This window comes from Lissotriton vulgaris, chromosome 10, assembly GCF_964263255.1.
Source record: "Lissotriton vulgaris chromosome 10, aLisVul1.2, whole genome shotgun sequence".
In the NCBI taxonomy this organism is placed as follows: domain Eukaryota; kingdom Metazoa; phylum Chordata; class Amphibia; order Caudata; family Salamandridae; genus Lissotriton; species Lissotriton vulgaris.
Window position 1 is genome coordinate 601,089,988 of NC_141698.1, and position 72,089 is coordinate 601,162,076.

The window sequence follows — 72,089 nt, forward strand, 5'->3', positions numbered from 1 at the left end:
ACCAACATCACCAGTACCATGACCAAGGCCACTAAAGGCGGCGAAGCTGAGTGGTGAGGCTTCAAATCAAAGGTCTGACTATACGGTTCAATCTTAATTGAACTAAAATATGGATCAGAAGAAGCCGGGTTGCAGCCTAACTGAAACCGAATATCGTCCCACAACAGTTGTGTGAGAAAAGAGTCAACCTGGTCTTCTGAAAAGCCTCAGGCTGGCTCTGAGAGGCACGTGTATGGGGGAAAACATACATGGAGCATGTGTATAAGCAAAGGGATCAGCTCAGAGGGGGAGTCGGATCACCTCTTGCCAAACAGGGAAACTACTATGAGGCAGGGACCAAAAATTGGTATGTCTCCTCAATCTTCCCTTCAAAGCTGCTGCAAAGATTTTTGTCTTATGTCCCTGATGGGCTGGGCAAGCATTTGAGCTTGCACCTCACAGCTGGAGACCTTATAAGATGGTCAATGATACCACATACAGATCTATGTTTACCCTCTGCAGCTAGGCTGCAGAGGGTAAACATAGAGAAAATTATTATGAGGAAAAACATCGGAGTCATCCGATGGCACATCTGTCGACCAGTCAAAAAACAAGAACTGATGTCACAGGCCTCACTTGCACTTTGAGGTTTTTATGTCACTTCTGTGTCTCTTCAGCTCCACGCTGTACTTTGTGCAGCTTTCCAGAGCTGAGAAAACACTGATGCAGTCTACCACTGATAGTCTTTTAAGTGTAAATGTAAATTCCGCTCTGACAAAAACTGGATATTACACTTTTGAGAGAAAAATGAATAAATGTGCGAAAAGTTCAAGTTATAGAAAATGATGAAAACAAAGAATTGTAGTTACTGCATCGTAAAAGTATGCAGAAATAGAGTAGTTTAAATGATACTGTGCGGATAAGTAAAATAGGTTGTGATAAGTAACATAGGGTGTGATATACTAAAGAAAAGAATATTGTTCTATTAACGTGTGTTAGTCATGCGTGCATGGAGAATTCTCACGTTATTGAGTTTACCTCTAATCGGTTTTATACTGCATTAACATAAAAGAATAACAAATGAGATCTATGAAAAACTATTATTAATCCTAATACTGATACTGAATTTTATAAATATACTTAAATGTGTAACAATGTGTGCTCCAAAATGGGACAACAAATAGGCGCTACACCTTTTTTTACTAAAAGCATTAGTGAAAATGTCAGAATGTTCTTTACACATGTGCTAATAATAATTGTTTGAAACAGAAAAAATATAATCTATAGGTTTGAGTGCATTTACAAGTAGAAACTTTTAAATGAAAGTAGTACCCTATTTCTACTTGAGTTAATTTTTACCATACTGAAATGTTCTCAAGTGCATCAGAAATTATATTAGAACTTTGACTTTGTTATGCTATTGTAAGTGTATGATATATCTTGTGCGTTATATTAGACTAAATTAACATTGGCTAAACTACTCATGAAGATTTCTGCTTCGCTATGCGCGCCTAAAATGCGAAAATCCCTCCATGTAGCAGTTGACTGTTTCACGTTCTTTACCCTCTTGAGATTCTAATGTATTGTATAAAGTCTTGGTGACATTTATGTTACTTCTTTCAGGACAGATGCCTGGGACTCCTTTCAAACTTTTACTACAAGCTCTAGCTAAAGGGTCATTGTCTAACATTTCATATAACAGGATGATTTAAGGACTACGTAATGGTTCCACCTATTTCCTCCGCATTTTGTGTCTTCTTTATGTCACCCGATCTACATTCCACATGAACTGACCAATGGACTGAGTGGTCTAATCCAATGAGGTGACACCAGGAGATGTCATCCCCGTAAATGCTAAGAATATAATATTACCTGATGAGAAAGTGTTGGAATCCTTGAGAATTATTTCTTTGGAAAGAGACTCTCGTGAGGCTGATGGTGGGGACAGACAGCTGCCGTTCTGCATGCAGGAAACTTACGAACTACCTGATAAAAATTGCAGCACTTTTGATGCAGACTGAACTGGCTTCCTTTCCAAATTGGCACATAGGCTGTATGCGCTCAGTGGTCCCTCCCTTCTGAGACCCCTAGAACTGGCATTTCACGTCCTTTCCTAGATTTGTGAGCATTGGGTAGTTGATCTGTTTACTAAATGTTTTGTTTCCTATTTGATATACTTATTCTGCTAAAAGATTTGATAAACTAAAATATAATAACTAAATTTGACTGTTATCATGATTTATCCTCTTAAAGTGAATGAGTATTTTCGAGTAAAATTTTACTAATGGCTAAAGGTGGTCAAATTAGTCAAAAGGACCCACAGGCCAAAGGCACAGGAGTTGCAAGAGGACTTGAGCAGCTCACCAAAGATGCAGGCCCATGGTGCAGAGGATGCAGTGAGGACAAAAATCTTGGCTGGAAGAGTTGCTGGAGCTTCTTGCAGCCTGAACATCTCTGGAGGATAGAGTTAACAAGCCTTGGCAATGACAAGTCAATGCAGTTCACAGGGGTTTTATTCCAGACGTTTAATCGAGGGATGCTGGCTTCAAACTCGCTGTGATGACAGTTCAGGCCTCAAGGGAGTTGCAGAACCACCACTTGTGTTGCTGAACCTTTCTGAGTCCGCAGGATGTCAGGAGCAGCAGACCAGTCAGCTTGGTTGTGGTGCCTGCAGATGCAGTGGAGTGACTCCTTCACTCCAGGGAGATTACTTTGGGTGTCCTTGATGCAAAAAATCCAAATCGCGTTGGCCATCCCTGGACACGTGTTTCGAGGTTGTTGCCTCTCGTCAGCAGGGAGTAGGAATGTGTGAAGGGGTGCTGCATAGGCTGCCAAAAAATATCTTCAGGTTCGGTACCACTCGTGGCACGCAGGTGCGTAACCCGGCTTGTCAGCCCCACCAGCTCCAAGGAGCTTGAATATAAGTTTAAGTCCAATTGGTCGCACACTGCTTGTCCTATCAGCGTGTTGCCCCAAAGCATCGTGGTCTATGTAGTTAGCATCAGTGGGTACGCCTCTGCCAGGGTCTTGAGCAAAAAATCCAAATCGCGTTGGCCATCCCTGGACACGTGTTTCGAGGTTGTTGCCTCTAGTCAGCAGGGAGTAGGAATGTGTGAAGGGGTGCTGCATAGGCTGCCAAAAAATATCTTCAGGTTCGGTACCACTCGTGGCACGCAGGTGCGTAATCCGGCTCGTCAGCCCCACCAGCTCCAAGGAGCTTGAATATAAGTTTAAGTACAATTGGTCGCACACTGCTTGTCCTATCAGCGTGTTGCCCCAAAGCATCGTGGTCTATGTAGTTAGCATCAGCGGGTACGCCTCTGCCAGGGTCTTGAGCAAAAAATCCAAATCGCGTTGGCCATCCCTGGACACGTGTTTCGAGGTTGTTGCCTCTCGTCAGCAGGGAGTAGGAATGTGTGAAGGGGTGCTGCATAGGCTGCCAAAAAATATCTTCAGGTTCGGTACCACTCGTGGCACGCAGGTGCGTAATCCGGCTCGTCAGCCCCACCAGCTCCAAGGAGCTTGAATATAAGTTTAAGTACAATTGGTCGCACACTGCTTGTCCTATCAGCGTGTTGCCCCAAAGCATCGTGGTCTATGTAGTTAGCATCAGCGGGTACGCCTCTGCCAGGGTCTTGAGCAAAAAATCCAAATCGCGTTGGCCATCCCTGGACACGTGTTTCGAGGTTGTTGCCTCTCGTCAGCAGGGAGTAGGAATGTGTGAAGGGGTGCTGCATAGGCTGCCAAAAAATATCTTCAGGTTCGGTACCACTCGTGGCACGCAGGTGCGTAACCCGGCCCGTCAGCCCCACCAGCTCCAAGGAGCTTGAATATAAGTTTAAGTCCAATTGGTCGCACACTGCTTGTCCTATCAGCGTGTTGCCCCAAAGCATCGTGGTCTATGTAGTTAGCATCAGCGGGTACGCCTCTGCCAGGGTCTTGAGCAAAAAATCCAAATCGCGTTGGCCATCCCTGGACACGTGTTTCGAGGTTGTTGCCTCTCGTCAGCAGGGAGTAGAATTGTGTGAAGGGGTGCTGCATAGGCTGCCAAAAAATATCTTCAGGTTCGGTACCACTCGTGGCACGCAGGTGCGTAGAAGTTGAAGTTGTTTCGGGTTTGAATCTTGTCCCACGACGAATCTGAAGAGCCACCCACGGGTAAGCCCTTAAGCACCTTAGGGAAAGGGTTGGGATGATTCAAGGATCCATCCCAGGGGAGGGGCTGGACAGAGGGGAGGATACTCCCATGTCCTTTGTCCAGTTTCGCACCAGAGTGGGAACCAACGGCTCCCTGAACTGGCTCAAACTGAAGTTTGCAACGAGGGCACCAAATGTGCCCTTCAAAGCAGTCTGGTGGCGCGGACAAGCGCCCCCACCCCAGCACAATACACTAAGTCCTGTCTGAGAGGCGGTCACACCTCCCTGTGGCAGGAAACCTACTGTTCTGCCTCCCCCTGCTCAAGCTCAGCTCAACAACAGGAGTGTAGAAACGTGTCTGTGGTGTGCAGCAGCACTAGCTTGCTGTTAGACCCTAAAAGGCTGGTACCGGGAATACAGGGGGGCACCCTAAGGGAGCCCCCCAACACATGGGATCCTACATCCAACACAGGAATCTGTGTTGGAGTAGGAATCCAACATGTTTAATACCACACATGACCTGTTTCAGTGCAGCCAATACATAGTTAGACATCTTGTATTTAACTTGATGTCCACTATATATATTAAATGGCTGACCGCACATACAAAGCCTGGAGAATTGACTTTAGGCGTTTGTAGAGGGGCCCTGCTCATGCAGGGGCACTATCACACTGTTAACCAAGCACGCTGTCCACAGGACTGAAGAGCCTGCCATAGGGGTGACTTATAGGTTTTAAGTGCAGTGACCTCAGATAAAAGGAAACTTACATCTGTTGAAAGTGGTGCTAACACCCACTTACACATGCAGCAATGGCAGGCCTGTAGTCACAGTTTGCATGGTCTCTCATGGGTGGCATAATACATGCTGCAGCCCAAGAAGGACACCTGATGTACCTGTGCCCTGAATACCTTAGTACCATATACTAGGGACCTACATGGGTACACCAGTAGCCAATTGGGAAGGTACTGAAGTACTTACAACTGTCAAATTTAGGGAGAAAGAACAGTGACTGGGGTCCTGATTAGACAAATAAGAAAACAGAATAACACCAGCAAAAATTGTGGGTAAACATGAATGCAGGTCCTATTTTCTTACAACAATGTATAGACATTTCTGTCATAACAGCAAGTTTATTCTACAACTACTTGAGACTGGTGATTACTTACTGCTTTCTTCAACCGTTTGAGCAGACTAGTGACTACTTACTACTTTCTCTATTTGATCAGCCCGACAAGGTTGATTTCATGTGTGTTCCTACCCTTAGCAATAAGATAACCAGTAGTCTTTAATTTTCCTTTACTTATTGGAATATCTCTGTTTGCCAACCTGCTTTCTTTTACTAGTGCTACGTGTTGCGCAATTACTACGTATGAAATATCACTTGTCTGGGTCTCTTCATCAGATACTTACCAATGGAATTTGCATTCTACAACTTGGATTAATGACATTCGTATTGATTCATCTGAGAATGGTCTCATTGAATTACTGGGTCTTCAAATTATTTTAGGACCTCATTTTCACAGCAGTTCTCAATACCTGTGCAAGGTGGGGCATCATTGGTTCTATACCTTTGTTTTATGCCTCTGGTTCTCTGAAGAAGAATCTCTAATTTCTCTTTTTCACTCACAGTATCTGATGTCACAGAGGATGCCACTACAACAACGTCTTCACACCTCACCCCTTCCATTTTTCACTGCACGGGTAGCGGATCCTCTGACTACTTTTGTATTGTACTGTGAATCTGATTATGCAATTCTTTTATCTTATTGCTTGTCCCTTTTTTTCATTTAATTCTTCATTTTGCGTTCTTCTCTTTTCTACTTTTTTCAACAAATAGTGCACCCTGCCAAAAAATAGTGAAAAGAATCGTAAACAACTAAAGGACAGATCACAAAAGAATGTCCTACTGTAATCCTCAGAAAGAACCCATTCAGTGGGTATCCTCGTAACACACAAAAAGGGGACATAACCTGTTATAGACAGTATGGAAAGAATAATACCTGCTAACCGCAAGAACACCACATCAGGTGCCAGCAACCGGCGGAATCTAGACAATTATGGCACTGACATAACATAGCCAGCCGTGTAAGAAATAAAATATCCCCATACAAGCCTAGTATATGCATACAAAAAACCTAAAGAGGCAGTTAATTAGAAAGAGTAAAAGTAGGACTCTGTTTCACCTTAACTGTTGCGGAAAAGCCTCAAAGTAGACTCGACCATGGCACTATCAAAGGGGATATCAACCAAAGCAGATTGTACAGCCTTTAAAAAGCAAGAAGTATGCAAACAGGCACTACAGCGTTGTACCATTGAAGACGCCAAGACCAACCCACCGAATCAGTGCTATCTATGCCACATCTAGTGATCAATTTAGCTGCCTGCTGGCCTTCCTGAATCAACTGTTCTATATTAGATCAGAGGTCATCTGGAAGTGATGGCAACATTGTCTAGAATGAATCACACAAAATGTGAACATGGTGAGGGCGGTAGAGTGAGGGCGGTAGAGTGGTAGAGTTAGAGTGGTAGAGTGAGGGCGGTAGAGTGGTAGAGTGAGGGCGGTAGAGTGGTAGAGTGAGGGCGGTAGAGTGGTAGAGTGAGGGCGGTAGAATGGTAGAGTGAGGGCGGTAGAGTGAGGTAGAGTGGTAGAGTGATGGTAGAGTGGTAGAGTGAGGGCAATAGAGTGGTAGAGTGAGGGTGGTACAGTGCTAGAGTTAGGGCGGTAGAGTGAGGAAGGTAGAGTGAGGGTGGAGAGTGGTAGAGTGAGGGCGGTAGAGTGGTAGAGCAAGGGCTGTAGAGTGAGGGCGGTACAGTGAGGTCGGTAGAGTGATGGTGGTAGAGTGATGGCGGTAGAGCGGTAGAGTGAGGGCGGTAGAGAGGGCGGTAAAGTGGTAGAGTGAGGGTGGTAGAGTGAGGGCGATAGAGTGGTAGAGTGAGGGTGGTAGAGTGAGGGTGCCAAAGTGGTAGAGTGAGTGCGGTAGAGTGGTAGAGTGAGGGCGGTAGAGTGGTAGAGTGATGGCAGTAGAGTGGTAGAGTGAGGGCGGTAGAGTGGTAGAGTGAGGGCGGTAGAGTGAGGGCAGTAGAGTGGTAGAGTGAGGGCAGTTGAGTGAGGGCGGTAGAGCGGTAGAGTGAGGGTGGTAGAGTGGTAGAGGGAGGGAGGTAGAGTGAGGGCGGTAGAGTGAGGGAGGTAGAGTGGTAGATTTAACAGCAGTGACACTTTTGCTAAGTTTCAGAGGGGCTGGGGCCATGCAGTGGTGTTAAAAGCCTGTATTTCATTTCCTTGCAGTGTACAGCTAGCTGTGAACAGTTTGTGCTTACCAATGCAAAACTCTAAAGATTCCTGTTTCTGACTGATCACAGAAAGATGAGATTAACAAATTTACAAGCGGCCCTTGTTTGTACTTATTGGAACATCTATGCATGTCTGGCTGTAGTCATATAATGCACATAAATGCAGGCTTACCGCAGTGTGTTGCGTAGATGGAGCGGATGCTTCAAATTATGCAGGGTAGATGGAGGGACCAATTGTGCCCGGTATGGATATTACTCTAGGAGATAATGCCTAAAATTAGCCTTAGTTTTACTAACTGTCAAGAATTGTAATAATAGTAAGGCTTCTAGCGTTAAATTGCTAGTGAAGGAACGGTATGCAGGCAAGCAGCATTCCGTGTGCGTGGCACGCTGGTAATAGAGGTCGCCACTTGTCGCTCACGTTAAAATACACAGTTGACGGAATCAGTGATTAACACGGCGCCTGTATAATGAACACCGCCGCTCGTCTCTTGCGTTAAAATAACAATTGTGGGAGTCAGTAATAATGTGGACAGCACAGCGCGCATATAATAATTAAAGACTCGTCTCTCGCGTATTAATAAACAATAGCTGGAGTCAGTGATTGTGTGGGCAACAAGGCGCTCGTATAACCTGCAGGAGAAAGGGTCGCCACATGGAAGGGGTGCTCACCTTTCTGATGAATTCGGTAGTGTGCTGGAAATAGAACAGCTCCGGTAGTCTGGATACTCACAGTGATGACCGTCCGGCAATGCGGACGTGTTTAAGTACACGGCGGAACCGCTCAGACCTATTTGTTCGGCAGGCCTCACTAACGATCGCCGGCTGTAGACAGGGTCCAGTGCTCTGCTATCCAAGTTAGAGTGAAGAAAGACCGGTGTCTCAAGAGAGTAAAAACCAAGTTTGAATGCAGTTAAAGGGTGCAATTTGGAAAAATGCTTGTGTTTTTGTTGGGGAAAGACAGAATTATGTTTAGGACCTGCAGTACAAACAGAGGGCATACATAATTTGAACTGGGGTGCGATGTCGGGCACCGGTTGAAGCTGAGCAGAGGAAAGGCAGCGCTGGGAGGGGGGCCGGGCAACCATGCCAGCATGCCGATTCACGAGCAGATGGTCCTGTTTATGACCTGCGTGAAGTGGCTGGTTGCAAATGGAATCAGAGCGGGCGCGGTTGCTTTGATATTCTTGTCTTGCTTTGTCGGAGGGGTAGAGGGGGCCAATTCCCGTGCATGCGCCTGGCTCACATGAACTGTTCGTATCCGTAGCTGGGTAGACGCTTTTCGGAACGCTTACTATAAATCTCGCCTACCATCCCTACGGGATGGAGTAGACAAGACCTAAAAAAGTGTGCACACGAGTCCTAGTCAAAAAGAACTAAAGTAATCATTCCCAACTGAAGGGCTGGGCAGAAACCAACTAAAATGTACCCCATCTATTGCGTGGTGTGTCGATGTTGTGAGGGCTAGCGGGGGGGCTCTGGAAGAGAGACTCAACATGAGGCTCTTTAAATTTATAGTGAAAGCGCTTGTTGTACTTGTTTGTGTAATGAACAGAGCCCACTTCCCATGCACTCCCGGAGGAGCTCAGGGAAGCAAAAGGGGGGAAGAGGTTAAGGATGGGTGCATGATGGGAGGGTGATTTGGAAGGAAAATAAGATAAACCATCTAAAAAAAGCATAATGCTTTTAACCGAGGACGTGGCTTACCATCCAAGGCTCCGACTTTGGAGCTGGAGAGCAAGGCTCTATCAAACTGTGGGCAGTAATTATTATCTACAGCCTGGATCTCTTTCTTAAAAAAAAATAAACAGCATCTCAGAGAAATGCTATCAGTAGTGATCGAGTTGATTCTGGGAGAAAAAAATACAAGTGCAAACTGTGTTAGGAAGCAGCCGCCATTGCTGAGGCTTGCGTCCTGTAAGTGCAGTGTACAATAATAAAGTAAATTGTTCTTGGGATTGCTAATGAAAGCACCCGATTTAGGACACTAGTATAAGGGCCAGTCCTCATGGGAGGTAAGAGGAGACAGGGTGGTACTCGCGAGGTACTAACAAGCCTCATATTAAATCCGAAGCCAGCATTTACCAAGGACTATGGGCCCGATTCACAGAACTAACTTAAGACAAAATCCTAAACTTACTACTTTTGGTATTCACAGAAGTTAGGATTTTGTCTTAAGTTTGTCTTAAGACACACTTAAGACAAAATCCTAACTTAAGTCTGTCTTAAGTCTGTCTTAAGTCTGTCTTAAGACAAACTTAAGACAAAATCCTAACTTCTGTGACTACCAAAAGTAGTAAGTTTAGGATTTTGTCTTAAGTTAGTTCTGTGAATCGGGCCCAGTGACACCAGCCAATGAAAAATATGGGTAGTCTTCCACACCACTTCTACAGTATACCCTACAACAGCATGCCTCGCAGAGGAAGCAGCGCATGCAAGCTGCAACGCTAGGCTCGACCTAAAAAGGCACACTGTTCCAACCAACAAAACTGTCAAAGTAGGCCAGGAACTGGCCTGAGGAACCGCTTCTCCAGATCCGCGTTGTAGCACGTAAATGAAGAAACTTACTTCTGCATGCTGGAGGGGACTTGTAGGACTCCACTGACATCACAACCGGAGTCAACGTCAATACGGAGTCGTATGTCGCCATCCCCCGGTGCACAAAGGGACTGCTGAAAAAATTTCTGGATCCAGACTGGCACCTGGGTAGAATTTAAAACTTAAGGAATCTGCAGTTAGATGCCTCTATCAGATCTCACTTATCATTCAAGTTACAACTAATATGTAACTCAAATGTAATTTTGACAAAGTAAAGAATTAAATGGTGGCTGATATATTCCTGAATTAAACTATAGACAGATACAACATGTTTTGTCCCAATGGACTTCAAGGCTCATTTAAGAAAAGATTTTGGAAATGGTCATAGAGACTAGCCATGCAGGTTGGGGTCAAAAGGTAATGAATGGTCAGAGTTCTGCCTTACATTGTCCAAAAAAAGAGTCAATGAGTGTAGCCGTAGTAGCAATGGTTCATAGGTTATTAGCATTGGTTCATAGGTGACATAGTTCTTAGTCATAACTACACATGCCTCAATGATAGAAAGAACAGATGTTATAGACCCATCATAGCCTTCATCTTATATTTACCTCTGTGATTTACCCAGCACAGAAAATCCCTTTCACATCTTTTGGGATTAATTCATAACTTTACCTGAACTATCCAACTAAGGAAGAACTATGATATCAATGTGTTACATTTACATTTTAGTTACACATTAATTGAGATATGAATGATCAATGAGGGCTCCAATACAGTCTTTTTTTCTATTGTCAAATAGTTTCTGCCATATGGCCAAAAGCCTAGGAACCACCCGCAGGTATCATAGTATCTTATTTTAATGACATTTATAAAGTGCACAAATACCAAGAGGTAGCTAAGTTCTAGCTCAGAGAAGTAGGTTAGGATTTGGCAACTAATTGAGATGAAAAGACATATTTTAAGTGACTTCATGAATAGTAATAAGCAAGGCATGGCACTGATATTGGGAGGCAGTTAATTCAAGATTCTGACTGTGCCAGGCACAAAGCTTCTACCTCCCTCTTTGATTTTGTAAATTCTGGGAATGGCCAGATTGTTTGCTCCAGTGGAGCGCAGGCATCTGGAAGGCTCATATTTTTTAAAACTATGTCTCAAATAAGCTTGCCCGTCTCCATGCACTACATCATGCGCAATGCAAAGAGCCTTAAACTTGGTGTGTTGTCTTATGGGGAGCCAATGTAGATTACAAATGGCTTATGAGGCAGACTTAAATTCGGGAATCCTAGTGAGCAGTCTGGCTACGGTGTGCTGAAGAATTTGCAATGTATTCAGGTTTTGGTTCTGCATATTGAGTTAGAGGCCATTACAGTAATCATTTTTTTATAAGGTCAGAGCTGTGACCACAGTCATCTTAGTATCTTTTGGTCCTAAAAGTGTAGAATGCTGATGAAATCACAGCATTCACCAGTCTGCTAAAGGTAAGTTTACTGTCCATAATGACTCCTAGATTTTTTTGCTTCATTATAGTAGCACCAAATGTTCGACATATAGATCTTGCCTTAGTATACGAACTGCAATTTTGCAGCAATCTCACAAACACTTTACATGGAAGGTGGTGGTGTAGGGTGGCTGGACTGAAAGAGCATAACGCTTGTGACAAGTTAAAGTTATTGCAATGCAAAAGATGGTCTTAAGAGTCAGGAGGCATAGAACGCAGCTATTTATCGGCTCAAAAGGGAAGCACTTAAGACAAGTAAGAACCAAATTAAGAAAGGAAAGAATGTATGACATTTACAAAATTGCATCACAACTGGTGATTTGAACAGGGACGACTGGCCCGATAAACACCAAAAGGGATCACAAATAACCTTTAACAGTAACCACTGCCAGAGACAAAACAAGCACACAATACATCTGACAGTTTGGCCTGAAATGGGTCCGGTGAAGCCTGAAAAGGCTCATGGTGCACACAATTTGTTTGGCAGCAAGTATGCTCTACTTCCTTCCTTTGTGTAAACATACAACAATGACTAAAACCCTCAAACCCTATGGATATCTCAATAGAGCGTGTGTTTTATGTTATGTTTGTGTCTGTCTTATGTCTGCCTTTTTTCCTTTTCAGGGCACTTCACAGAACTAGTATGACAATTTTGTCTAGCTAATGATGCCCCCACTACTTTTTTCAGGTCACTGAACCAACATTTGGATATTCAATTAATTAATATAATACCATTTGTCTATTTTGTGTGTGTTCTTTTTCCTTTTTTATCTACAGGTATACATTGATAATATCTACAAACATTATAAAGTAGGTACACAATATCCTTGGAAAGCCGAATTAAACGGATTATGTTTAAAATATTGATGTCCTTTGACATATAGTTGTGAGTAAGGTGGGGATTGTGCACCCCCGTCCTGAAGAAGATGCTTTGCATGGAAACATGTTGATGCACCAATGAGGTGTTGTACTTTAATAAACACATACACCTCGACACAAACCTTTTAGCAGTGCCAGCACAAAAGTATATTAAAATGTATTAGACTTCATGCGCCAGGCTCTTTTAAATTTTTCCCACTATCTTAACTCCAAACCCACCACTTACTGAATAACATAACCCCTTCGCACACCACACTTAGGGCCCGATGTAGGTAGGGCGTTACCGATCGGTAACGGCCGAAAATACCGATTTTTGGCCCTTACCGATCGGTAAACAGCCATCGAGATGTAGGGAACCAAAAACATAAAGAATCGGATAGAAAACCAAATCGGAATGAGTACCGAATGGGAAAGAATCCGATACGTACATACCGAAAATCGGATATGTAACGAATCGGAAAAACACCGATTCGGATGCAAAGACCGAATCGGTCCATGTACCGATTCGTTAGTGACACCGAATCGGAAAATCACCGAATCGGTCCATGTACCGAATCGGTACAAAGACCGAATCGGAAAATCACCGATTCGGTCCATGTACCGAATCGTTAGTGACACCGATTCGGAAAATCACCGAATCGGTCCATGTACCGAATCGGTACAAAGACCGATTCGGACATGAGCCGAATCGGAAAACATGCCGATTCGTATGAATCGCCGATCGGGAAATTCCCCGATTCCGACAGTTGGGGAGATGTAGGGAGGCACAGAAACACCGAAATCGGCTCAAAATCGGTAGAATTCACTCGGTATTTACCATGGATTGCAATCAGGTGGTAACCAACTCCAACCCATATAAACAGTCCCAAAATGCATTGCAACTTGCAGGATGGCAGCTTTCTATGTCATTGCGAGGCGGCTACGGCTACAGCAGGAAGGACAGAGGGAATGGCTAAGAAATGAACAGGTCTACAGACAGAGGATAACCCTGTTCATGCTCACAGAGGCAGAGATACTACAGAGATACAGGCTGGACTCTGACACCATACTTGAGCTCATCAGGGATCTCAAACCATTCTTGGACCACCACACCCCAAGGGCACACGCCATCCCTGCGCACGTCCAGGTGCTATGCAGCCTACACCTGCTAGCGTCTGGCAGCTATCAAAGTGGAGTTGCAGCAGCAGGAGGGGTGAGCCAGAGCAGCCTGTCAAGGTTCTTCCACACATTCCTTGACGCCATGATAGACAGGATGGACCAATACATCTCTTTCCCTGCAACCCACGCAGAACTGCTACAAACCAAAGCTGACTTCTACCAGATGGCACAATTTCCCCAAATCATCGGTTGCATAGATGGCACGCACATTCCGATTTGCCCACCAGCGGACACCGAATACATATACCGCAATCGCAAGTCTACACACACCATCAACGTGCAGGTGATCTGCAATGCAAAGTGCACCATCACAGACCTGGTAGCAAAATTTCCAGGGAGTACCCATGACTCCTATATATTCCAACAGAGCGGCATATATGCACGGCTGATGGCTGGCGAATTTGGAGAAGGATACCTCCTAGGTGAGACACATCATCAGACCCCCATAACACATAGTAGGTAGGTGGAATACATGTATGCATGTGTCTAATGTGACCCCTTTCTCTTCCAGGCGACAGTGCATATGCCCTCCGCTCATTCATACTCACCCCCTACCTCAACCCCTCCACACCCAGCCAAAGGAGGTATAACCGGGCCCACATACGCACAAGGAATGTTGTCGAACGGACCTTTGGCATCTGGAAAAGTAGATTCAGATGCCTGCACAAGAGTGGAGGTGCAAGGCAGTATACCCCCATCACCTGCTGCAAGATCATAGCTGTATGTGCAATGTTACACAACCTTGCGGTGAAGAAGGGCACTGAGGTGGAGTTGTCTGACTACGAGGACCATGACGACGACGAAGCTGTGCCACTGACACAGCCAGCTGGGGTGTGTACGCCAAGTGATGGCAGATACAGACGTGAGGAGATCACTGAGAACTATTTCTGACTGAGTACAGATGCAAAGACAGCTAAATGTTGATTGGAAAAAACAAAATTTAATAGTGTTGCAACACAGTTACAGCACTGATGTGCAACAAAAAAAGCAGCATCAGCGGAGCGCCTGGTGCTCCTCCGTGGCTCAGACGCAGCGCTGGCCGGGCTGCTGCGGCTGCTGCTGTCCCCAGCATCACCCAGGTCCAGGGCAGGATTGGAGGCGGTGTTTGAAATAATCATGGCCTCCATAGCCGTGGTGATCCGGGCCATCCCCCTAGTAAGCTCAGCCGTATGCTGACTAAGGACAGATTCCTGGTTGGCGCTGCGATGGCACAGTTGTGCCGTCGCCGCTGCAAGGCGGCCCATGGCGCTGTTCAGCACCCGGGCATCCCGCCTGCGCACCAGCTCATGCTCCTCCTGTCTGCTACTTGAGTGGGTGATGGCAGTGGTCAGCCTGCCTAACCCTGCTGCCACCTCCTTGTTCGATTCCACGACGGCCTGGAATCCCTTGACCAACTCTCCCATCTGCATGTTGTGCTGCAGGAGCTGGCGTTGGCAGGCCATAGTGGATCTTGCCTGTTGCCTCTGAATTTTCACCATCTGTCCCTCCAGGCCCAGGAATACACTGCCCTCCCGTGCTGGTGCAGCAGTGGTGGTGATGGTACGGCGCCGGGCACTGCTGCTTCCGGCCTGCTGAGTGGGCTGGGGTGCCACTGGTGGGGGTGTGAAGCTGGCCGGTCTCTGAGCCCCTGCTCCCAGGACAGGTTGAACAGGTGGCAAGGCCACGGTTGTGGCAGGAGCTGGTGTAGGCGGAATGGTGTCCCTTGTAGGGGAGTTCTCTGGGGAGAACTGCAAGGGGGGTGTGCTGGCCATTACTGGGGAGTGCAGTCCATCGAAGTCAATGACCAGGACTCCCTCCATACCTAGCCCTGGGGTGTCTCCTTCCTCCTCCTCCTCCTGGCCAGCCTGGCTGGTGCTCGGCCCTGCGACTGCAGTGTCGGACGGTGCTGCTCCCTCTGATGCCACTGTTGTTCCGCCTGATGGGGCCCCTAGGTACAAAGAAGCATTTGTAAACTGAGTGCCGATGTATTACAGTCAGTACAATTTTAGCATTCCACATGTCCTTGCATCTCCTTACACTGTGTCACACTGTTTCCTGTCTTGTGATTCTGCACTGCCATATTTAGCTAACTTCTGCTGACTACATGTACCATGATGCTTGTCTCTTGTATGTTGGTGACAGTACTGTGCTGGGGTTTGCCTATGCATTGTGTCTAATGGGGAGGTGTCTGGTAGGGTGTGTCATGATGCGCATGCTTCTTACCTGTAGCTGTTGCTCTCGCAGAGCTGTCCAGGGTCCCGATTCCACTGACACTCTCCCTCTCAATGGTGCTGGAGACCAGGTCCTCCAGCTCGGTGAGGGGTGGCGCTGGGTTCCTGCCTCCTCCAGTGCCTCCAGCCTGCCTCTGTATCTCAGCCATCTTCCTCTTAGTGAGGCTGCGGATGTCGTAGAATCTCTTTTTCAGTTCTTCTACAGACCTGGGGGTGACACCCGCAGCATTCACCTTCTGGGCGATGTCGGCCCAGATTCTCCTCTTGGTGCTGTCTGGCACGTTGAGGGACAGCTTGCCAAACAGCTGGCGGTGCACCCTCACCACCTCCTCGACCAGCACCTGAAGTTCGGTGGTGGTGAACTTCGGCTTCCTCTTCTGGGAGGACTTCTGGCTTTCTGACTGCTCTGCCATGTTCTCCAGTTCAGTTGGCAACCTCCTACTCCCACTGCTGCTAACTGTGAGTGTTGAGCTCAGGCTGGCTCTCCAGAAACTTCTTAATTAGCTGCACCTGCCAGTGTTGCCACTCCCTGTTTGGGTGGGGGAGGGGGAGCCACCTCATTGGCTGAATCGGCGTTTGCCGAATCGGCTTTTACCGAATCGGTAATATCCGAATCGGTAAAATCCGATTCGGTATTATCCGATTCGGTAAAAGCCGATTCGGTTCCTTCAATGCATTCCTATGGGCTTTTTCGCCATGGGTGTGTTTTCATGGCTACGAATCTCTGATTGCCGAATCGGATTTTACCGAATCGGCTTTTACCGAATCGGTGTTCGCCGATTCGGGACTATCCGATTCGGTGGTAGCCGAATCGGTAAATTCCGATTCATTGTTAGCCGATTCAGTACTTTCCGATTCGGACCGTGCCGAATCGGAACGTACCGATTCTCATTACCGATGCCGACCGATTCGGTTTCCATTCGCTTTTTTTTCCCTACATCTCGTTTTCCGATTTCAGAATACCGATTCGGCCCGCCTCGGTATTTTAAAATCGGAAAATCGCGTTTACCTACATCGGGCCCATAGTCATCATTTAAGTGCTCCCACGTATTCCGTCAGTTAGTAGCACGCCGCACCCCGTAGAGGGGTGCGAAAACCCCGATGATGAAGCATGACACCAAGGGTCCTTTTGGTGTGTGAGGGGTATCAAAAGAACACTGAGGGCTCTCTACCACCGTGGGGTCCTCTCTAGAAACACCCTGGTGTGGATTATTTCTGTTTATATAAAGAATTTCCTGTGGTGAACATTGAGTTACAGATGTTGGCTAATGTGGGCGCGATGATGTCGGGTATCAGTTTTAATATGGTTGGGTGGCATGGATCATTGGGGATCCAGATTTGATAGAGGAGAAGTGGTCAATGATCTGGTCTGGCGTGACATGGGTGAATTCCAGGAGGATTGGGGAGGTGTTATCCTTGGTTTGGCAGGGTTCAGTTGGATTGGGTGAGTTAAAGTCATTGGTGGAGGGAATGATCTGGTTGTTGGTTGAGGAGTGGGCAGAGAAGTTAGTGTAGATCTGGCTAACTTTTTCTGGAAAGAATGTGGCCAGGGAGTTACAGAGTGTTTGCGTGGGGATTTTGGAAGGGTTGGGATTGGGATAAGTAACTCGTTCATCTGATAGAGACGTCTAGCCACAGATTCCTTAACTTAGAATAGATACCAAAGCCATACCCATAGAGGAGGCGGGTCTGCGACTAAACCCCATTATGTTCGAGATTGAACTTATTCGTCCATAAGGTGACTAAACAGCACTGTTAACCTTACAGATGAAGTATAATGAGGCTATGAAAGGTAGCACAGTCAACCTTCCAGACCATGAAGCTCTAAGGAGAGCAGAAAGCAATGGGAGGCAAAGGTAGTAGAAGCCGCAAAGAACAGTACGGAAGATCCTGTGAAAGATCCACAGGATCCGAACTGGCGACAGAAGCAAGCAATTACCAGTCGACCAAGAAAATAGTGTAAAAAAACACTATGGGACCTGTACTTGTAAGCCAAGTGGAACAGCAGAGGCAATAGGGAAACCCTTACGCCTCAAGTGCCAGCATGGAGAAGAAACCACATATCAGACATGATGGAGTAAAAGGAAGGCCATGACGAAGCAAGAAGTGTAGCTGAACCGAAGGACCGAGAAGATCGCTGGCCTCGGTATGCCAACCGCAGCTAAGTGTAAAGAATTGGCAGCTAGTATAACAGAGACATTGTACGCCGGTCCAATATGCACAAGAGCAAAAAGGAGCCTTGTTGTAATCGGCACCGCAAGCCTCGAGTGACAGCAGTGGCAGAATGCCAGTCTATGCCCACAAAATGCGGACAGCCAGAAACAGACGACACGCCTAGGCGATCTTGCCATAAGATGTGAAGGGGCAAAGACAGGTAGTTGCGCGTTAACAACCACGAACGAAGACCAGAAGGGACCTAAGTATGCTAAGTTGATCTGGAGCCGTACAAAGGAAGCAAAGACTTCCTGTAGAGTCGTGTAGTTGCCTAAGGCACCTAATAGTTAGAAGGCAAGGGTACAAGAGGGGCACCAGTGAGCCGGGTACTCCGAGAACTGGTGGAACAAGTAGACCGGGGCAGGGACCACGGAAACTGTCTGAATGAAGGAGCCCGCAAAAATCTGCTGGGTAAGCACACAGAGCAGATCCATAGCAGGAATAAAAACATTGAAAACCTGACCCAACAAAAGTTCAGAGTATGCTGAACATACTCGCAGAGATGTGCCAATTGGGTAGGACGGGCGTGGCCAAGATAGAGGACTGGTGAGTCGCAAATTCCAGCGGCTCTCCGCTCCCGGCTAGTTAACCCGGGCCAAGTAGCGCCTTTCACCCCTGTAAATGCTACTATCCTCAACGATACAGCAACCATCCACCACGGAGCATCCTTAGAGACACGTTCCAAGCTCCGGAGGGCTGGATTCTAGAAGATAGACGGACTGTATGGGCCAAGCACCCGTGAGACAAAATGGCAGTGACCTCAGCCGAGGCCCACCGCTCCAGCTAACTGTGCTTGGTTCGGAATTCCCTGGCCCATAGAGAGAGCCCTGCCCCACATGTGTCAACTATACCCAGCAGCAGAAGTGATCAGGCGGACACAGGAGAGCGGATTGGTTGAGGGGTTGCCGGGCGAGGTGGGAGAATCCTTGTGACCGGGGGCCTCCATGACAGGAGAGGCTCCAGGAGTGACAGGGCCTGAGGAGCTGCGACGCGGCATTGGCTGGAGGAGACGCCCACAGGACTTGCCGCGAAGTGAGGCCATGGTCAGTGAGTGAGCTGCAGAGATCCTGCCCCTGACGCCCGCTCCAGCCCAGCCAACAACCGCTACGAGGTGAATGCTGCGCGGCGGTGCCTGCCCGGATTGGGGAGCTGTTCCACCAGCAGTGTTGCTGTGGGGGGCCACGTCACTTGAGACCCCTGGGGTCGTGAGCATTCCAGAAATTGTTGTTCATCCCGCAGTGACTCCATCAAGAGTGGCTGGATGGGCGGGCATTGGCCACACAGTCACGCAGGGGCCGCTAGACTGAGTCCGTCATCTTGGCGCGGCCCAGTGTGCCCCCAGCCGAACCACTACACGGGGATCAGTGCCCGGAGCCCTCACTGACTTTGCTCGCCCCTGAGCCGGGGCGTGGTACCGCCGCTTCGACCACCACTATGGGGCCCACAGGCCGCTTCCCATCCTGAGGAGCAGCAAGATAGCACCCAATCGAGAAGTAGGCCGCGTCAGTGACAGGTTGTGGCACCTATCTGCCTGTGCTGTGTCCCACTTGCTCGGCACCCAGTCCCGCTCAATACCTGGCTCGATTGACATTGGAAGAAGGAAACAAACATTGGCGAGACCCCTTCAGATGATCTGCAGGGACCATTCCACAGGACTTGCTATCGATCGGCTTGCGACATCGCCTGGCAGGGACGCGAGAGGTGTCCAGCGGAAATACCCGTGACCGGTCTGATTTCCCCAAGGCAGGGCAACACGTCATAGACGCATCTACTCGGACAGGCCCCAGACCACCCAAGTCACAGTTGAGGCCGTACACGGGAGAGGCCCTGGTTTCCCATCACAGCCCCAATCCCATACAAAACTCATGTCCTCGGCCAAAGGGAGAAGAGAGCGGACTCTGAAAGATATGCTCTCCAAAGGCCCCTTACCAGTGGAGAAGGGGGTCATTCGACCCCGGCTCCAACCTCGCAAGCAGACCCAGAGGGCAAGGATATCCCGATCACTCGCTCTTTTCTAGAGACACTCTTCAATACCTTGGGAGACTACTTCCAAACACTTAAAAGTGAGGTCGCTGGGGAAATAAAAGATACGTCACGATGTTGACAAGATCAGGGAAAGAGTAGGGGCACTAGAAGATTGAGACCAGATGAGGAAGTGGAACAGCTCCAGCAAGATGTACTTTGCCTACGGGAGCAGCAAATCGACTTGCAAGCGCACACCGAAGACCTCGAAAACCACTTGAGGCGGAACAACATTCCCGTGAGGGGGATACCCACAGATGCGGAGAGGCCTGACATTTCGAAATATTTTCAAGAGCTATTTCAGGACTTCAACGTCCGCATTGATCGAGCTCTTCGGGTGGGTTTTGAGGCGGCGGGCCCCTGCCCCCCCTCTGGACATTCTAGCCTTTCTCCCCGATTACACCCTCAAGGAACGCATCCTACGAGAGGCCAGTGTCAAGCAACCAATTTCATTTCAGGGCCACTCTATCGCCCTCTTCCAAGACCTGGTCGCCATCATCTTGCAAAAAAGGAGGGAATTTAGGGAGGTAACTGCACACCTGAGAGAGCACGGAGTGGCCTACTCATGCCCCCCCCTTCCGATTGACCTTCAAGTGGAATGGCAAGCTATGTCAGCTCCGCTCCCTCCAGGAAACGTACAAAATCCTCGGCCTGGAAAACGTGACCCAACAGACGATGCGCATACTCCAGAGCGGAATCTTCTGGACAAGAAATGGCAGAAGGTGGGACGGAGGAGGTCGCCTACTCTGGGGCCAAGATCAGACCCAGACACAATGGCGCAGGAGAGACAAGCAGCCCTGTAACCCTAAGTTTCACTCCATCTCCAATGTGGTGCGACAGCTCCACTGGCTGCCCGTAAGAAGCAGAACAAAGTTTAAGGCTCACTGAATTGCCTATAAGGCAATTCGCAACAAAGAAATGTCTGAAGAAAGCTTTCTTTGCTTATGCACCCAACAGATCTTTTTGTTCAGCAGAGGCCAACCTTCTGATCATCCCCAGAACTAAGAGGGTTAATTGGGGTGACAGAAGCTTCATAGTGGCTACATCTAAACTGTGGAACTCTCTAACCCCTGCCGATCAAGGCTAGTTCCACACTGCTACTACGCATAAAACAAATAAACACGTGGCTCTTCAAGCAATAGGCCTCATCAGCATCGGCTTATCCTTTCAGTACATTGCGCCGAGACACCTATGGGTATTTGTGCGCTTTATAAATTGTTAAAATAAATTGTTACAAAAAAAATGAAGAGGGCACATCGGATCTGGAAACAGAAATTGGTTCATATAAAAATGGCCAATCACCAGATGGTCAGAAGGGGCCCAAAGAGGCATAGCTCCAAATACAAGTGAAGAGACTAATGATGCAAATAGTGAGGCTCTACTTAGCCCAAAGCAATACCCTCTCTTTTGCAAACCTCCAAAACATCAGGCTGCGAGTAAACCTAGAGATACACCACAACTCCACAATGGAGAAGAAGATGAACCTGGCCTGGTAGCACAAGATGCGACAAATCTTCCACAAAATGCCTGTACAGTCGCTCCTCCCCCTCAAAGTACCTTAGGCATAGAGGATCTTTCACCGAGCTGAGTAGGGGAAGCAAGTACTGAAAATGCAGTACAGTCAGTATCTGAGATTTCAAGAGAAGGCCTGAGAGGAGAAGCATCAATCCAAAAAATGCTACTGACTATATTGAATGAGATCGGGGATTTCAAAGCACCTCAGGCAGTGGAGATTGTTTAGCTGTATGAAAGACTGGCTAAACTTGAAGAGAACACATCGAACACACTGAAGAGATTGGAAGAGGCCGAAACTCGCATTTCAGATCTGGAGGACAAACTCTCTGCTGTAAATCAAGACATGGTAGCTTTGAGTAGAAGTAAAAGTCAAGTAGAGCAGAGCAGAAACTTCGTACTTAGAAAACTATAATAAACATTCAAATTTGCAGCTAGTGGGAATTCCAGAAGGATCAGAAAATATGGAAACGGTTGAGTGAGCTGGGGCATTACTTAGGAAAGTAATGCCAGATCCGCAAGGAGACCTGACAATACCTAGTGCCCATAGGGTCACAGCACAGAAGCAACTCAATGCTAAATATCCACAAACAATATCATTGAATAAAAGAAAACATTTTTTTTTAAATTGTTTTATTATTAATCAAGGCAACCATAGGGCATACATAGAATCATATTGTGCATACATAGAGATCGGAACATGTAGAATCTTGATACAAAAACATACGATAGGAAGCATTTCGATTAAAGCATATGGATGCAGTATGTGTCTACCTGCATTCCCCCCACCCTCTCAGTCAGAATCGCTGTCACTGTTCATCGCCGGAGGGTCACATATATATCCCCTGTACTCATTCCATGCGCCCCAAAGCCGTACCCATTTCTGCAGACACTTTCGGTTCAAATACACTTTGTTCAGCCAACATTACGAAGTTAACATCCGCACACCAGTCCTTGAGTGTCGGTATTGCCGGAGATCCCCAATATTTAGCTATATTTCTTTTTGCATACATTATTCCTAATGTCATCCAGTCCTGGGAGGAGTGAGTGAGATCATTGGGTTCCCAGATATTTAAAAGACAGCACTTAGGGTCCGGTAATATTGAGTCGGTAACCACCTGTGACATAGTCCTCATTACTTTATTCCAATACTCTGTAATGCATGGACAGTTCCAAATGGTGTGAAAGAACGTCCCTTCTTCCTCGCACCCTCACAAACAGTATTTGTGGTCAGCTCTCCCAATCGCGTGTAGTGTAACTCTAGTATAATACACCCGATGCAATATTTTCAATTGTACTAGGCGAAGTCTGGAAGGGATAGCAACCTCCCGAGGGGAGGAAAGCGCAGTCTGTCAGTCAGACTCGTCTAGCTCTCCCACCTCCGCAGTCCATTTGTCCTTTAATTTCAAAGTCGGGTCTGGTAGGTTATTCACGAGCTAACGATAAACGAAGGGGGTCACTTTTTTAGGCATGTGTTCTGAAAGAAGCCTATCTTCTAGCGGGGTAGATTCTGGAATCTTGTCCCCAGACTGGATAAGTGATCCTAAGGCATGACAAATTTGCAGATATCTAAACCTTTCAGTGGGGGCCAGGTCATATTGTTCCGCAAGCTGTTCAAATGTTAACAGGGCCCCTCGTTTCCAGAGGTCTCCCACTGTGGAAATACCAATCAGATTCCATGCCTGGAACCCTTTACTGTTACATAGGCGGCCTAATTGGCGCGATGACCAAAGTGGAGTCATTTGCGTAATGACGTTTGAATATTTAAGTCGGGCCTCGGCCTCGTACCATTATTTAACTGTGTGGGCCGTAGGACCGAGTAAAGCCGAGGCGCCTCTTTTGTCATAGAGTGCAGCCAACACTCCCCCATTACCTAGGTCGTGCCTATCTGCTTTGAACTCTGGCTCTGTCTGGGGCGCATGCAACCATTGATTAATGATCTTTAACTGGGCCGCCCAATAATATAGTTGGATATCGGGGAGAGCCATTCCGCCATCGTACCAGCCCCAAACTAACTTCTGTTGAGAGATGTGTGCCGGTTTATCTCCCCAGAGGAGACCTGAAACCATTGCGTCTATAGATCTAAAATATTTTGGAGAGACAGAGAAAGGGGTATTTTCGAGGATATAGAGCAGCCCAGGCAGTGTCTTAATTTTGTATAACGCCGCTTTCCCCAAGAGGGTCAAGGGCAAGGTACGCCAGTGATGTACATCAGTACGAAAGCGCTCCAAAGGGGGTGCCAAGTTATGGAGGAAAAAGGCCTCATGCGTAGGTGTCACCCAGATCCCCAAATATTTAAAGGGCTCTTCGGTAATTATCAGTGGACAGTCTGCCGGAAGTTGTGGTGGGGGACCCTTGAGGACAAATAAAACAGACTTGGAACAGTTAATAGTGTACCCCGAGACCTGGCCAAAAATGTCAAAAATGTTAAGCAGAATTATAATGGAGCGTCTGGGCATGGTCAAATATAGTAGGATATCATCCGCATATAGTGATATGTGGTCCTCCCATGTCGCGGTCCAACTGAGTCCCTTTATCATGGGGTCCCACCGGATCCATGCTGCCAGTGGTTCGAGAATTAAAGCAAAAAGCAAGGGCGATAAAGGGCACCCTTGACGTGTGCCGCGGCCGAGTGGAAAGGTCCTAGAAATATGGCCATTAGCCACTACTTGAGCCAGCGGTTTAGTATAAAGCAGCTGTACCCATGCACAGAATTTGGGTCCAAAGCCAAGGTGCCGGAGGACCGCAAATAAATAAGGCCATTCAACCATAACGAATGCCATTCGGGCATCCAAGGACAAAATTACCGCGGGCTCTGAGAGACTTGGGACCTGTGCCATCACCGCGTGGACTCGTCGAAGGTTAAGAGCAGTGTTTCTATTTGGCATAAAGCCCGATTGATCCGGGTGGATCAATGTTGCAAGATGTGGGGTTATCCGATTGGCAACCATTTTGACTAAGATCTTGGCTTCCGCATTAAGGGGCTCATTAGGATTGCGGATAATCCGCATCCTCCGGGCTGGTGGAAGCCACCGCCGGCCCGGAGGATGCAGATTATCCGCTGCGGACTGAGAAAAGACCCCCCGCCAGATTAGGATGGCTGGGGCATCTTTTTTCAGTCCGCCGCTTTTCCGCCGCGGTCGCCTTCTGACCGCGGCGGAAAAGCTCTAACATGGCTGGCGGTTTCTATCAGACACCGCCAGGCATATTAGGATGGAGCCGGTCCTATGCCTTTCCACGGCGGCATTTCCGCCGTGGAAAGGCATACAGTGTTTTCTTTGGGGACCCGTTCCGGGTCCCCAGGGGTGAAGAGTGGGTGGGGGTGCACATGGGGGGTACCTATGGTACCCACCTGCCTTTGCGTGCACGAAGCGGCAGGCACCACGTGGTGCCTGCTGCTTCGTGCACCTAAAGGAAATGGGTTTTTTAACATTGCGGCGTGTGCTGCTTCAAGCAGCACCCGCCGCAATGTTAAAAATACAGGATGTGCCCGCCAGGGTGGCGGTCACATCCTAATTAGCACGGAGGGACCGCCGCTGCCGCAGCGGACGGTCCCTCCTCCTCAGGGGTGGCGGACGGATGCAGGTCCGTCTGCCATCCTAATAGGCCCCTAAGTAAGGAGATCGGGCGGTATGAGGTACACTCGTCCGGGGGTTTGCCAGGTTTCGGTATTGCAACAATTGTGGCAATTCGTTGATCTTGGGGCAATTCCCCCTTACTCAAACTATCTGAGAACATAGCTTAGAGGTGTGGGACGGTCAGTTCGGATACTCGCTTTTATAACTCAATAGGGACCCCGTTGAGCCCCATAGCCTTACCCGATTGCAGGGAGAGAACCGCAGCAGTGACTTCTTCCTTCGTAAAATCGGATTCTAAAAGTAAAGCGTTGTCTTCCGATAGGGACGGCATTTTTATGTCTTTAATGTAGGTTTGCGCCTCTTCCGTCTACAAGAGTGAAGTTGAGGTGTAAACTTGCTCAGAATGGTCAGCTAAGGTGGCAACAATGTCTACTGGGGTGGAGACAACTACGCCCATGGCGGTGTGGAGCTGTGCTATCGTCCTCTTAGCCCTCTCCTTCTGATCCAGCCAAGCCAAAAGCTTCCCCGCCTTATCTCCTACCTCATAGATAGTGTGGTGTGTACGTTGGAGCCTCAGTCTAACTTGTTCCCGTTGATGCTCAGTAAGAGCGCATTGTTTGAGGCTCAGCAGCCGCGCCGTCTCTACCGTGGGGTCAGTGTTGTGCTGCGATTGCAGCTCAGCCAGGTCGGGTTCAATCATATCCAACTCACTTCTAGCTGCCCTTCTGTGTCCCGTTATCGAGGCAATAGCCTGCCGTCTCAGCACGGTCTTATAGGCTTCCCATAGAACGCCCGGCGAGCGGACGGAGTACACTTTTTCTTGAAAGTAGTGTTTTGTGACTGCAATGAGTTCCTTCCGAATTTTAGGGACCTGTAAATAGCTAGGAGAAATCGGGAAAGTTTGTTTCCGCGCCTTAACGTAGGAGGTGTATGTTTTAGCAACCGGCGAGTGGTCAAAGATGCCTCCCGGCCCTCTCTGCCTCAGTCAAGTGGGGAAGGCTGTCTGCGGAGAGGAAAAAGTAATCAATACGGGAGAGACTACCATGAACTCCGGAGTGGAAAGTGTACCCACGGTCACCAGGATGTTTGTACCTCCACCCGTCCGTTAGGCCAAGTGCATCTAAGAACCCACCTAGTCGAGATTTCCCCGCTCCCTGAGACTTACACAGATGGCGGTCCAGCGCAGCATTGAGAACCGCATTAAAGTCGCCACCCAGAATGAGTTCCCCTTGCGGCAAGGTCAATAAAAATGCACTAAGGGCAGGAAGCGCCACAGAATGGAGGGCCGGCGGAATGTATACTGACACTATGTTAAATCTCTTCCAATCCTATTGGCATGAAATAGCAGCAAATTGCCCCCGTGTGTCCCTCCAGACCTGTTGAATAACTAGTGGCAATCGTTTACTAACCAATATGCCGACACCACAGGAGCCCGCAGAGAACTCTGAATGTACCACCATTGTGTAGCCCCAACGGTCCATAGCTTTACCTGCCAAGCCCAACAGATGTGTTTCTTGGAGCAGTTCTACAGCAGGTGCCTTTCGGCGAATGTACTGTGATACTAATCCTCGCTTAATTTTGTCCCCCAACCCATGCACATTCCTGGTAAGCAGGGTCATAGGAGACACCGGGGCCAACAGGGGAACGCTAACGTCTGTAGCCCAAAACATGAACCAAAAACAAAACCGTAAAACCCTTCACCCATCTCCATCATTAGTTTCATTAGCTGTACAAGATCACAAAAAACAAGATCTCCATCCCTCCCCCCCCCCAGGAATTCTCCTCTCACTCCTCCCCGCCCCCTCCCTGCTCCCCTGCCTGTGGATGTAAAACTACCCAACCCCCAACGTGGCAGAGTGCCTGAACCACCCCCAACCATGTTACAAACGCAGAGGGGAACTGAGCTCTTCATTCAATGGCATTATAAAATGATGTCTATAAGGTCAGCCTAAACGTTACATTAGAACCTTACATCACATCATAACATGTCTGATTAATCGGTCAATTAAGCACAGTATAAACCTAGAGTCCATTGAAACCCAGCATAGTCGCAAAAGTCCGCGCCATTCCTGGCATCTTCCCCCCCTCCTCCTCCCCCCCAGTACTTGCGTGTGACCTTGACGCCAGGGCTCCCAGTAAGTCAGGAGTTTATCCTATTCCTGCTCATTCAGGCAGCTAGATCCCGCCGCAGTCTCCATCACTGTCCGGTCAGGACCATCACTGGCCCTTCGCTCTGCTCCGTCCCGGCGGCTTCCATTCCGGCCTCCGACCTTCGTCCAGCCCTCCATCCAGTCCCAGGCTGCGTCTGGTGAATCAAAGAACCATGGTTTACCTTCCCATTCCACTCGCAGTTTTTCCGGAAAGAGCATTGCATACTTTATGTCTCTGCTTGACTCCTTGAAAACTTCTAGCTGTGCCTGGACACGAGCAGTAAAATCGGGAAAGAATGAGACTTCATAACTATCAATTTTGAGCGGGGGCCGGTCCTGGAGGCCTGTAGGATACTATCTCTATCCCGAAAGTTAAAGACTCTGGCGATCAAAGGTCGCGGCGGGCCTCCAGGCCTGGGCCTTCCGCCAGGTACCCGGTGGGCCCGTTCTATAGAAAAGTAAGCAGTGAGCGCCTTGGGTTTTAAGTGTTTCGTAATCAAGTCCTCCAGGTAAAGATCCCCAGCAGGCAGTTCCGTTTTTTCCGGGAGACCAAGGATTCTTATGTTATTTCGACGGGCCCGTCCTTCATGGTCATCCAGCTGCTGTGCCTTTCGAAGCTGCTTGTTCTCCATTTCGGACATTTGACGTTGAAGCTCAGAGGTGTCGTCCTGCAGTGCAGTCGTTGCTATTTTGAGCTCCTTCACCTTTTCATTCACCTGCTTAAAGTCAACTCTGAGCAGGGAGAACTCCACCGACACTGAATCCATGGACGTGCGCATTCCTCCTATAGCAGCCAGGACGTCACGGAGCGTCGGCTCCAGTTCCGATTGCGACGATGCCTCTGGGCCCCCTTTATCCACCCTCGGCGAGTGTCCTTTTTCTCCACCTTTAGTCCATGCAAATTTGGATAGTTGCTTCTGGGTCGTATTTCTCGATCCCCTGCCCCCTGTCGCCATTGTCGGAGGCGCCGTAGGAGCACACCAGGAGGAGGAGGAGGGGGGGCAGAAGAGAGAAAAGAAAACATTTTAAGCACCACCATTGCTAAAAGATCCTTCTCTGCGACAGAGATTCATCAGTTCAGAATATTTCCGGACATGTCCACAGCTTCTGCATGTAGGCGGAAAGATCAATACATTCAAAGGAAGGGAAGCCCAAGCAGCAATTGTGCAGCAATCGAAACTCAAGTACTGGCTAAAGGGAAATTCTATATTTTCTCAGACATTAACAAAGCTCAATTACTTCTACAGAGTTGTCTGAGGGGCAGGATTAAGACCCTCCTCCTTCTCTTTTTGATCTTTAACAGAGGGCTGAGTAGAGGGCAGGCAAACAGTAAATTAGATTGGCAGTTTGTTTTAAGGGTGGACAGGGGTGAGGCAACGGGTGTACAGGGATGCAACAAAATGGCATCCAACAAGAGGGGATGCAGGAGAGAATAGTGGGCAATTCAGTCCTTCGAGGAAGGGGGGAAGGGAGGGCAGTGGAGGAGGTGAAGCATTTACAAAAAAGAGATTTCTCGTGTGTGCTCTAAAACATTAAAGTTGGAGCTTAAACATTATACGATCAGCAGGTGCCTTCTGAAACAGAAATTGCAATAAGGGTTAAACCAGATAGGAAGACCTACGCTGCCTGCGATTTATATTGGAAAAACTCAGTCTTTTAGGTGTTATTGGTTATCGCAGAATAATTCAGATTTTTGGTAAATCTTGCAGGCATTCCAGCAATCAGCTATAGGGAAGCACAATCAGTAATTTTTACCTGCAGTATAAAACGGTCTATGTTTATAACGCATCATTCGGTGACATGTTTACAACATTCTTAAAGAATACAGGAATGATACAGCTATGGCATACGTTGGTAGGTCTGATCCACCTTAGCAATAGTTCTAGCAAGAACCTATCCATTGGCACTATTTTTGCTATTTGCACAATTTGTTTTGCACTTTAGGGTATGTCGTTTTTTTAGGATTTAAAACAGATGTGATCAGATTGAGCACAGAGCACTTTATATAGTCCTGATATATTCTGAATTTAAGTAAGCACAAAGCATTACAGATACTATAAGCATACATTACAGTTTCCTGTTCTTTAAGAATCTTAACCGAAGGTCACCAGTTACAGCACAAGGCACTTTATATAGTTATGAGCTAGAGGTGACTCATGTTAGCACTTGCCACTTTAGGTATCATAAGTACTGTGTGCGCTGTACAAGCCCTTTAGATATTCAGCTGCTAGGAAATTTATTGGACACCTTGTGCTTTTACAGAGATTTGATAATTAGTGGCATTTTAGATATTTATGGTCTCTGCCTTTGGTTTTTGATTCATGCTAGCACCTGTCACTTTATATATTCTAGATACTGTAAATGCTATAGCAATCTATTTGCTATCTGTTGCACTTTAGACTTCTATCTCGTACAGATGTTATTGATTCAAATCAGCACCTGTCACTTTAAACATTTTTGGTACGCGTCACTGCTATTTATATGCTATTTCTTGCACCTTTGATTTTTGCCTGCATGCAAATGTATACTTACACTTTAGAACAGCTGTACCAAGTTCAAAGTTATTTGTCTTTGAGGCACGCAGTGTTGGGAGCTGTGTCTGTAAGGGCAGCTCGCAAAGTCTCTAGCCAACTTTTGATAAAACAACTATGAGTAAGGAAAACATCACAGTTCACTCTTATAATGCTAATGGCCTGAACAACAAACTTAAGTCTCAGGCAATTGAAGGTTGGCTTCGAAGATACAACCCAGATGCCATTTTTTTTACAGGAAACCCATTTCCGGAGCGCATCTGATGCGAGTAAAATCTTCCAGAAATGGTCTGGCTTCCAATGTTCAGCGAACGCAGGATGTGCGCAGAAAGGAGTAGGGATTTATATAGGGAAGCACGTACACTTCCAAGTAAAAAACGCCCAGTCAGACCCGGGGGGCAGGTGGGATCTTGTACTTTGAATCGCAAATCAGTCAAGACTTACTTTGGCCACAATCTACGTCCCAGTTTTGGATAATCCTCAAACCCTGCTACAGCTGAAGCAGGCACTCTTGTGTTTTTCGGGACCCATTATATGGGGGGCCATTTTAACTTCCTTCAGGATCCTTCAGTTGATTCCTCTAAGGCGGCTCGACAGCAAAACAAGCCCCAGGCAGCTATTGCCCTGGCTAGCTGTAAAAAGTCTTGAGATTTGATAGATCAATGGCGCTGTCAAAACCCAGGAAAACAGGACTTTTCATGCTTTTCGGTTTAGTATGATACAGCTTCCGGGATAGATTTTGTTCTGATCTCACATGGCCTCAGGGTTAATACATAAGATCATATGCCGAATGCGTTCTCAGACCATGCTTTAATTAAGATGGAAATAGTGGGAGCAGGATCAAGGGCGAAAACGCCCATCAGATGGTATCTTACTTAATAAACTGAATTTGGAAAACGAGAGCTGGTGTATGGAAATAGCCAACTAGATAAATACTTTCCTTTTCAACAACACAGACTCAGCACCAATAAATATAGTATGGGATGCATTTAAGGCCACCTTACGGGTATAATTACATCGAAAGAAATCCTGCAACAAAAAGCTTAAAAGGAAGAAAGATAAAAAATTGAGGTGGGTTATGCGCAGGCAAATAATGGTCATGTGACATATAGGAACAAAATATATAAAACAAAACCAGAGTTGCTACAAGTAAAATCGCAGATGCAGGATTATTTTCATCAACTGGGGGATCTAGTAAGTAGGACTTGTCTTCAAAAGGCATATGAGTAGAGTGAGTACACTGGGAAGCTACTTGCATGGCAGGCAAAGTGAAACAGGTAAAAAATAGAATTGAAAGTATTCAGGATGAGGTATCTAAAACACAATTAACAGTCACTAAAGATATTGGGAATGCCTTTCTGACACACTACAGGGGAATCTATCAGACAGATTGACAAACGTCACCAGAACTCATTACAAGTTTCCTTGATAAACTGCTGATCCCTTCACTGCACGATGATGTTAGAGAATCATTACTCGAAGAATTCTCTATTGAGGAAATTGAATTGGTGATTGGTTCGTTAGCCAACTGTAAAGCGACCGGGGAGGACGGACTATCAGCAGAACTATATAAAAGATTAGCCCTAACTCTTAATATACAAATCCTAAAATTAGCTAAGCTTCTACTGATAGGAGGAGAACCTCTCGCCTCTTTCCACACAGCGGTAGTAGTCAGCGTTTTGAAGAAAGATAAAGACAGAGAAAACGTCTCTTATAGACCTATTAGTCTTCTTAACGTTGACTATAAGATTTTTACAAAATTTCTCACAAATAGGTTCAATAGAATTGTGGGTTCTCTTATTCATGTAGATCAATGTGGATTTGTGGCAGGGAGGCAGCTTTCGACAAACACAACATTTTAATAGATGCCCTTGATTACTTTCATAGGAACAGTATTGAAGCTTAGGTGTGGTTTTTAGATGCTGGGAAAGCCTTTGATTTAGTATCCTGGAACTGTCTTTTTATTATTCCTGAACAGTTAGGTTTCCCAGAAGGTGTTATACAATAAATAAGAAAACATTATAAGGCTCAAAGACACAAATGTTAATTAATTCTATAAATGTAGGCTCTTGTCGAATACATCGGGATACAGGACAAGGCTGTCCCCTTTTTCCCTATTTTATTTGCCCTTTTTATTGAACCTTTGGCAACAGACATTAGACAAAAAACGTTACATACCACACCTCTGCACTGCATGACTAATATAAAACTCTACGCAGACGATAATGTTCTTTTTTAAACTGTAGGGATCATACCCAAGAGAAGATCCTAGGGATCTTTTCGGAATTCTAAACAATAGGTGGATGCAAAATTAATATGTCCAAGACGAAAATTATCTTAAGCAACTGTTCAGTGGATACTTTAATGCCCAATTTCACGCAACGTACAACTCACGCCCGAAGCAATATCTAGGGATATATGTGACAGAAAAAGTAGAGGAGCTGTTCCAGCTGAACTATATTTCCCTGTTACAAAAAGTTAAGCACCTTTTAGCACTACGAGTGGCACTTATTCGAATGTCTATTTTACCACTGTTTAACTTCTTATTCACAGCAGCTCCGTACGCTCTAAAAATGTCTTTTTTAAGGAGATAGTTTGTTCTCATCCTTTCTGTGGGCCAATAAGATACCAAGATTAGCACTAGGCACATTACATTTTTCTATGGAAAAGGAAGGATTGTCCCTCCCAAACATAAGAGCATACTATTTTGCACACAACAAACACAGATTTTTTGCCTAACTTGATTAAATTAAAATTTCAATAGAACCCAGAATTAAGGACCCAACAAGAATAGTTTTGGATCCAAAGAAAGTCCGGTACAAGGTACTCCAATGGATTCATAAAGAAAGAGCTCAACTGTTAGCTTTCTATAGGATTCCGAGAATAAAGGGTATAACAAGTCTGTCTGATCTCTACACTGGGGAGGTTAAATTACTACAGTCCGGTGTATTGAGAAAGTGGGAGGAAAATAGATATAGGCAAGTAAAAGACTTCCTTGACTTAAACTCCAGGAAAAAGTGGCCGGAGATAGAAATCCGGCTCCTCCATTCCAAGGACATGCTTAAATGGTCATACATTAAAATAAAGCACTTTTTAGAAAATATAGATGCAGGAACTTGAACAGCAAGTTCATTAATAACGGAAGCTCTAGAAAACCCTGAAAAGCGGTCAGTAACTGCTTGGATAACAATCTTAAATAATAAATACATTGGTTACTATCTATGAGAAAATGCAAGATAAATGGTGTAAAAAAAGAATGTATGCAGATCCCAAGATCAACTTGGAGGACAATCAACAGACTTAACACCACAGTAAGTAGAGGAGCCAATTTTAAACGAATGCAATTTTATTCAAAATGGTTACTCTAGTCTATAGAACCCCTTCATTTCTACATAGTATATATACCCAGGTAGAAGACAGATGTTTCTGATGCGCAAAAACAGGAGGAGGCACATGGTCACATATCATTTGCGATTGCCCCAAAAATGAGAATCTATGGGAAGAAATTGACAAATATCTTAGAAGTACCATAGGCCAATGTATAGCTATTGACAATTATATTGCAGTTTTGGGATGCTCTACAAATTTTACATTGAATAATATGCAAGCAGAATGTCGAAGTAAAAATGTACCTTCATTCCAAGCATGAAGAGCAAAACTGTGTATAGTCAAAGAACTAGAAAGGCGTTATGCACTAAGAACAGGATCTCTTAGGAAATTTGAGAAACGTTGGGGGCCTATAGGAAATTAATAAAAAAGATTTGGGTAATAGTATGCTTTTTAAGCAACGGTATAACATATGGTCTCAAAAAGTTGTTTGATGTAGATGTATGTGTTTAGTTGTTTAATTCCATTCCCATATTGAATATATGCACATGTCACTTTATACTTGTTCACTGTGGAATAGGGAACTGTGAAATATCCAACTTACTATATATATATATATATATATATCAAAATATTTCACGCCACCTCCAGCGCAGAAATCAAGCCCACCAGTCGGACATCAGAGGAACCATTTTTATTCCAGCAGGTAAAGCAATACCGGTTTCGACCTTGAAATGAAATGAAAAGATAATTTATAGAGCGCGATGGCTACCCTGGGGCGTCCCAGCGTTGCAGAGGATGGGCTAAGGTGGAGTACGCTAGATTTTATATTGGTTTATTAAAAAGCCAGGTTTTAAGGAGCTTTCGGAAGGTAAGTAGTTTAGGTTCTGATCTGATTGTGAGGGGAAGCGTGTTCCAGATCTTAGCTAGATTGTAGGAGAGCGAACGGCCTCCACACCTCGCTCTCTTGATTCGAAGCACTGTGGTGAGATAGGATGTCCCGGATCTGAGGTGTCGATTGGGATGATAAGCATTTACAAGGGGAAGGTTGATAGCGGGGCCTGTTCCCCAATAGGAACGATGGGCAATACATATGGCCTTGAATTCAATCCTCGATATTACGGAGAGCCAGTGAAGGTCTTTCAGTCGGGCTTTGACTGAGACTCGTCGAGGGATATCGAGAAGAGTCCTGGCGGCACAGTTTTGGACAATTTGGAGTCTGTTAAGCGTGGACTGTGGGGCCCCGAGGTATAGGGCATTTCCGCAGTCAAGGCGAGATAGGATCAGCCCTTGGGCCATGATCCGTCTTGAGTGGAAAGGGAGAAGAGGGAGGATCTTACGTAGTAGCCTCAGGAGCCGAAGCATGTGGCGGATAGCTTGGTTGCCTGGTAATTAAAATTAAGCCATATGCCGAGGCTTTTGATTTGTTCTTTGGGTACGGGGGGCAGCCTAGGCAAAGGGGCCAGATGGAGTCGATAGATTTAGTGATGGTATTTCCCAGGAGCATAATCTCTGTTTTCTCCCCGTTTAGTTTTAAGCAGGAGGCCGTCATCCAGGTGGCGACTGCTTCCAAACATTTGTGTAGGCTGTGATGGGAATTGAGAGGGGGATCCAGTGCTACCACTAGCTGTGTGTTGTCCGCATAGGTGATAATTTTCACTCCAAAGGGGCGGACGACATCAGCCAATGGGCTAAGGTAAACGTTAAAAAGGGTGGGGCTCAGGGAGGAGCCCTGGGGCACCCCACAGTTCAGGGGTTTGCTGGGGGAGGTGAAATCTTTCTCGAATATCTGAAATGATCGATCTGTGAGAAAGGATCTCAACCAGGTGAGTGCCGTTCCCGAGATGCCTATCCTACTGAGACGATGGAGAAGAATGTTGTGGTTTACAGTGTCGAAGGCGGCACTGAGGTCGAGGAGAACGATGGCCGATGACTCACCGCTATCCAGGATCCTTCTTGCCTCCTCCGTCACTGCGACCAAGGCTGTTTCTGTTCCGTGGAGGGGCCGAAAGCCCGTCTGTGAGGAGTCAAGTGTGGCGTTCGATTCCAGAAAGTGTGTCACGTCTTCATCATATGCAACCTGAGAGAACAGGTGAACAAGGTTAAAATACATTTTCGTTTATCCAAAAGCGAAGAAGGACTTGTGGATGCATTTCAAAGCAAGTTTTCAAGTAAATTAATTTCTCATGTTGCAATTGTCACAAACCTCTGGGAATTTAACAACCTTTCTTTACAGATTCTAGCTTCAATGCAGTTACTTCAATAATGTTTGAATGTCATTCCTTCGGTTCAGTTTAGAGCACTTCCGGACTACAAGGTCTGTCATCTATTGCAAACGTTGGTTAATGCCCCGAAAAGTCACATCTTTACAAATCTTACGTTCAATATTTTGAAAATAGCTTTTTGTTAACCTTGAGCGCATTGTTCTTCCAAGTACCCACTGTTCCGATAAACAGTGTGGCGCCCTGATGGTTTTGGTTCCCTGGGTCCGACTGATTATATATATAATCTGTGCTTTTTAAGTATATTAAGTCTATTGTTTATAGAAGGATGTACCTAAGTATTTTCGATGGGTTTCTAAATGTAATTTATATTGAGCACATATGCACACTGCACTTTATTTTGATTTTATGCATGTGTTTATATTGTACCATGATCCGAACTCTCAAAAAATATAAATTATATTTAAAAAAAAAGATTTAAGTCCCACTGAGGCATTACGAAAGGAGAGGGAGGAAAGAGAGGAGTAAGGCCTTCAGATATCTATTTACAATCGGAGACTTGAAAAGAGAAGGCTGATTAGGAAGGAGCAGAGATGGCCGAAAGGTAGCTTTTAAGAGTGCCCAGAGCAGATCCCTGCTGAGAAAGAAAGATCGAATGAAGAGGAGAACCGCTGAAAGACGGGCAGAAAGGGGATCCACAGCCTTTGCTGTGCACCATGCCACAAATTTGTTCCATCTAGAGGTGTATACCGTCTTAGCGGAGGGACACCTGGCTGCCAAGATGACATTACAGACTTCGGGAGGAAGGTCGAAAGCAGTCAACTGTCACCGCTAAATCTGCATGCAAGGAGGTGGAGTCTGGACCGGCTCGGGTGGAGGACCGTTCCCTGCTGCTGCGACAGAAGATCCTCCCTTAGAGGCAGTCTGATCGGAGGATTGATGGCTCCAGGTACCAGATTCTTCATGCCCTGTCCGGAGATACAAGAATGACTTGGGCCTGATTGCGCTTGATCTCCTTCAGCACACTGGGCAGAAGTGGTACAGGCGTACAGGATGCCGCAATTCCACTTGTGACAAAAAAGTTGCCAAGCGAGTGCCGCCTTGCACGTTCTCTTCGGTGGCCAACAGATCTAACCAAGGCTCGCCCCACTGCCGAAAGTGGCCTTGCACCACCTCTGAGTGAAGACCCCATTCGTGATCCATCATGCATCGCCGGCTGAGTTTGAGCTGCCAGGTGTTGAACCACCACAAATACGCCCTGATGTTCCAGCCATGTCCAAAGGCAAAGATCCTCTTGACATAGGGTTCGCGACCCTACCCACCCTGTTTGTTGCAGTATCACATGGTGGTGGTGTTGTCTGTCAAAACCTGCACTACTCTTCTTCGACAGAAGGAAGGAATGCCTTCAGTGCAAGACTGATCGTCCAGAGCTCCAAAAGGTTGATGTGGAGACCAGACTCAGCCAGAGACCAGAGATTCCTGATCTCCGCCTCTCCCAGGTGGCTATACCATCCCAGGAGTGAGGCATCTGTCACTACTGTGAACTCTGGCTGGGGAAGGGAGAGGGTTCTGCCGCTGACCCAATCCTGGTTTGTGAGCCAACACTGCAATTGACGTACAGTCTGCTCCGAGATTTGGACGATATCGGAAAGATTCCCCTGATGGTGCGCCCACTGGAACTTCAGGTCCAACTGCAGAGCCTGCATATGCAACCTGGTATGATCCACCAGCAGGATGCAGGAGGCCGTGAGGCCTAGCAGCCTCATGGTCAGTCTCACAGAAATCCGGGATAGAGGCTGAAAGATCGGTATCATAGCACAAATATCCCAGACTGGCTGCTCGGGAGGATAAACCCGAAACTGCGCTGTATCCAGAACTGCTCAGATGAAAAGGAGCATCTGAGAGGGAATCCGGAGTGTCTTCGGCACTTTGATAATGAACTTCAGCAAGTGCAGAAGCTCGCCTTCAACAGCCAGTTATCGAGAGAGGGGAAGACTGGGACCCTTGATCTGCACAGATGAGCTGTGGCCACCGCATCACTTTAGTGAACACCTGAGGGGCACTGGGGTAAGGCCAAAAGGGAGCACGGAGCACGATGAACTGAAAATGCTGTGGCCTACCGTGAACCGTAGGTAAAGCCTGTGGGCTGGCAGAACGGGAATGTGGAAATAGGCGTCCTGCAAGTCCAACGCTACCATCCAGTCTCCGAGAGAGAGAGCAGACAGGACCTGAGCCAACGTGAGCATTTCAAACTCCTCCTTCCAGAGGAAGCGGTTGAAGGCTCAGAGATCTAAGATAGGACGCAGACTTTAGTCCTTCTTGAGTACCAGAAAGCAGTGAGAGTAACAACCAAACTACTTCTGGCACAGGGACCCTTTCGATAGCTCCCTTGGCTAAGAGCTGCAACTTTCCTAGCGGAGAAGGGCCAAGTGATTCTCTGACATGCAATGGAGTGCTGGTGACATGGAGGGGGTTAGTCACGGAGGGGAGGGAGTAGTCCTGTCTGACGTGATGTTTTGCCAGTGGAGGAGGTGCTGGCGAATCCTGCAGCCTAATGGCCTCTGGTGGCCCTGAAAGTTCTGACTAGGAGGGTTTGGAGGCCGCTGCGGGGGGGCATGGGTAGACTGGCTCGCTGCTGACCCCTAGACCCTCATCGCTGGTCCCACATCCACAGCCACACAAAAGCTGGGAAGCTTGCGCTGCCCTATGGCCAAATTGGGTAGAACGTGGTGGGGCACCCCTTCTGTAGCCATGAAAGGGGCAAAAGGTGGACTGCGTGGGGCGAGAAGTTGCCACGAAGCCCAAGGATCTGGCCGTAGCCCTAGAATCATTGAAGCGCTTGAGGACTAAGTCAGATTCAGAAAAGGGGGTGGTGATGAACAGAGTGTCTGAATTAAGCAGACCACTCTTACCCAGTCCAAAGATCAGGGCTTGATCCATCACCGTTTTTTAGCTCACTGCACCATCCCAGCTCAGAACCTGGCTACATGCAAATTAGTCTGTTCCTGTCCCAGTGCATGATGGGAACAGGGCAAATTAAACTACCAAGCCAATTCTTATACTGGGAAGGAAACAAGCTTCCGGGGACCGGTTTCTGGCATTTCAGCAGTCGTCAGCCCGGCTTGCCAGAATCCTGATGGTGCAGTGAGCAAGGAACTCATGTCTGAGAATACCCTGCCACACCTATAGTGGCCATAAACGATTCAGAAAAGGGGGTGGTGATGAACAGAGTGTCTGAATTAAGCAGACCACTCTTACCCAGTCCAAAGATCAGGGCTTGATCCATCACCGTTTTTTAGCTCACTGCACCATCCCAGCTCAGAACCTGGCTACATGCAAATTAGTCTGTTCCTGTCCCAGTGCATGATGGGAACAGGGCAAACCAAACTACCAAGCCAATTCTTATACTGGGAAGGAAACAAGCTTCCGGGGACCGGTTTCTGGCATTTCAGCCGTCGTCGGCCCGGCTTGCCAGAATCCTGATGGTGCAGTGAGCAAGGAACTCATGTCTGAGTATACCCTGCCACACCTATAGTGGCCATAAACGATTCAGAAGGGGGGGGGGGTGATGAAACGAGTGTCTGAATTAAGCAGACCACTCTTACCCAGTCCAAAGATCAGGGCTTGATCCATCACCGTTTTTTAGCTCACTGCACCATCCCAGCTCAGAACCTGGCGACATGCAAATTAGTCTGTTCCTGTCCCAGTGCATGATGGGAACAGGGCAAACCAAACTACCAAGCCAATTCTTATACTGGGAAGGAAACAAGCTTCCGGGGACCGGTTTCTGGCATTTCAGCCGTCGTCGGCCCGGCTTGCCTGAATCCTGATGGCGCAGAGAGCAAGGGACTCATGTCTGAGTATACCCTGCCACACCTATAGTGGCCATATACGTTCAGAAAAGGAGGTGGTGATGAACAGAGTGTCTGAATTAAGCAGACCACTCTTACCCAGTCCAAAGATCAGGGCTTGATCCATCACCGTTTTTTAGCTCACTGCACCATCCCAGCTCAGAACCTGGCTACATGCAAATTAGTCTGTTCCTGTTCCAGTGCATGATGGGAACAGGGCAAACCAAACTACCAAGCCAATTCTTATACTGGGAAGGAAACAAGCTTCCGGGGACCGGTTTCTGGCATTTCAGCCGTCGTCGGCCCGGCTTGCCTGAATCCTGATGGTGCAGTGAGCAAGGGACTCATGTCTGAGTATACCCTGCTACACCTATAGTGGCCATAAACTATTCAGAAAAGGGGGTGGTGATGAACATAGTGTCTGAATTAAGCAGACTACTCTTACCCAGTCCAAAGACCAGCACTAAGTCCGGCTTGTCACTGAGCAGGTGACAGCCATAAAAGGGCATGTCCAAAAGGAGGGAATGGACATCCCCAAGAAACCAGATGTCCTCAATCAGGCATAGCGCCTCAAGGCTACAGACGTGGAAACCGTTCTGTCCAGAGAGTCAGCAGTATCTAGCCCACACTGAATGGTGAACTTAGCTGCGTCTTGACCCTATGCCATTGCGCATGTGAGAATGGCATGGGTCTCCTCTGGGCACTAAGGCAGCACTTGTGCAACAGTATCCCACACTGTATGGGTATAACAGCCCAAGAGGCATGCCAGCTTTGCTGACTACAATGCTAAGCTGGAGGAAGAAAACCTCTTCTTCCAAACGTGGTCCAGCTTATTGGATTCCCTATCTGGGGGAGCAGTAGGGAATGCATCGGTGGAAGATGAGGCTTGAACTACCAAGCTCTCAGGAGTAGGGTGCTGGGAGAGGAGAAGTGGTTCGCACAGGGTCTGGTGGTAGTGTCGGGGACTCATCCTCTCCAGAGGAGCCCCTGTGCTGGGCTTAGACGGGTGCCCAAAAGAACATTGGGGAGGGCTTAATTAAAAGGCTGTGGGGCTTTGAATAGGCTGCTGCCGATTGAAGAACCTCTGTCAGGAGGTTAGTCCTGACTGCCACCGTAAGAAACTCCAGGCCTAAGGCCTTAGCCGCCCTATGCAACACCACTGCATACAGTGCTCCCTCCTCTGTAGCCATAGTAGGGGGGAGAGCATGCCAAGATCTGGGGAGTTATGCAAACCACTGGCATCACCAAGTTCCTCTCACCAGTCCAGCTCCTCAAGCTGGTTGGCTTAAGGGGCTCCAGACTCCACCCAGTCCTCCTCGTCCTCCTCTGGCTGCCTCTCAGGGCAATAGGGAACGCCAGGGATGAACAGCGGCACAAAAGTACCCTCCAGCGCCGGTATCTGCTTCGGTCCATTCCGTTTTCAAGTCAGGGGTGAGGCTGGGGTCGACGCCGGTTCGAGGCACAACCACCGCCGGGTGCGTTGTCACTGGAACTGGGGCCAGGGAAGGTACCGTGAGGTCGACTGGCAACGATCCTGATCCAGGCCGGTGTCAGAGGGCCAGGGCCCCAGCTGTGTCCACGGGGCCTGAAGGCATGCCGGTAGAGTTGGGCTGCCCAAAGATTCTGTGAAGCGCTTTGCAAAACGCTCGAAGCTGGGTAGTGAACGCCCTGGCTACAGGAAAGGAAGCGTAGTGCAGAGCAGTCCCAGAAGCGGGCTCCGAAGACTGAGCCGGAGAGCGACGACGCTCCAGGACCCGCATCACATCGGCAGATGGACGCCGAGAAGTCAAAGAGCGACAATGCTTTTTCGCCTTCTTCTTGTGCTTCGACATACTCGATAAGTGCGAAGACTTTCATGAGTGATGGTGGCTCTGCGACCTGTCCCAAGACCTACCTCTCGACCAGGACCTTGAACGATGCAAAGCAGACTGCAGGGCCAACATAAGCTGTCAGGAGAGCACCCGCAAAGAATTCAGATTTATGGCCCGGCAGTCTGAGCAGGACTTTGGGTTGTGATCGCGCTCCACACACCAAAGGCACATGAGGTGCGGATCCGTAACATATCAACCTGTGACAAAAATCACAAGGCTTGAAACCAGTCCGCCAATGGGCCATCCCTCGAGTCGATAGTAATTTTTTGTCCACGTCTTTTTTGAGTCTAAGGGGCAAGCTCTCTCCTGATCTGTGCTGGCTGGCACAGTAAATGAAAGAACTGAAGTCAGCACGCAGGGGTGGCATCTAAGTAGACATTGCGACGTCATCCTGGTGACCACGACACTGACTCGGAGTGGACTGATGCGCAGGGGTAATGCTACTGAAAAATCCTTCGGATCCAGTCTGACACCTGGGGGTAATTCTAAGGTAAGGAATCAATAACTAATGGTCTCTTTCAGATAGCCCAGACTGACCGCTCGGGGGGATAGGCCCAAAACTGCACTGTGTCCAGAAACGCCCCGATGAAAGAGAGCGTCTGAGAGTGAGTCCGATGTGACTTCGGCACATTGATAGTGAACCCCAGCGAATGCAGGGAGGTCTACAATAGTCTGGAGTTGGGAGAAGACAGCCTGGGATGAGCCTGCCTTCAACAGTCTGTCATTAAGATAGGGGAAGACTGGTACCCCTGATCTGCGCCGATGAGCTGCGACCACTGCCATCACCTTTTTGAACACTGAGGGGGCAATGGTAAAACCAAAGAGGAGCACGGTAAACTGAAAGTTCTTATGGCCCACTGTGAACCAAAGGGAACGTCTGTGGGCTGGCAGGATGGGGATATGAAAATAAGTGTCCTGTAAGTCCAATTCTACCAGTCAGTCTCCTGGGTCGGGTGCAGACAGAACTTGGGCTAGGGTGAGCATTTTGAATTTCTCGTTCCGGAGGAAGAAGTTGAGGACCGGAGATCTAAGAAAATGTAGACCTTTGTCTTTCTTGGGTACAAGAAAGTAGAGGGAACAACAACCACTTCTGGCACAGCGACCCTCTCTATAGCTGCCTTAGCCAAAAAAGCAGATACTTCCTGACTGAGATGTTCGAAATGATCCTGTCATGCGATCGTATGAAGGTGGCATGGAGGGGAAGTCTCGAAGAAGAGGGAGTGGCCCCTTCGGACTATTTGCAGAACCCACCTGTCCAACGTGATGGATTTCCTGTGGAGGAGGTGATGGCGGACCCTGCCTCCAACTGGCTGTTGATGCACCTGAAACGTCGGACTAAGAAGGGTTGGAGTCTGCGGTGGGGGAAAGGGTGGACTGACCCATCTGCTGGCTCCCTGACCTGCGAGGATGCTGGGTCCCAGGTCTAAGAAGAGGCTGGACAGTTTGTGTGACTAACTGGGCTGAACAGGACGTGGCTGAGAAGCCAGAAGTCCACAACCAGGCATAGAGTCTTACAGCTATCGATGTGGAAATTGTTCTTCCCAGTAAGTCTGTGGTATCCAGTCCACATCATATGGCAAAATAGTAAACTCTATTGGGAAATAGTCAACAGCTCATTTTTAAATACAGAAGGCATTCCGGAAATTACTTCTTATGTCGCATGTGAGGAGTGGATCACCCACTTTACCAATATCTTTAACCCAGAAGGGTTATCATTAACCTTACCTCTTGCTGACTCGACCATATGGACACCTATACCTTTGGGGATAACCCTGGAAGAGGGACTTGAAGGCCTTGCCAACAGCAAGGGGGGGGAAGGCCCCGGGACCCGATGGGGTGCCTATAGATTTATTAAAAGCTGAACCTAACCTGTGGGCCCCCATTCTGGTGAGGACTTTCAATTGTGCAGCTGAAGGTAACATTCCCCCTTCCTGGGGCCAATCGGTTATCATCCCCCTATTCAAAAAAGGTAGTAAATCCGAGGCCTCCAATTATCGACCTATTTCTTTATTGGACGCCTCAGTAAAGGTTATGAGCAGAATTCTGCTCAAAAGACTAGAAACTTGGGCCGAGGATATGAACATTTTAACTAAAGTGCAATATGGCTTTAGGAAAGGCATGGGCACATTAGAGCAATGTGTAAATTTGGATCTTTTAATTAACAAATATACAGTAGCTAAAAAGGGCAATTTATTTTTATGTTTTGCTGACCTGAGCAGCGCGTTTGATTTAGTTGATCACGGTATTCTTTGGCAGGTTTTACTGGAGTCAGGGGCACCGAAAGAAATAGTTCACTTTTTGGCAAGGCTCTACGAGAAACTTTCTTGTAAAGTCCGATACGGTACCCTAGGTGAATGTACACCGTTTTTTAAAGTGTCAAGGGGCATCCGTCAAGGATGCGTATTAGCCCCTCTTTTATTTTCCCTTTTCATTAATTGTGTTGATCGCACCTTAGCTACTATACCGGCAGACGCTCCGCTGACTGGAGGCAAACCTGTCACAATCTTATTATATGCGGATGACGCCGTTCTTTTATCCCGCACCCAGATAGGTTTACAGCGTCTCATTGACAGTTTTATGCTGTTTATACAAAACAGGAGACTCTGTGTAAATAAATCTAAGACCTATGTCATGTTGTGTGGTCAGTCAGCTAATAAATTGAAGTCCAGTTTTTACTTAGATAGTGACAAAATGCTACAAGTTAAAACATTCTGTTACTTAGGAATCACCTATGCCAACGATGGGTCTTGGAAATCCGAGCTTGATAATATCAGGATGAAAATGATGCGAACTACCAGCAGCGTATTTCGATTTGCTTCCAAGCTCGGATCGAGAAGCATCCGAGATATGATTAACATCTACAACATACGCTGTGTTCCCTCGGCATTTTACGGGGCGGGTGTGTGGGGTCACATAGATGGCACTCCCCTACAAAAAGATGAAAATAAGTTTTTTAAAAGAGTGTTATGTGTCCCCCATTCTGCTTCTGTTCAATTAATCCATGACGAGGTTGGGGTCGAGTTTATCTCTGACTTAGCAGCCGTTCGCCCACTCTTATTGTGGCGCTCTATTTGGGCTAAGTCAGAGACTCGATTCACTCAAGAAATTATTCTTGATTGTATAGGTTTGGACTTTTCATCACGCATCCTTTGGCTGAAATATATTCACTTTTGGTACAAAACTCTGTTTGATATTGATGTTCTCCTTAACCCTGAACTGGCGGTTGAAATCCCAAAAAAAGAAATTAAACAAACTTTTTTAATGTACAAAAAGAAAGGGCGTGATGAGGTATATGGCAAGCTGGCTACTGTGAAGGTCTATAAGGAACCTAATTTACCATCGGGGTTCCAAGCCTATCTCTTAAAAGTCAGCCGTCCATCTCATCAATTTGTCCTAACTCGTGTCAGGTTGGGTATCGTACATCATCTTGTTGCGTTTCCAGTACAGAAACTTAAATCAGAAACCCCCTGCCCTTGTGACAACGTTTCACGCCAGAGTTGCTGCCATTTTCTACTTTTCTGCAAATTTTATCACTTTTTAAGATTAAGGCACTTAAAACCTATTTTTATCAAATACAACATACGGTCTTTTAAGAATGCCCTTGCGTTACTATCAGCCCTAGAAAATGTGGACATTTGTTTTTTTGTTGCCACTTTTATTCTGAAATGTACAGCTGCCAGGAAATGTATTGTATTGCCATGATTTTATATATTCCTGTCTGTACTCACTTGTCTCTTTTATAGCATGCGGCAAATAATTATGCAAAATGCCTTTTTACTATGGGTTTGATGTAAAATGTACAGCTGCCAGGAAGAGCACATTGCGCGATTATTACTTTTATCCTGTCTGTACAGGTATGCTCCCATGACTTCTAGCATTTTAATGGTACAGCTGCCAGGAAGTGTCTAGTGCTGATATATTTTCACACCGTCCTGTCTGTACCTAACTGTCCTTTAAATTTACTTTGCAATTTACAATGTCCCATGTCTTTGGCTTTGGGCTTGTTTTAAAATGTACAGCTGCCAGGATAAGCATTTCATGCGATAATTTCTTTATTCCTGTCTGTACGCGTATGATCCCCGCACTTTCTAGTTTATTCTTACATCTCCAATCATGATTTGATGTCTAGTGCTTGTTAGTATATGTTCTTTGCCCATATGAAATATTCCGGATTTCTCTTGTATAACCTTGCATTTTATAATAATTTTAATGTAATGAATTGTTTTATAAGTTTTGCTTGTATGATTTGTATTTACAAATCGAATAAAAGCCTTGAAAATTGAAATTGAAAATTGGTAAATTTGGCAGTGTCTCTCCCATATGCTTGAGAGAGAATGGCCTGGGCTGGGCTTTCCCCAGGCACTGAGGTAGCATCTGTGCCATCGTATCCCAGATAGTATGAGAGTATTGGCCCAAGAGGCATGCGATATTCACCAGCCACAACGCCAAGTATGACAAAGAGAACATCTTCTTCCCAAGATGTTCCAGCTTCTTGGATTCCCTATCTGGGGGAGAAGGGAAGGCGCCTTTTAATGAAGAGGCTTAGACTACCAAGCTCTCAGGAGAGGGGTGTTTGGTCAGGAAGGCTGGGTAGCCTGGAGTGGGTCAGTAGGCAATTGACCTATCGACAGGAGCTCCTGCTCTGGGCTTGGACGAAGTGCCCAGTACGTACGTACGTCAGGGCTTCATTGAACAGCAAAAGGGTTCAGAATAGAAAGCCTCAGCTGAACCACCTCTGTCAAGAGGTTAGTCCTGACTGCCACCATAAGGAGCTCGAGGCAGAGGACCTTGGCCGCCCTACTCATTACCACAGCATAGGAAGCTGCCTTGAGAAGTGTGGCTCAATGGTTAGAGCGGCAGACCCTGATGCAGAGGTCTAGCCCAGGACCGGGGTTCAATTCCCCGCCTCGGCGGGTCTTGGGCTCAAAATTCCACGGACCTGATCATTCTCGCCTCGGTGCCTATTCCAATCATGGAGTCGCACTCTGCAACTCAGGGCAATAGCTTGCTTAATCTCCGCAACGGCCCCCACAACGCTAAGGATGCCTGGCCTCCACCTTGGGGGTGCCCAGGAGTGGACACCTCACAGGGAAAGCCAGGATGGGTTCCACAGCGGTATGAGTACAGGCGCCTTGAGACCCTTGCGGGCGAGTAGTGCGCTATACAAGTATCAATTTACATTTACATTTACATTTACATTACTCTGTAGCCATGGTAGGGGGAGAAAGCAGGCTAGTGTCAGGGGAAGTGTCCAGACCACTGGCATCACCCAGTTCCATTTTCCAGTCCTGTTCCTCAAGCTGGTCAGTTAAAGGGTGCAGCGGCCCCTCCCAGCCCTCTGCCACACCTTCTGGCCAAAAGGGAACCCCAGGAATGAACGCAGGGACAAAAGTCCCTTCCAGCATCAGAATCGACGTCAGTTCGACTCTGTGTCCACCCTGGTGGTGAGGATGGGTTCAGTGCAGACCAGGGGCACAGTCGACACTTTAAGTGTCATCATCGGGATTGATGTCGGGGAAGGTCAAGTAAGATCATCCAGTGTCGATCCGGATCCACTGGGACCTTCCGGAGCCGCCAAAGTCCCAGGGCCCCAAACCGACTCCGGTGGGCCCAAAGGCACGCGAGCGGAGCTGTGCTCCCCAAATATGAGGTACAAGCCCTGATAGAACTTCTGGATTTGGGCAGAAGATGCTACGGTTCCTGGAAAGGGAGGGAGGAACATAGCAGTCTCGGAAGAAGGCTCCAGAGATAGAGCCTTCGAGCGACGTCAGCCGACCGTCAGGGAGAAGTCAAACAAACACCTGTGCTGCTTCGACTTCTTGTGCTTCTCCAACTTGACCAAGGATCTCCCCCACAACTTGGACTTTGAGGAGTTTGGGCTTCATGACTGTTCGAGACATTCCCTTCTAACGAGAGTTAAGCGACGCGGATCCAAGCGCTGGACCTCCAGCAGATTTCGTGAACACTCCCGCAAAGCCTTCAGGTTCATGCCCCTGCACTTGGAGCACGACTTCAGGTTTTGGTCTCGCTCCAGACATCAAAGGCACAGAGGTACAAATCTATCATGCACATCATCCAGTGGCAGGTACCACAAGGCTTGAAGCCAGTCCTCCTGGGGCATCCTAGAAGCACCAGGAGTCTACGACTCGAAAAAGACATCAACAAAATAAATCTAAATAAGTTAGCCAAAAAGTGGCTAGAGGTAACTCTCTCCAGATCTGCGCTAGGCTGGCGTGGAAAAAGAAAGAACGGACGTCAGCGAGCATGGTTGGCATCTATGTAGTACCTGTGACTCCAACCAGGCGCCCACAATGCTGACGACGGATGCGGAGCGGACTGACGCCACCTGACAACGCGCAGGGGTACTGCTCAAGAAAAAATCTGTGGATTCAGACTGATACCTGGGGGAAATTCTAAGGTAAGGAATCTACAACTCTATCGGATATTCCTTACTGAAAATTGGCTCAAGGATTGGTCTGCTGCTGACCTAGCCTTGGATATCCCCCCTAACTTTTCTATTGAACACAATGACTGGTTACAGAAAAATGGGGGTAGGCTGACAATTATTCATCGCTCCTGCTCTTGCTCCATTACTAAATTGATGAACATCAATAATATTGAGGCGATGGCCTTCACTATTATCCTTAATCCCCTCTTTTGCCCTATCTGGACCTCTTAACTATTACCCTGGATGCTTCGGCGGACTCTATACAAGTGTCCAGTGCTCTGGGCTAATTGTCTTCTTTGCAAGACAATTTTGTGGGACTTAGCGACTTTAATTTATATGATGTTGACCAGAATAGTCTGATCCAGCAATTCTTTGGCAGGATCCGGAGGAGAGGATTAGGCTTTTCCTTTCTTTGCCTTATTTCAACAGCAGCCTTTTTTCAAACAGCAAGGCATTAAAACAAACTACATTTCCCATGGCACAATGGAGAAACCCAAAGAGAAAACATTCTGTCCGATCAGGATGCCCCTGCATGTATAACTGTCCCTGCAGATGCTCCTTCTTCCTCTTTCTTTGCTGCTCTAGCAGCATTCAGACAAGTTTCTCTCTGTTACCTTTATTGTGTGAAATTTTGTATGTTTTTGGTGTTTAACTGGTAGAATTTCAGGCTCGCAGCTTAACCGCACCATTTGCCACGCGTTGTGTCTGTGTGAGATGCCGGTTTAAATCATATTTTTTTCAGGGACTCCTACGTAGTCGTTTGTCTTTGTTTAATGCTCTCGCATGGTCAACCGACTGCTAAGGGGCCCATGCATTACAAGCAAAACGCTCAGTGCGTCTCTCCCCCAAGACCCCCGGCGCACGCCTCTCACTGTGTTTGGTGAAGCGCAGCCGGTGGAGGTAGCTGACATGGGGAAGGTTCAACTAGTGCAGTGACCTTTCACTCGTATTCTCTAGGCTGGCGGTAGGAGGCAAACACCTGTTGCGCCATTTCTCAGGGATCAGTGTGATTATATTAATAGCGCTTCACCAACGCTGGAAAAGCAAGCATCTGCCGGGAGACAGACACCGGTACTTGGGTAAAAGAAAGAAGTACATTAGTGGGACAGTCCCAGGCAGAACATTGTTTCCCTAGAGAATAACATGGAGGAAGTCCCACAATTGCACCCCTATACTTCATCAAAGGGGAGAAAACCTATCAGGGACATAAAGTTAGGTGTTACACCTGATCAACTTTCCCCACTACCTCAGGCTATAGCTTTGGGGGAGATTAATATATGGAGGAGGTTACCTATCCCCCAATTGATGACCACTACTGCAAGGTAATGGATGCCTCCATCATCAAGGCAGTTTCACAGGTAGTGGCCCTCGTGGAGAAGAGACTTATGTCATTACAAGCCCAATGATAAGAAGCCCTCAACCAAAGGGAAGACGTGGCGGGGTTACGAGCCCCTTTACCTCCAGGGAATCCTTCCATGCTCAATCCAGACAAGCACAAACCCACAGAGGGGTCAGGGATAGATCTTGACTCTTTTGAGCATCTGAGGAAAGTGTTTATGGAAGCTCAACCCATCCTGGAACCTTCAGGACACTCCTGGGGAGCCCCCTCTAATGCCCCCCCCCAAGGTACCCCAGGAGACTGGGATGATTCTCCAAAAACCTCTGATTGTGACAGGGAACAGTCCAGACCCTGGCGCCCCTCCACGTCCCCTCTCCTGAACTCAGAAACATCGGGCTCAAGCCTGGTCCCGGCAGACCTATTAACCCAGATCTGCTGCATCCCCGTTCTGCGGAATGGTTCCCAGCCCCCAAGGTTGCTTCCTATATAGTTAACAGGCTTAGGGAACCCCTGGATAAAGAGGTGAGGAATTGCCTTAAGGCAGAATGTCCCCGGCCGTCTTTTGAAGGGAAAGTGGCCCTAACCCTGGAGATAGATGCTAAAATGGCCACCTTTCTCGCCAAATTCTTCCGTGATCCAAAAAAGGGAGTCGACAGGTCCTGCCAGTCCTGGATATGGCAGAGGACGCGAAGGCATTGGGTATGCTGATCTGCCCCAAAGCCTTGTCTAGCTGGGCTCAGAGGGCAATAATTTTGGGGGGGAATGACAACAGCGCAATTTCTACAGAACGGCACATATCTTGGTTACTCAAGTTCGACCCCAAACTAGGGGATCTCTCAACTTCAGAGGTGGGCACAGTGGCCCAGGGCAACCATTTCGGGGACCCGTTTATTCGGGAACTGGGAACATTTGTTAACACATTCAATTCCGTAGATAAGGCCCAGACCTTCATTCAAATAATATTTAACCCCAGTGTTTTTAACAATGCCGGCCGAGGAGTGGGTCGCTCGTCCATCCGTTATCAGCAACAAGCCTTCAGTGGAGAGCAGCACAGGAGCCAATATCAAGACTCCAATAGGTTTGTGAACTTTTACCAAACCAAGACCTACGCCTGTCGCAGAGGTGGCCAAAATCAGGCACTAATTACGGAGAACCCTGACAAAATATCAGATTATTCTAAGGCAACTGGCCCACATAGTGGGGCTGCTCTCGGTTTCCATTCAAGCGATTTTTACGGGACCCCCCCATTACTGGGCACTACAATGCTTTAAAAATATTGCATCTAAGGAAAAGCCTCTCCTATTCCCAACAGATCCCGCACTCAGAGGAGGTGAGAGAAGAGATCAGTTGCTGGATCTCCCATATGGAGGCATGGAATGGCAGGGTGATCTTCGGTTCCCAACCAGACCTGGTGATCAAATCAGACGTATGTGGTTTGGGGTGGGGTGCTCGCTGCGGCGGGTTCTCTTCCGGAAGAAAATGGTCTACCGACAAACAAGCCCTTCATATCAACTGATTGGAATTGATGGCAGTCTCATTCGCACTCAGGTGCTGGACGTAGGACAAGGTGCTGTGCACAGTCCTACTAAAGATGAACAGCGTAGCAGCAGTCTTATGTCAATCACCTCGAGGGTACCCACTCAAAGGCCCAGTCAGATCTTGCCTGGACCCTGTGGGAGTACTGTTTAACCAACCACATATCTCTGATGGCAGAACACCTCCTTGGCAAAGCCAACCGGATAGCAGATTGTCACTCTCGTCACTGGAGAGACGTCAGTCTGTAGAAACTGAACCCCTTCATCTTCAACTGGCTCCAGGAATGTTGGGGCCCATTTTTAATGGATCCGTTTACCTCCCACCTAGAATTTCAGGAGGAGAGATTCTGCAGCTGGAGGCCAGACCCATTGGCGGTGGCGACAGATACCTTCCTCCAAGACTAAAGCCTGGAACAGGCCTATGTATTCCCTCCATGTGGAATGATCATGCTGCTGTCGGCCCAAGTGAGCAGGCAGGTGGTGGATCTGGTTGTGATCACTCCAATCTGGAGGTTGCAAGCCTGGTATCCAGTGATGATGGAACTTTCCAGGGATTTTCCAATCCCTCTACACCTAGATCTCCTACAAGATCCCCAGGGTAATCCTCACCCCTCGATAATGGTGGGTTCCCTCAGGCTGATGGCTTGTAGGAATACTAGGAACAATGGAAAGTCCAAGGCATTTCAGTGGAAGCTGCAAGACTCCTCGTCAGGACCTGGGCCCATATCCGCACCAACCAATACAGATCCGCGTGGTCTAGATGGGTATGTTGGTGTCTCCGACAAATGGATCGCGTGGGGGCGAAGGTTGTCCACATCCTGAATTTCTTGGCGAACATGGCCTCACAGGGTTTAGCCTACAGCTCCATTAACACCTTCAGATCAGCAATCTCAGCGGGACACTGCCTATAGATGGATGCCCGGTAGGAGAACATCCTCTGGTATGCAAACTCCTATGGGGGATTAGGTTATCACTTCCTCCGGAGACTAGATACTTCGTATTATAAGATGTGAATAAGGTCCATAATCTATTGACATCGTGGCCTCCCAATAAGCATTTGTCTAGGAAACAACTGTCAGTGAAATTGACGATATTGCTTTGCCTCATATCCTGTCGTAGGGTCTCTGGCGTGCGGGCTTTGGATATTACAGGTAGGATTTTTACTCTAGAAGGCGTAACATTTGATATTTCTCGCAGAACGAAATGCAATTCTAGACTGGAGTCCTACCCAGAGTTTCAGTGAGCGCCAAAATTAAGTATAGTCCAGATCTTGAAAATTTATGAGACAGTCACGGATGAGCTTCGTCGCCATGGGGAAAGACAACTGTTGATTGCTTTGACCAAACCTCACAGAGCTATTTCCTCCCCTACGATTGCCAGATGGATTAAATGGGTAATACAAGAAGCAGATATTGATACTGCTCAGTTTGGCACCCATTCAGTCAGAGGAACCATGGCTTCTAAGGCTTCTCCCTGAGTGCTCATTTAGAGGATATCTTCAATGGATCTCTCTTTAAATGTTGATAACAAAAACACCGAGCAACAAAAACATCGATGTAAAAATATCGTACACACAAATATCGACACCGTATACTTAAACAAGAATTTACACAAATATCAAATTTTACATTTCACCTTAATAAATACTGTTTACAAAAAATCGACTACAAACATATTGAGATATTTAAATTATAAAGCAACACAACACAAATATCGATAATGCTAATATTGACTTACAAATATAATTAAAATACATATACAAAATATCGATAATACTATTCAACTTTAAATAAACACTATTTCAATGATTTGATTATTTAACATATTTCATATAAATATAATAAATAATATCAACATATATAAATATATGAAATAATTAAAACAATTATAACATTTTTCTACTAACCCAAATAAATATATCAATTCACAAGATACAATAAATTTACTCACCAACAAAAATAAATGTAAATATATCTAATATACAACAATTATTAATGGTATAAATTAAAATTATTAAATATATTTAAAAACTACAACAAATAATATATTATAAACATCACAAAGAACCAACACACATTAACCTAATTGAAAAGTAACTGTTACAAAATTCAAAAAATGTATCTCAACAAATGTATTTAAACTAAAAGAGCACAAACCAATAAAATATGTGAACTAATTAACTAAACACTTTAAAAACGAACAATTAACTAACACAAATTTAAAGGTTATAGGACAAAAACAGAAGAACATTACTTTGCAAGAGAAAAAGAAAGAAAATCTACAAAAACTACTATAACAGATTATACTATAACACAGGTAAGAAAAATACTTTTTTACAAAATATGAATGCCTCTACCTCCTTAACTTAACTACCTAAAATAATACAACGTTCTCCTCTTTTAAATGAAAACTAGACTTGCAAACAACTACACCCAAAAAAATAAAATCCAAATATAATGAAGTACCTTATTTCATTCTACATAATGAAAAACATGGTCTATTAAACCTATACAGAAAGAAAAATAGTCTGATTTTGTTACATGTTTAAAATGAGAAAGCAAAACTAATAAATACATTTTTCTTCACAGCTTTCACAAACTGCATCTATGAAAAACATCCACCAAATTGCATTCATCTACTACGAAAAGTAGTATAGTTTCAGTGCAAAAAAAAGCATAATACACATTTAAACATATCACTAATATAATGAACATAAACACTTTTCTTCCATATCTATAGAAAATAGAACTGTGAATATACAACAACCAGCAAACAAAGCCATCAAGAAAATGCAAAGAACACTAATGTAAGTAATATTTATAATTTACTATCTTACCCGTCGCTCGTTGCTGCGATCTCAGAAGAAAGGAAATTCAAGGAAACTTGTTATAATAATATTCAATTTACATTGTGTCATTTTTATTGAAACTTATTCATTTCAATATGGAAAACATTTCAAAGTTTTGTTTAAATTCTATTTATTTATTCGAGTGCTTGTGGATACACAATATTTTTTGTTCTTCCATCTGATGCGTACACTAATAAATCAAAAGGTTTTCCGACTCGTTAGCTGGCCACATACAGTTGTCCATGTGAGAAGCACAGAGTCTCCAAATCTAGTCCACACACTTGCAGCGATTGTCCTTGTGCTTTGTTGATGGTCATTGCAAAAGCGAGTCGCACCGGAAACTTTAAACATTTATCAGTATTTGAAAGATTATGAGGGCCCTGGGGGGGCCGATATTTTAAAAAAAATGCCAGAAACCTTCACGGGAGTGTACTCAACAACTTCCCAAAGTTTCATGGCGATTGGATGAATGGTGTAGTAATGCATAAAGGACAGACAGACAAACAGACATACATTCGTTTTTATATATATAGATTAAAAAAACGCATGTTTATTATTCAGAAAAGCATATTTACTAAACACATATGTGTATATCTTCACAGATACACCCTAGAAATGGCAGAAGGAGCAACCTTTATAACATCGCAAAAGAGAAAACTAATGCTTTGCTACATGGGTTACACTTACACCCAGGAAAAGGTGATAGAAAATAAAACGCATTAGAAAAGTTAGCAAATATTATTCCACTGCCTGTCATGGTCGAGCTACGACAATAGATTGCAATGTTGTGAATGTTAGAGAGCACAACCATACACCCAATGTAACTGAATTTGAAGTAAGGGAAGCCTTAGAAATAATAGGAGAAGCAAGCACAGGCTCCCAAGAGAAAAGTACTCAAATCCTGAAAAATATTTTAACAAAAGTACCTGAACATGTCACAGGACAATTTCTTTCTATCCCCAACCTAAAAAGAGTAATTGCTAAAACTAAAAGAGCTTCAGATCCAATACCACCTACCGCCCAAACGTTTGAAGAAATTCAAATACTCCCAGAATATACCATCACCCACAAAGAAGACACATGTTTACTATATGACAACAAAAGTAAAGATAAAAGAATCATTATTTTTGCAACTAATAATAACCTACAAAAATTGAAAAACTTTGAAACATGGATGATGGACGGAACTTTTAAAGTTTGTCCAAAACCCTTATATCAACTTTATACCATTCATGGTGAATTTGAGGAAACACATATTCCATTCATTTATGCGTTGCTGTCTAGCAAAAATAGCACCACGTATATAGAATTATTAACAACAATAAAATAATTAACTGACAATTACTGTCCCCAAAGGATAATAATCGATTTGGAGCATGCTATGATTCAAGCTATACTTAAACTTTATCCACATACTGCAATTCAAGGGTGCTACTACCATTTTAATTGAAGTACATGGAGACACCTACAAAAATCTACTTTAAAAGTATAGACTACTCAACTAATAGCACCTTTGCGTATCAAATAAAAAATTGAATAGCCCTAGCATACATCCCAACAACTGAAGTAGCTAATTATTATAGCTTGCTAATACAGTCCTTTTTAACGGACTAATGAAACAAAATTGAGTCCCTTGCTGGACTAATTTGAGGACACCTGGGTGGGGAGATTACACAGTTCGGATCATCATAAACAACCCACATTTTAAATTCCCTGGTGGAATGTCTACGCCAGTACTATTGCTCAAAAGCCAAAACCAATAATGCAGTTGAAGGATGGTATTATGCCTTCCAGGCCACAGGTAGAGGTCAACCCGCCTTCCACTAGCTTATACAAGCTAATAAAAAGGAACAAAGTTACCAAGAACTCAGAATAAAACAATCTATAAGCAAAATAGGACCTAAACTTAGCAAACAAACATGAAGTATGTATGAATACCGCCAACAAAAAACTTAAATATATCCAAATATCCAAGGCCTAGAATACACAGACGTTAGCAAAATCAATTCTTTAAAGTAAAGCAAATACAAAACATTATAAACATATAAAACAAACAAAGTATTTTTCTTTTTATGTTACTTAAATTAGGTAATTAAATTCTATATACAACTCAATATTATTTGACATATTATAAATAAAAAAATAAAAATAAAAAAATAGACATTTCCCATCCTCAATAATATAAAAAATGACTTTGTTGTGTAGATGTAGAATATCCTCAAAATCAATCAAATATACAACAATCCAAGCCAAAACAAAATCCATGTAATAAGTAAACAACCCCAAAAAATTGAAAAATACACCTGTTCATAAAAAATCCAACGCTGTAATCCTCTCGATAAAAAAAACCCTCAAAAACACGAAAATAATTTTGTGTAAAAAAACGCTCCAGCAACCCGAAAAAATGAAATGTATAGCAACTTCTTATCCAAAAAAGAACATTATCCTTAATTTAAAAACGCCATCCGTTCACCAAAGCCAGAACCTGTAAACAAAATCAAACATTATCCACCCATAACAATTATATAAACCCATAAACACAAATATCAACATATAATAAATATTAACACATATCGTACATTTATAAGTAAAATTATATACCAGTCCAATTACATCTGACAGCAAATAAAACACATAAAACACTAACCTACAGAAACACATAATTTTCCTAAAAATGATAAAATAACACTCTTACAAATACATAGACACTACCACTAACTTAACACTACCTTCATGCTAACTTAAAAGTAAAAAAAAATAAACTTACAGGAACGTAGACGAAGCAAGTCCCAACCGCGAGCTTCTATCTTCTTAAATGACCCAAAAACGAAATAGATAGGTCTAAAAGTGCCTAAAGTAAAATGAAATGGTGGCATAACTAAAACAAAAATAGGACTACATCCCCATAGAAATGAATAGAAAATATTATAAAAATATATTTTAAAATGTTTAAAATTGTATATATATTTTTCTCATCAATGTTTAAAATAAACATTTAAAAAATGTTAAATATAAATGTCTGTTATTCCCAAAAACTATAATAAAATAATTAATATAAAAATATATGTTTATTACATTCACTTTTAATTTAGAAATATTATATACATGTTCAAAAATATATATGTATTGCTCACAATATCACTGTAAAAATATTGTAAATTATTTAACAAATAAAATATTTTATAAAAATCAAATATAGTATGCTAAATAATACAACTTAATATAATAAAATGCACAATGTATATATATTCAAATGCCTGAACCTGTTTTAAATAATATTATTAAAATGTGATAACATTGTCTACAAATAATTTTCTTTTTTAACTAAAAATTAATAAACAATACAAAGGATACTGTATATTATTTTTAAATGTGTACTTTAACTTAAAAAATGTACAATTGTTAAAAACTGTAAAAACAATTATACATCTGTCATAAAATATGATTTGGTGAACATATGTAACTAAATGTTGCAATATGTAAATACATTTTGAAAAACATACCAATGTGTATTTTTGTGCAATGTTATAATTTTTAAACCAAATACAATTTTTTCAAAATATAATTATAAAAATATCTCTCCATCAAAATTATATTAATAATAAAACTAACATACATACTGGATAGTAAACAATAAAAAGTTACTTTTCTAACTCCAAATCCAACTAAAGTCAAAGAAAGTTCTGGATAGTAAACCATGATAAATTACTATTCTAAATCCAAACCCAAATAATCTCAGGGAAAGTGCTAGATGGTAAATCATAATGAATTACTATTCTAACTCCAAACCCAAATAAACTCAGGGAAAGTGCTGGATGGTAAACCATAATAATTTGCTAGTCTAATTCCAAATCCAAATAAACTCAGGCAAAGTGCTGGGTAGTAAACCATAATAAATTACTATTCTAACTCCAAATTATTATAAACTCCAAAAAATAAATATTTAATATCCCCCATTTCAAGTTTACTATTACGAAATATATAGCCTTTAAAAAATATCAATACATATACATTTCATTTCTAAAAATAGAATTAAATTATTTAAATTATGACCTAATTTCCATGTTTTTATTATTATTAAAACTTAAACAAATTTCAATTATTGATTGAAATTTTCAAAAAATATTCAACAATTTCATAATTAATTAGCAAATAAGTTAAAAAATCATATTTTTGAAACATTCTAAAATGTTACTAATTTTTAAAGAATATTTATAATTTATCTACATTTACAATAATATTTTCAACAAATAGTCTTTAAAATTTTAGTTAACCGTTTTACATTTTTTACAAACATTTTTTTTAATATTTATTGTCCTCAATTTTAAATTTCAAATGTATAGAAATATTGTATATATTATAGAATATATAAAGATGTACATTTATTATAAAACATGGATATATTTTAATTATTTATGAAACAAAATAAATATTTATATTTAAATACATATTTTCGCAACAATTTTAATTGTTAATTAAAAATTTTAATTTTAATAAAAATATACATTTCTAATTTCAAATTACATTTGTTTAAATGTTTAAATATTACTAATTAAAATGTAATACTCACAACAATTTTAAATTACTACTCACCCTTATCCCCTATACACCCAACTCCTGCTCCTAAATATATATAAATGTTAACAAATAATTAAGAAATTTAACAATTTAAATTGCTACCCACCCTTATCCCCTATAAAACTAACATACTGCTCTAAAATTATAAAGAAAATTGTCAGGATTTAAGCCCAATGCGCCTGCCTAACTACATTTCCCAGCAGACTTTGGCATTGAACTACTGTTCCCAGCATGCCCGGCGGAACAGGATATCCTTGGGCGGAGCCTTCGATCAGTGCTCATGATTCTGGGAGGCGGAGGTAGCGGCTGCGCTTCTGCTCCCGGTGTTTTACAGCATACTTTGGAGTCCTTCGTTGGTTTACCCGAGCTACTGTTTCTGGTAACGTTTTTGTCAACACGCCGTTTGCGTGTACTTTCAGTTGCGTTTATTGGTGGCGCCTCCACGCCTTTGGAGCAACGCTGCCTACTTGCTGTTTGCCCCTCGCGGCTGCGAGCGGGGAAAAGGCTACGTTCTGGTTGATGGAGGATCCGCGCTGGCTAGCGCGCTCTTCATTTTCTGATCTGGGGTAGTGCTTACTGCCCACTGTGAATCGTCTATACATAATTACTTGGCCTCGCTGCTGCGAGGTGGTTGTCCAATAGTACTGTGAGTAGTGACTGGTGCCAAGAGAGGTATTTTGGAGAACTTCAGTACCTGTCGGTTTGGAGGTTCAAGTGGCGGAGTGCAGGGGGGTGTAGACCTCCGCACTGCCGTCACGAAGTTGAGGGAACTATATTGGATTTATAAATACCAAAGCGGATGACTGTAGTGATTGAACTACGTCATGCCGTGTTTGGGTGGACATGGTTTTGTTTAAGTACCTGAAGGATACTCATGCACTGGCTTATACCGCAGGAGGTATATATCACAGTGTTATGGCACAGGTTTGACATTTAATTTTGGAGCAATCGACTATTTCTTTGGATCTATTCTTCAAGGCTTTATTTCTTTGCACCATGGGGTATGTTGCTATCATATAGGAAGGCTTTTGTTTCTGGAGTGTTACTGCTTGTGCTTAATACATTCTTTTGTGTTGTGCAGGAAGGAAGGAAGACGGGAGAGACAGCTTTTGGGTGTTGTTGGGCATATGAGCTACAGGTGAATTTAGGGGTTTTTGGACTAGGGAGAATTACTGAGAGTAGGGTTAAGTATTGTATTAACCTTTGTATTTTTGTCTTACAGTTTCTTTATCCCTGCTGCCCCTTTCCTCCTCCTCTTTATTCTTTCTGGGTTTTTTCCCCTTTTGGGGTTTTTCCCTCGCCGTATCGTCTGAACACCCTGTGTTTATACTTCGGGGTGTTCGGAGGGTCCGGAGGTGGAGCATTGTTGCTGCAGGCGGATCCCGTGGAGCGTGACCTTGACAAAAATAAAATAAAAACATTTCTAAATAATTTTTTCATATTAACATTAGAAATTTAACAAAAAATATATAAAATAACATTAAAAACACTAAAAATAACATCATTAACATAACATCTATATTACTTATATCAATATTTTTTACATCTATATTTTTAACATCGATATTAAAAATTTTGATATTACTACACACAAAAAAAACTGTTTTTTTTCACATTGGTATTAAGGACATCAATATTTTAAACCAACAATATTCTTACCTCGATATTTATGTATGTCAATATTTTCATGTCGATATTCTAGCACTGCACCATCCTCCATGTAGCAGACTGGTCTTCCGATTCCACGTTTAAAAGGTTTTACTTCAAACCGGTATCATCTCTGGCAACCGAAGTGGTCAATCCGCTTTAAACTAGCCAAATCCTCACCTCCGGGTCCTGCCATAGAATGAAATATTTCCTAGCTATCGTAACAAAGTTTCAATTCTATTAAGGACACAGAGGCGAAGATTAGCCCACCCATTTAGCCAAGAACTGGCTCCCACCCACAATAAAAGTTGGAACTCAAGGTTCTAAGAGTGCAAATATGGTTTCATGTAACTTAAACCTAATCATCATGACTGTTAATATTTGTAGAAAAGTTCACTGAATGTTGGTGATGTCATTGGTTAAATGTTCTATAACTGAAGTGACGGATTGGCATGCGTAGGATAGAGTATCTCAAATTTTTCTTTGTACATCATTCCAGGATTGGAGTCAAATAATAAACAGGAGAAATATTCCCAATGAGAAGCTGTGTTCGCAGAAAGAAAGAGGAAGGAGGAGCGTCTGCAGGGCCGTTATACATGCAGGGGCATCCTGATTGGACAGACTGTTTTCTCTTTGGTTTTTCCCATTGTGCCATGGGAAATTTAGTTTGTTTGAAAAAAGGCTGCTGTTGAAATAAAGCAAAGAAAGGAAAAGCCTAATCTTCGTCTCTGTGTACTTAATAGAATTGAAACTTTCTGTTACGATAGCTAGGAAATTTCTCATTCCTGACCACACTTTAAGGTATTAATTTGTGTGAGAAAGTGCCTCTCTGCATGGGTATCCCCCACTTTTTGCCTGGTTTTGATGTGGTTTCAAATGCAGTGCACAGGGTCCTTGCCAACCAGATCCCCTGTGCCAGTGCTCCTTTCCTAAAACAAACCTGAATTGGTACTTCTGCCCTCCAGGTCCCTAGTAAATTGTACCCTGGGTACCTAGGGACATCGAAGAGCTGAAGAACGTCCCTTGGGAACACCCTCAATGGGACTATGCCACTGCCTTTGCAGCCTACATGCCCTGTGAGGGAGAAAACTACGAAATTGATATGACACCCTGCCTGGGTGCCATGCCAGCTAGCAGTGTGTGACACCACTCTAGCAAGCCACACAGCCCTGAGGCAGGATGCACTATATCACAGGTACGGGCATATCTGCTTGAGTAGATATGCCCCAACAATATTGGGCACCATTTCCAAATATTGTAAGTGCCAGTGAAGCCATAGAGAGTACATGGACGGGGAACTTGATAACTCTAGTCTCACAGCACCATGATGGCTTTACTGAATACAGGAGTGTTTGGTACCAAACTACTCTTTTCAATAAATCCACACTGATGTCAGTGTGTGATTATTTGTACCATGTACCCAGAGGGCTTCTTAGAGGGTCCCCTGAATCCCTACCAACCCTGGTATGGTCTCTAACTGGCTGTAGACAGCTAGCTACCACCAGACATCTTCCTGGACAGAGCGCGTTCCTGCTATCTGGGCCCAGAAACAATGCACATCCTGGACAGAAGGGACAAGCATCCTACCCCAGGTTTGGCCAGTACTTAAAAAGGGAAGCTTCATAGGCCTGTTGCCTTTGTAATGCGACCCCCAGCCTTTGTGGCTAGCAATATCCCGGGGTGACACCCCCACTATGGGTAGGAAAATTCAAAAAGATATTCAGTGTGCCAACCTCACCTCTGAAGTGGTGGGCTAGATCTATGCCGCCTCCCACAGGAAAAAAAAAAAAGAGTAACTGCCTGCAACCTCCTTATTGATTCTACGTGGCTAATCCAATGGAGACCAAACAGACACTTAGTTGTGTTTAGCCAGGTACCTTAATTTGTACCAATCACTTTATTTTATTTTTATTAAAAAAAAAAAATATTCTATAAGCATTTAAGGCAGAAAAATGTAAACATTTACCACGTATATGTACATTTCAAACAAAACAAATACTTTTTCAAATATACTCACATATTAAACAACAACACATACAAATGACAATTAATTCATAAACATTACAAACATCACACTGAATATTTTCTTATTCCAAAAGAAAATCAACTTCATAATTTGTCACAAAGCAACGTCAAATGTCAAGGTGCTAAGGAACATTGATAGAATGAGTCTCTTTTAATCCTAGTGTATACTCAATATACTAGTTTGTTCCCGCTGATAAGCCGACGCGTTTCGAGTAGGGGCCAAGGTTCCCGAACTCTCATCAGGGCCTTATGAACAATCTGTGTCTGTGGGTCAGATGAGAACCGGAGTGTTCTCAAAATTCCAACTGTACGCAGCGTTTTCTTTTAGGTAAAGCGTGTAACCATGCAGCAGAAGTTGCTGTTCCTCATAAATAATTGCAGTAGTCCGAAACGGGTACTGGCACTGGTCCCGCTTTTGTATGTTGATACCTGTGTTTGTTTCCGCCGAGCGTGGCGTTTAGCTTCTTTTGGAATCTGGCGGGCCGTTTTTTCTGCACTACACGCTTGATCGGAATGATCGAGTTCTGTCATGCACGCAGTCGTCTATTCCCGCATGATGTCGGAAGCCGTGTGGACCCACAGGAGGCTGACATAATAAAGGGTGTAGTCACTCCAGGTAATGCGCCCATTGGCCCTACCTGCTACTCCCCTAAAACGCCTCCTAAATATAGTATTTAGGTGGCCCCCCAGACCTGGCACTTAAATTCGATGGACCAAAGACGACAGAAAACAACAGTTGCCAGACCAGGAACTGAATTACTGCAGAAAGAACCCGCAAGAACTCTGCCACCTGCACCCAGTTCGACTCCTGGACCTGCCATTCTTCCAGAAACTCTGCAAGGTCTCCAAGAAACCCTGGAGACCTTTCAACTTTCACCAAGGTGTCAAGAACCTCCCTTCGGACTAGAGGCTCTAGTCCCTGGAATCCGCCGGTACAAGAACCACCACAGTGAGGACAGACACGACTCACTGCTACAAAAGAACTCCCAACGGCAGTTGTAGAGGACAGACGCTTGTGTCGACGCAACTCTGCCCTGCCAGATGAAAGCATCCCAGCCAGATGAACTCCACGACCTTGAGGGATTCTCTCAGTTTACCCAGCTCCGTACCCGAGAGCCCGTACCCTCTTGCGAGTGGCCCTATTGGCCTTCTCTGGCACCTCTCGCACTACCGCCTGATAGTGATCTCCCCATGACGGTCCAACAACAGCAAAACTCTTCTACCTGAACTACAGCAGCCTGCAGTGGCGAAAGCGACGGTAACTGTGTTGGCGGTCTGCTGAAAACCAACCTGCTACCTCGCCCTCCACGGACCACAAAGGTAAATACCGTAGATACTGAATCCCGCACCATTTGGGTGCCCAAGGGCCCCCTTGACCGACATGGTCTGCAGTAATGGCCTGAGACGCACAAAGACTAGACTAGAACAGTAAGTGGTATGTGTACCTGTTACACTGCACAATTGTTTTCCTCCGAAGGTTAATATTAAAGTGCTTTGAAATTTTAAATTTACACAGTCAAATCTCTGAAACATGAAAAGTATTTTTAATAAGAACCCTACTTATAATATTGCAAAGATGTAGGAGGCTGGTTTAGTATATGGTGCACTCTTATCTAAGTACAGCACCCTGTGCTAATCCAGACAACTCTTATGGTAATTTTAGTGGTCTTAGACAACCACAGAAAGCTCTCCAAGTGGTAGCTGTGGAGAGTAGCCTTCAGGCTTAGTCCAGAAGGAGTATAAAGCAGCTTGTTTTACCAGTACTAAACACATAGTGCAGTTTAAGTGACAAATAACCACAAAGTGTAGTTATAAAAATATGTATTTAATATAAACACTCACCAACATGTTGCAATATCTCCTACCAGGAGATATAATCACATTAAACAATACTTCAACAATAGAACATGTAAGTAGCACAAACACACAGTGGTCTCTAGGGGGGAGACAAAAGCATATACTAAGAAAGTGGATTGCGAACCGCAACCGAAGTTGAGACTGGACCCAGGAGATTTAGAAGTGGCCGGGACCCAAGGAACCACCCAACGTAAGTACTCAGAAACCCCAGGGACGCCATGTGCCGAGTGGAAACACAACTGCTTGCTCAACTGCGTGCTCAATGCAAGTCAATCGGGAAGTCGCAGTTTCAGTTTTCAAGAAGAACGACCCTTCCAAGAGAACCCTGAAGAAACCCTGTGGAAGATGGAAGGTTGGAGTCACCCCACCTGTGGATACCCCAGAAATGAGGATACCTACACCAGGGAAGCGAGGTGTATAGGTGTGAAGTGACATTGGAAACCGCCGTAGATAACAATGGAGGACTTCAGTGAAGATGCCGCTGCCGAAGTTTTTCGTGTCCGGTGGAATCAAGGGTGGATTCTTTATGAGAAGTAACTGCAAGCAGAAGGGACAGAGTCTATGCCACTCAGAAGTGACCAGGAGGCACGGAAGACCAGGACCACTTATGACAGAAGATGCAGGACAATTGACCGTGCTCTTGTCGCTGCAGCTGTGAGGACCAGGCGATGCTGTGGAAGACCAGGAGCCGTTCACGAGCTGTCCCACGTTGGAAGTCGAGAATAAGGTGGTTGGTGTCCGGCAGAAACACCAACAAGCCTTGGCAGCAGCAATAGGGGAGGAAATCGAAGAAGGTTCTGTGTCGGGAACAGCAAGGTTCAAGGGACTCACTAAGTGCAGGTGGATCAGAGCAGGCCCAGAGCAAGCAGGGGAGCCCACTGGAACCCAAGAAGACCCTCAAGAGGACCCACAGGCCCCAGGGACAGCGGTTGCAAGAGGACCTCGAACAGTTCACCAAGAATGCAGGCCCACTGTGCTGTGAGGACGAAGAGCTTGGTAGCAAGAAATGCTGATATCTGGAGCTTCTTGGAGCCGTTAGACCTCTGGAGGAGAGAGTAAACAAGCCTTGGCAACAGCAGGTCTACACGGTGCACATGGGTACTGCTCCAGCGGTTCCGACAAGGGATACAGACTTCAAACTTGTTGGGAAGACAGTGCAGCCCTCGAGGGAGTTGCAGAACCACCACCTGTGTCACTGAGCCTCTCGGAGTCCGTTGGACATCAGGAGCAGCAGACCTGTCCGCTTGATTGCGATGCCTGCAGATGCAGGAGAGTGACTCCTTCACTCAAAGGTAGATCCCTTTGAATGTCCACAGGCCTGGACAAGAACCTGTATGGAGCACAGGCACAGACGACGCAGATGTCTGGCAGGACAACTAGACCAGGAGCAGCAGGAGTCGTCCCAGAAGCAGTCTCAGTTCATAAAGCGAAGTCCAAAGTGCCCAGACGGTTGAAGGTGAAGTGGTTTTGGATCTGAATTTTGTCCCACAACGAATCTGAATAGCCACCCACAGGTAAGCCCTTAATTATCCAAAGGAAAGGGTTGGGACAATTCATGGATCCCTCCCAGAGGAGGGATTGAGCAGAGAGGAGGATACTCCCATGTCCTTTGTCCAGTTTCGCACCAGAGAGACTGGAGTATGCAAGGAGGGAATCAAATGTGCAATTCAAAGCAGTCTGGTGGTGCTGGCAAGCGCCCTCCACCCCACCCCACCCCACCCCAATACACTAAGACCAGTCTGGGAGGTGAAAACCTATTGTTCTATCATCCCTTGCTTGAGACTGGCTCAGCAGCAGGAGAGCAAAATCGTGTCTGTGTTTGGCAGCAACACTAGCTGGCTAGTACCAGGAATACAGGGGGGCTCCTTAGAGGAGCCCACCAGAACATGGGATCCTACATCAAACACTGGTATTGGTGTTAAGGTAGGGTTCCAGCATGTTTGATAACAAACCTGACCGGTTTTGGTGCAGCCAATATATAGTTAGACATCTTGTAATTGACTATATGTCTTAAATGTCTGACTGCACTGCAGGGAGAATCGACTCCTAGAGTTTTAGGGGGTGTCCAGCTCATGCAGGGCCCTCTCACACTTATAACCAAGCACCCTGCCAGCAGGATTGAAAGGCCTAACATAGGGGTGACTTGTAGTTTTTAAGTGCAGTGACATCAGATATAAGAAAACTTATATCTGTTGTGAGTGGTGCTAGCAGCAGCTCACACAGGCTGCAATGGCAGGCCTGTAGTCACAGTGAGTGGTCTCTCATGGGTGGCACAGTGCATGCTGCAGCCCACGGGAGACCCCTGGTGTACCTATACCTTAGTACTATATACTATGGACCTGGGAAGGGTACACCAGTAGCCAATTAGGAAGTTACCTAAAGTAAGTACCAAGTCCACAGCACAGTGGCTGGGGTCCTGATTAGCAGGATCCAAGTCAGACTAGTCAGAAAAACAGAATGACACCAATTAAAAGTGGCGGTGACCATGTACTAGGGGGCTCCCCTTGGGGGCCCCCCTGTATTCCCGGTACTAGACTTTCAGGGTGTAACAGTAAGCTAGTGCTGCTGCCGACCACCAACACAATTCTGCCCTCCTGCTGCTGAGCCGGGATTTAGCAGGGGAAGGTAGAGCAATAGGTTTCCTGTCACAGGGGCGTGTGGCCACCTCCCAGGCAGGACTTCGTGTATTGGGCTGGGGGCACTTGCCATCGCCTCCAGACTGCTTTGAAGGGCACGTTTGGTACCCTCCTTGAATACTCTAGTTAAAAACAGTTCAGGGAGACGTTTGCTCCTGCTCTGGCGTGAAAAATGAGAAAGGACATGGGAGTATCCTCCCCTCTATCCAGCCCCTCTGAAAGGGGCCCCTGAATTGTCCTAACCCTTTCCTTTGGGTACTTAAGGGCTTACCTGCGTGTGGTTCTTCAGATTCATCGTGGGACAAGATTCAGATCCAAAACCACTTCTACTTCTACCGTCTGGGGACTTTGGACTTCATTGGACTTTGCTTTGGCAACTGAGACTGCATCTGGGAAGACTCCTGCTGCTCCTGGTTTAGTCGTCCTGCCAGTCGTCTGAGTCTGTGCCTGTGCTTCATCCAGGTTCTTCTCCAGGCCTGTGGGCATCAAAGACAGCCGAAGGAATCTCCCTTGGAGTGAAGGAGTCCACTGCATTTGCAGGCACCGCAACTAAGCGGACCAGTCTGCTGCTCCCAACGTCCTTCAGACTTCAAAAGGCCCAGCAACACAGGTGGAGGTTCTGCAACTTCCTCAAGGCCTGCACTGTCATCTCATGAAATGAAATGAAAAAGATTTGTAAAGCGCATGGCTGCCCGAGAGCGTCCCAGCGCTGTAGAACAAGGACAACTGGGGGGAGGACGAGCCCTTACGCATCCTGAGGGAACAAAAACGTTTTAAGGAGCTTTCAGAATCTTAAATGGCTTACTTCTGTTCGAAGTCCAACCGGAAGAGCATTCCACAAGGTCGCTGTGTTGACCGAGATTCGGTGTCCACCAGTCCTAGCCTTCTTGACTCTTTGGACTTAAGCCAGATTTCCATGGTCTGAGCACAAAGCCCCGACGGCCCTATAGGGGCGGAGCAGGCTCCCAATAATAGGGGGCCCCTTATCTTGGAGAGATTTATGGGCAATACATAAAGACTTGAACTTGATCCTTTCCCGTATGGGCAGCCAGTGAAGGGCTTTGAGTGCGGGTTTGGCCGATGCTCTGAGGGATGTGCCTGTAAGCAGCCTTGCCGCTGAATTCTGCAAGCGTTGGAGGGTGTTGATGGTTGATTCTGGGGCGGCCAGAAAGAGGGCATTACTATAGTCTAACCCAGACAAGATTAGCCCTTGAATAAGCAGCTTCTTGGACTGCGCTGGAAGTAAGGGAAGGATCTTACGAGCTGACAGAAGTAAGCCCACGCAGGTACCCGCGATCTTTTTTGCTTGCGTCCTGAAAGAGAGGTCTTGCTCGAGCCACACCCCCAGACTTTTGAGTTTGTTCTTGGGGTGGGGGAACCCCAGGCAAGGGGGCCAGATGGAATTCAGAAGAGATGTTATATGTCGGCCTAATAGCATGAGCTCTGTTTTTTCCCCATTCAATTTAAGAAGAGAACTGCTCATCCATGAATGGATTTCTGAGAGGCAGCCATAAAGATTTTCTGAGCAGTCTTTCTCGTGGGAAAGCGAGACGACAAGTTGGGTGTCGTCTGCATAGGTGACTATTTTAATCCCAAAGAGAGTAACCACATCCTCCAGGGGGGGCCATATATACATTAAACAAAGTGGGGCTCAATGAGGAGCCCTGTGGGACACCACACTGGAGGGGGGTTGGCTTGGAGCGCGCACTGCCCTCCACACTTGGAAGGTTCTATTCTCCAAGAAGGACGTGAACCACCGCAGTGCTGTACCGGCTACCGCCAAATTGGACAGGCGCTGGATTAAGATCTTATGATCCACCGTGTCAAAGGCTGCACTTAGATCCAGGAGGATCACCGACGCTGATCCTCCCGAATCCAAGATGCACCTTGCCTCTTCTACCACAGCTATCAAGGCGGACTCAGTGCCTTGCCCTGGGCGGAAACCTGTTTGAGAGTAACGAAGTAACCTATAGGTTTCCAAGAAGGCAGAGAGCTGCTGATTAGCAATCTTCTCTGCGATCTTACTAAGACCTGGTAGCAACGAGATTGGTCGAAAGTCAGCCATCTCCAGAGGATCAAGTCCTGGTTTCTTTAACAGTGCTTTTACTACAGCCTGCTTCCAACCTGGAGGGACGGATCCCTGTGCAAAAGAGGCATTAATAAGGTCAGAGGCCAAGGGTGAGATGGAAGATGCCACACGTTTAAGCATGTGCATAGGCACAGGGTCATTAGGGGAACCTCTCTTCATGGAGGACAGAACTGCTTGGAAGTCTTCCAATGATACCCGGGTAAAGGAATCCAAAAGGGGACCAGGGGTATGAACAGTTGCTTCAACAATGTCACCTATTTGACCACTTTGCGGCAGGGTATTTAGAATGTTTTGTATTTTATTTTCAAAGAAGACTGCAAATTGATTGCATCTGGCTTCTGACGCATCCTGCCTCATTCGGGGACACAGGACTTTGAGCAGGTCTTTCACAATTTTATAAGTCTCTCTAGAAGAATTAGAGGACATTCTAATGTTCGCCTCAAAAACAGCGGCTTGGGCCTTTTTCCTAGATAATTTGTAGGTCCTAATGGCAGCTTTGTACTCTACTTTGCTGTGAACAGCTCAGTCTTTCATCCATATGCGTTCCAATTTTTTACACATTTTTCTTAGATCTCTAAGTTCTTGAGAATACCATGTTGATTTGTGACCCATGCTCCTCTTTTCCACTCTTTTCCTGGGTAATACTGAGTCTAGGGAACTGTTCAGCCAGTTGGTAAAATTCTTATCCGCCTCCAAAGGGTCGGAAACAGAAGGGGGAGCAGTCTTTTCCAGTCTATCGGTCCAGCTATCGAAAGAGAGCTTGGACCATGCTCTCTCAAAAGTATGTGGTACCTGTACCCGGGCACAGTCAGTATTGATTTGCCATGTAAACGGCATCATAAAATGGTCAGACCAGGGTAGAGGACAGGGAGGACATGAGTCTAGATGTAAAATATTCGAGAATATTCTCTCAAAAATGGTCTTCTGAACATCTTCAACTGGATGTCAACTAACCAGTTAAAATTAAATGGAGACAAGACGCAGATCCTCCTTCTGGGCAAACAGCCTGAGCTCTGGAATATAACACACTGGCCTACACAGATGGGTGATCTTCCTACGCCAGTGACCCAGGTAAGAAACTTGGGAGTGATTCTAGACAATACTTTGTCCATGAAGCAACAGGCAAGTAAGGTAGTGGGTCTCTGCTTCACCATTATCAAATGGCTCAAAAAGATTCTGTGGATGCTGCCGGTCCCCATGCAAAAAACAGTAGTCAATGCCTTAATCACATCCCGGCTTGATTACGGGAACATCCTGTATTTGGGGGCAAATAAAGCAGTCATAAAAAGACTACAACTAGTTCAAAACATGGCTGCCCGACTTCTCTGCCACATCCCCAAAAACTCTAGTGTGTCTCCTTACTTACGTGAACTGCATTGGTTGAAGGTGGAAAGTCGTATCAGATTTAAGGCGTTGAACTACATGTTTAAAATTAAATCAGGTACTGCCCCGGAATATCTTCAGGCACTGGCACTCCCCTATGTTCCTACAAAAAACTTACGGTCCCTATCAGCTGAAAAGTTCTGCGTGCCAAGAGTCAGGCTCTCCAGGATGGGAGGAAGATCCTTTTCCCACCTGGGTCCCACTATATGGAATTCCCTTCCAATTCACATAAGAAAGGAGGGAAATCTCTCAAATTTCCGTAAAGCGATAAAAACCTGGTTGTTCGATCAGTAACCTGAATGCGCCAGCTATACTCGTCCATCTATGATGCTGTGTTATCAGGCGCCGGGAAACCCTTTTTGGGTAGCTGTTGCGCCATACAAGTTTATAAAATAAATAAATAAATAAATAAATAGGATCAAGAAGATGGCCCTTCATATGCGTTGCCTCATTGTTTTTAAGATGCAGGTCGAGTGAATTTCATTCCGACTTAAGATCCATTGCCACCTTCTCAGATAAGTCGTCGAAGTGGAGGTTTAAGTCCCCAAGTAAGATAAAGTTAGAGAATGTAGCTGTAAGGGCAAATGTAGTTTCTAAGAGAGATCCTACAATTTGTCCTAGGCTACCCGGCGGGCGATATATAAGGAGACCCGATAGTGATTTATTTGGGGTGATCTGTAGATTAAAATTGATACTTTTGCAGTCTAAAATTCCGCTTTCCATAATTCTGCAGGCGAACCTGTCCCTATATACTATGGCCAGGCCACCTCCTTTCCCATGAGATCGATTTTGATACTGTATGAGGAATCCCTGAGGCAGCGCATTAACTATATCAGCCTCCGAATTATGGGACAGCCAAGTTTCTGTAAGAAGAAAAATATCCAATTTGGCGTCCTGGATCAGTAAGTTGATTTCTAGACAATGCTTAGGTACAGATCTACAGTTTAGCAGTGCCAGGCTAACATACTTTGTGGAGTGGTCGGTGATGCCCTCATCCAAGGTCAAGATAGCCGATCGATTGCCTTTCGGGAGGGGGTCACCAGGGCAAAATATCAGGTGTTCTGACGGAGGCCTTCTGGGTCTACAAAGCAACAGTTGTTCCCCGTGAGAACTTTATATGCTGCTCAAGAGAAACGGCCAAAGTTTCTGGCCGCGGGCCCAGACGGGCTTGCCTCAGGCGCTCCCACTGCACCCGCCCACTGCGTGGATGGGAGGTGACGTGTATTCTATAGTGTCCGGCCCTAAATCGGCATGAGCACTGCACCGCTGACCTAATCCTCCCTCAAGATGGTGCCCGAAGTCTGCGCCGGGAGATTACAGCAGATCGTTAGCTTGAGCCCAAAATCGGCTCCCTAACGCCGTAAAGAATCCCTGGGGGTCAGTTACAGAGATGCGTGATGCGCTGAAAGTGCACAATAAAAACAAATATACAATACAAAAAGGTATGTGTTTTAAAATTGCAGCGCGAGCAGTACAAAATCAGCAATTTACAATGTGAAAGCCCTGACTCCCGGCTTCTCGACTCAGAAGTCCAGTTTAGGTTTGAGGCCAGTATCCCTCGTCGGAACCACTAGAACAGCACCCGTGTGCACTGCGTCGACTTGCCGTTGCCAAGGTTTGTTGACTTATCCAGAGATCTTCGGGCTCCAAGAAGCTCCAGCCTCCAGCATCTTTTCCTGCCATGATCTTCATCCTCACCACATCCTCTGTACCGTGGGCCTGCCTCCTAGGTGAGCTGCTTGATGTCCTCTTGAGAGTCCTTTGTCTTCAGCCTGCGGGTCCTCTTGAGGGTCTTCCTTGGCTCCTATGGGTTCCCCTGCCTGCTCAGGGCCTGCTCTGACTCTCCTGCACTTAGTGAGTCCCTTGGACCTTGCTGGTCCAGACACTACATCTTCTTAGTTTTGCAAGTCTGTTGCTGCTGACAAGGCTTGTTGGTGCTCCCACCAGACACAGACTCCCTGGTTCTCAACTTCCAACATGGGCCAGCTTGTGAACAGCTCCTGATCTTCCACAGCATTACCTGGTCCTCACAGCTGCAGCAATAGGGTCACCGTCAACTCTCCTGCATCTCCATCATTGGTGGTCATTGGTCTTCCATGCCTCCTGGTTACTCCTGAGTGGCATAGCCTCGGTCCCCGCTGCTTGCAGGTACTGTTCTTCAAGAATCCACCCTTGGATTCAACTAGACTCTTTCACCTTCTTCGCCAGAGGCATCTTCACTAAAGTCCTCCACTGTGGTCCACAGCGGTTTCCGAAGTTACTTTGCACCTATGCACCCAGCTTTACTGGTGTAGGTATCCTGGTTCCTAGGGCATCCACGGGTGGGGTGACTTTCCAACCTTCCATCTTCACTGGGTTTCTTCAGGGTCCTCTGGGAAGGGTCCTTCTTGAAAACTGCAACTTACCCATTGACTTGCATTGAATATTCTGTAGTGTTTCCACTCTGCACATCGCCTCCGTGGGGTTCCTGGGTACATACCTTGGGTGGTTCCTTGGGTCTCCAGTTCTTCTGAGTCTTCTGGGTCAAGTCTCCACCTCGGTAGCAGTTTGCATTCAACCTTATTAGTATGTGATTTGGTCTCTCCCTGGAGACCACTTTGTATTTGTGCTGCTTACCTGTTTGCCAATATTGTGTGTATTGTGTTTATATCTCTGGGTAGGAGATAAACCAATATGTTAGTGTGTATAATAAAAAACTATTTTTATAACTACACTGTGTGGTTCTTTTTTGTTTA